We start from the raw sequence: 64,045 nt of genomic DNA on the forward strand, positions 1-64,045 counted from the left end.
TACAGTTTTACAGTTGACCCAGTTTGGCAAAATAAACAAATTGGAGGTGCATCTTGTCCTGAAATTACAAGTTTGTCAGTTGCTCAGTAGTATTTTGGCATTTTCACTGACTCATGTCTTTATTTTATAAAGTGACATACGCCATGCAGAGCTTACACATTTGATCCTAGGAAGATTAGATCTTAGCAAGAGTTGGCATATAAAATTACTCTTTATCAAATGTTGTTTTGGGAGCTGCTTATTTTCTTACCTGAGTTTTTTGGTTTTTTTTCTCCTGGAAGACTGTTGAATTCTCCTATGTTAGTACTGAGCTATAACATCTTTACCACAAGGAGGAATAATAGTTATTCAGTTTCTCTAGGGGCTGTTAAACTTTTTCTGTCATGGTATCATTGAAACACTCTCACTTCGGGTTTTAAATGAAATTAGTTTTTACCACCTTACAGTACTGTGTTTGTTAATGTTTGTGGTAGTTGGGATTTTGTAGTGGAAAGATCTTTTTTAAATGGAAACTGTTTAAAGTGACCTTGATAATAGTTTTTTGAAAAGCTGATCTGAAACAAATTAGATCTCTGTTTATAGGCTCAGGTATTGCAAGCATTCAAATTCCATGAGGAGAAACTGGTAACTATGTGCTTCAGAAAACCTCTCCAACAACCCATAGTCCAAAGTATGTGTAAATTGCTAGAGACAGCTCATACAGCCAATATCTATTTACACAATTACAGCTGAAATGAATTTACCATAATAACTTCCTGTTGGAAGGAGGAGAGTTGAAACAGCACTCAAGGCTAAATTCACCACTGGGTTTAAGTGGTTGCAGCTTCATTAACTTCAGTCAAGTTACACCAGTGATTAATTTTTTGGGGTTGTGATTTGCTTAACGTAGGTCTCTTACAGTTCACACATGATTAAGTTCTTGCTCATGCATTTAAGGGCCAAAAAAATAAAGAAAAAAGACCCAGTTAAATGTATTGTACCTCCTTACCATCCTTGTATGGTTCCCTTTACCAAAATATTTATTTCATATCTCTTACTGTATTAATCTTTGCTACATCCCTGTGAAATATATCAGCACTTGGTGGTTGAGAAATGCGATACAGATGGTGCAACAGTGTGACTGACTTTGTGGAGGAGGTTCAGAGCAATGAAGGGATTTGAGCTCATTCATTTGTATCTGACACTGAATAATGTAGAAACTAGACCATCCTGCCTTTTGGAAATACAAGGCAGATAGATGCAAGATTTTAGTAGAGCTGCTGGATATTCTAATTTTCTAATGATGGCAATTATTGAAGCTCTGTTAGTAATTAACCTTCTGGTTGGACCTGTGGGCTTGATAACAGAAGGTCCACAAGTATGCAATGCTTATGGACAAGAATTGTTTCATAACTCTTATGGCTAGGTTTTCATTCTACTTATGGTTGCTTCTGGCCTTGATATGATTTAGGACTATACTAAATATTTTATAATACTATTTTTTTTGTGTATTGATGAGGGCTATAAAACTTGCTTGTCCCGCATTAATTCAAAAAAGTTATGGAATTCAGTCTCACTATGAAATTTAATTCTCAGAAAGTCTTGAACACTCTTCTTTCTTATTTTCTTTTTTTTTTTTGGACAACTTTTAGATAGTTGTTCCAGTCTTCTTGCATCTCCATTTCAAGTGCTCTGTTCTGTCATTTCTGCTTTTTTCATGTATGCTGAAAATTATTACCTGAGATCATGAGAGATTTTATATGGTATGTTTTTTAGCAACCTCTTATGAGATGGTAGGCTTCAACAGCTTTCTCAGGTCCAGGAAAGTAAAGGTTTGGATAAGAGTGAGTTGAGCTGTTTAATTCTCATAAGTATAGTCTGTGGATCTATCCTAGAAAAGATGCATAAATTTGTCTAGTAGGAAGCTTTTCATTTTTGTTATGCTTTGTAATCAAACTTAGGCACATGTTCTGAAGTGTAACAAAAATCTGGGAGTTCTTCAATTAGAAGGAAAATTTAAAAATCAAAAAAGGCAAATTACTATTTTTCAGAAGACTTAAAAGGAGGTTCATGCATCCCAAGGCAAGACCAGTTACTCATAGGTAATTCCTGACCAACATTTGTCTAGACTGTTTCTAAAAGAGCTGCAATGATGAGAGTTCTCCATTCTCCTAAAGCAGTCTGGTCTACTGCCTTTTCTACCATATCTCTACCCAAGATATGGTCTGGTGTTTTGTTACAGACAAGAAAAAAAATGGAACACATCGAATGGTGAGGTTACTTTTTGTGCTTGTAACATTCAGTCAAATTTTTTCTGGTAAAGTTTGAAACCCAAAACTTTTCAGACACTTGGGGGACTCATCATTGTGTATTCTGAGTGCTGACAAAGAGGTTGTTTGTGTGAAATTTTTGACAGAACTGTCATATGTTCTACTAAAACTAGTATTTGTTCCCAGACAAACCTCTTGTATTTGGCTACATGACTGAAACATATTTTTAAAGTAATGTTAAATGTAGAATAGTAGATTATGCCTGGCAGTATGTTTATCATTGTTTATTATAACTGTGAATAAGCAGTATGACTAGGAAGCTTAGAAGTTGAAAATAGCATGTGGAACTTCCTCTTTAAACCTCACTATTCCTGCTGTTTATAGATGTGAAGATCATTGTGCCTTTAAATGCCACTGCCACTTGAGAAATGTCACTTCAATGTCAGAAAGTACAAAATCACCACAGTGTTCAGGCTCGGACATTTTTGTAAATTCAATGAAATTAGATAAACCACTCCTGTATCTGAATACTTCTTGAAGGACAGCAGACTTAACACATTTGAAAAAATAGACCTCCTAATCTGTGTACCTGACAGAGAAGCAGAAAGCACATAGAAAGGTATTTTTACCCCTAGTACATTTTTTTCAAAGCCAGACAGGGCAAACTGAACAGTCAGAAGGATAGTAATGAGATTCTCTCATGGTGAGAGTAAAGGGGTTGTACATAAGTCTGTCTTTTGAAGTGATAAATTACCAGTGAGTCCATGCTATGAGACAGCACAACAGCATGAGGGTGTTTTTTTCTGCAGAGGTGTCAGGTTGAATAGTGGAAGCATACATATGAATATCTTTATTTCCCTTCCTTTAGAAAGAGCAGCCTTCCAACCATTGTGTTTCACATAAAACACAATGCAGAGCAGAATTCTGTTAGCTGGAACTGGTCTGACTTTGTGAGATGATTGCAGCTCCATGAATTGCCTGTCACCTTTGTCTGCTTTTTCTTTCTATAGCAAATTCTGTGCTCATCAAGTACATCTTCAGCAACTAGTACTTTCCTTGGTTGTGGCAAGGCAAGGGCACTCTGGTGATAATATTCCAGGATTCTTTAGGTATATCTTGGCTTCCACATTAGATGATGAAGCAAACTGTTGTAGAGAAGTTACATTTGCACTTCTCTAAAGAACATATGTGCTCTTTGTTTATTAGCTCCTGTAACAGCATAGTAGACATTGTCCTTTTTCTTGCAAGCAAATGAACTCATGCTATGTTGTTTGTAGTTTTTACATAGTGTCATGTAGATACTGTGTCATTTAGAGTTTCCCACCCATTACTGAATCTTCATTTTGTTATTAAATATAAATGTTCATAAAGTGAGATCAACCTTTTTCCTTCTATGTGAATGTTAATGGGGAGTAAGAAGAATTTCCAGTATTTGTTTTGATTGTGTATGGCCATGATAGTTTTCACATTGGTTTTTATTAATTTGTAGAAGATTATTTATCAATATGAAAAGAGATAGATCACAAGAGAATATTTAAATGATAGTATCTTCATGCCAGCTATCAGAAAAATGAACAGATTTATTATTAAGAAATATGTGGATTAGGTTTAGTTACTTGTTAAATTTTAGTGTTTCTACAGTTTTCCTCTTTTTGTTCTAATGATAGAAACACCAATTCTGTAAACATAATTTTAAAAATACTTGTTTTATTTTTATGGAATCAATTTTGGTTTCTCTAGGACTTGTAACACTGCTTGTATGTAAGTAAAAAAGCAGGGGAAAGATACTAAAACCCCTGCAACAACAAAGAAAACTAAATTCCTTTAATACAAGTTGGTGCCTATTTTTTTTACCTGTCCTTAAACCTGAGACTTGCTGAATTTCTTCTTTAAAATGATGGGGATTCCACAACATCTCTGGACAGCCTGTTTGGTGGTTTACATAGCAGCCTTTTTGAGACTGAATTGCTATTGCCAGATGTAGTGCTGATCCTTCCTTTCTAAAGCTCTTACCTTGCTGGGATCCAGGTTCTCTTGTGTACATCTTGTTCTGTGCATATTGTGCACAAAAAAAACCCCATGACTGTAATTGATTAGTGCCTGGTAGAACATAATGAATTCTCTTGTGCATGTAACACTTGCTGTATTATATCTCAGGAGGAAAAGAAGGCTTGCACTCACGGTCGGTTTTCTTTTTGGTATCTCTTTGAGATGCTTTTCATCATAACAAAATGACTGGTTAATCCCTATTTCAGATAGATGTGCCTTATTTATTCCAAAGGGTTGGAGATATTCTGTTTGTGTTAGTGAATTTTATGTTATTCCTTTTGGAGCACTTATTGCTACAATTAATTTTTAATTAAATCCTCAAAAATGCTTAGAACTGTTTCTAATAACTGCAGACTATATACCAGTATTTTGGGTTTATCATCAAAATACTGCATAGAAGCAACACTGGGAACCAATCTAAAATGCCCATTCATTTTGAATAGAGCACTGTTGGTGATGTAGTGGGGAAGCTGACTTTCAAAGAATTAAAAGACTTAAATCTCTTTAATTAACATAGAAAAATTAAGTGGCATGAGAATGAGAGAGGGAAATAGTGTCTTTGGCAGAGGAGCAAAGCAATATGGAGGCAATTAAATAGCATAAAAAAACCAATTTGATGTAAACTTTTTGAATGTTAGAAGAAACGATGTTATGATCTGGATTGTTCTGTAAGATTCACCCGAGATCAGTAAATGAAATACAACACTGAAATGAAATACTACACTATACGTTCAGTAAACATTCACAGAGCCCACCAGCTGTCTAGGGTAGAGGAGCTGAGTTAGAATGAAAGTTTAAGGGAGCTGGTGGTGTTTGTGGTTTTGTTTTGTTTTTAATGCCCTCTTCAAATTTTATCCATGCCAGGTCAGGAATGATCCCACTTCTTACTACTTTTTTTTTTTTTTTTTCTTTTTTTTTTTTTCTTTTTTTTTTTCCCTAACAACTATAGTTAAGGCTATATTTCCATAGTAAGGATAGATGAGAAAAAGTTGTCAAAATTATATTAAATTGTATGAAGTGCTTTTAGCCACTTGACAAGTATTATCTTTTTTTTTTTGTTTTTCATTTGTGCTATAATCACCATGATTACATGTGCCAGTTGTATGGATCTGTGTGACAACTGAAGCACTTTTATTCATGAGTACCTTTTAACAAAGGTCAGCACAGTTCTACTCAGTGTTAATTTTTATTTCAACTTTGGACAACCAGTGAAGGGAGGAAAGATGGGCCTATGAAGAAACAAACTTTTTTTTTTAGCATGTTGCTTGTGTTTACAATTAATTCCAGTGGCAAAACAGTAAATACTGGACACACATGGTAATGGTCTTTTAAATATAGTTTAAATCACAAGGGATTTTAATTTCATTTTTGTTTATAAATAGGTGTTTTTACTTCTGTTTTTAGACAGAGGTAAAGTTCATTCTCACAGGGTTTAGATTCACTTTGATACCTGCCTAGTGCCGTGGTGAACTCAAAAGGAATTGCGAATAGCAGCAATGAAAATCAAGAAGGTAAAAAGTTTCTTCTGGGTAAGAAGGGAAATCCTTTTAAAAGATCAAGGACAAGACTGTTCTAAATTCTTTGAACTAGCTCTTTTTGGGTTTTCGTTCTCTAAGGAGTCCTAAGGGTTGTACAAAGAAATAGATTTTCAGGGCTACTTTTATTTGGAGAAGTCCTGAGTTTCAGGCGATAAACCAAGAAATGTTATGCTTTCCAGCTTCTCAGCTACAGAAGGACTATCATTTTAGCCAAATGTTCAAAGGAAGTGAGTTAACATTTTCCATCAGAATGTTAGCTTCCTCTACAGCAAATATCACTTGTCAAAAGCATCTTTTCTCATTTTTCACAATCAAATAGGAAACACCTTGTTCAAATGCATTTGTATTTCTCTTTCCCTTTGCTGGCTGTTGAAAGGATAAACTGTTTTCTAGGGACAGAAGACAGTGCTGGTAGGACATCCTGAATTTAATTATTGCTTTACAACTAATTCTTCATTGGGTTTGAGCATAAACATAAACCTCTTTTGATGCATCATTTGACCTATGAGCTGGAGAAAGCAGCAGTAGTTATAATTTCATGTGGCAGAAAGACTAAAAAGTGAGCCTTTCAAATATATTGTATTTGGGATTATTTTTTTAGTGCTTTAGAACAGGTATCAATAAATTAACATAACTGTATTCTGGGTGTCTAACAATATCTAGTTCTGATTCTTTCTGGTGTGAATGAAGTTCTGTCCTCCTCTTAACCTTTCATTTTGTGTTTAACTCACTTTGAGAGAAAATGGCTTGATTAAGGAGCATTCTTCTAGTGAACAGATGCCTTTTCCAGAGAAGTCCTCAGTATCTCCTCTAGAGTTCCCTTTGTCTTCCTGGTGCTCAGGGAAAACCAATTATCATCTAATGTGGCTGCCAAAGGAAAATGCAACTTTCATCTCTAATGTACAATATATAATTCTTCTAGACTAGGATATAATATTTTCACTGGAAGGGCCCTACAGTTATCACCTCGTCCAATTGCCTGAGCAACTCAGGGCTGACCAAAAGTTAAAAGTGTGTTGTAAAGAGCATTGTGCAAATGCCTCCTGGACAGGCTTGGGACATTGGCCACCTCTCTAGGAAGTCTGTTCCAGTGTTTGACCACACCCTTACTAAAGAAATGCTTCTTAATGTCCAGTCTAACCTTCCATGGTGCTGCTTATATGTTTTAGGGTGAGCAGTAAATTTTGTTAGAATGGTGTGGCTGGAAGTGGTTAGCCAGTTCTTCAGGTTGGAAGCAGAGATGGGGTTGTCCTGGGTGATGCTGGCTTTTGCTGTTGTATTGCCCAGCTGGTGGTGGCTTGTTGCCCTCTGTGTGCTTCTCTGGAACTCCTCACCATCTATTTAATCAGGCCTGTACTTTATGTGCTTGTCTTTGAGCATGTTGTTGGAGAGTGTCAAAAGCCTTACAACAGTCACGGTAAGTCACACCCATTATTCCCCCTTCTTCTGCTAAGCAAGTCAGTGTTTTGTAGAAGCACCACTTACCCGTCCTAAATCCATGCTGACTGCACTTGATGACCTCCTTATCCTTCAGATATTTGAAAATGCTTTCGGGGGTAAGTTGCTGTAATACCTTCCAAGGATCGAGGTGAGGCAGAGCAGCCTGTGGCTCCCTAAATCCTCCTTGTGCCTAAGCTAAGAGTGGTGTTTTCTTTTTTATTTTTTTCCCCTGGTCCTTTTAGCAACTATGAAGTTTATGAAGGAACAATTTTGGGAAAACCTCTTTAGTAATCTTCGTCTGAAACATGTTTCTATGTATGAAGGAAAGCCTACTTACTCTTTAACTTTTTCCCATTTTTCTGCAATTTTAATTCTTCTAGCAAGTAAAACGAAATGTTATCTTGCATATTTAGCAAGTGTGTATTTCATTTACTCAACTTGTGTATACCAAGAGTTAAGAAAGCCTGGTGAAAACAGGTGTCCTAAAACGTATTTTCATTTAAAGGAAAGTATAGGAAGCTGCTGGAGGAGGCTTACCTAAGCTCTTCTTAATACAAGGGTGCTTGCTGATTCTTGGCTTCACTATTTAAAACATGAGCTAAATCTAGTGAGCTGTACATAATGGAACTGTAAATTTCAGGTATATGGTTACTAAATTAAATAGCAGTGTAGCCGTGCTTCTAAAGGCTAAAGATAGGAACTGATACAACAATGGTCCTGTAACGTGTAGGTCTTCTGCTAAGTGTCCCTTTTTTGTTCCTGTGAATGTGTCTAATTGCAGCATTGATTGGAGTTGCATCTTCACAAAAAGGGAAAATTGACTCCTGCTGAGAGTAGGTGGGGGTTTAGGTTTTTTATCAACAAACCATCTGCTTCTTTGTATACTGAGAACATGTTGAATGTTTTCTTGAAAATAATGTGCCAATTGAGGCAATAAACAGCTTCTACTTCCATCTAATTCTGATAACACAGGTAATCTATCTGCAGGTTTGATCTGATACCATCACTGACAGAATTAAAAGTTGTTCTACTTTTATTCCTCCCTGGTTTATTTTTATTTCAGGCAAACTATGATCTTATGTGACAAGAATGCTTTTGTTTTAGCGATGGATTTAAAGGCGGAGGGGGGAGGGGAACATGAGGTGGCTTCTGTTTATCTTTTTGTTATTCTCATTATCTCAGCTGTAACAACAGAGCACCGCTGTAAAGATCGGCTGTGCTTTCGCTCAGGTAACTGGAACAATTACAATTGGACAAAAATATAATTTTATAGGGATTTTTTTGTATGTAAATATCCCCCCATTTAAGACTTCAAATGGATCCATGAATGAAAGAAATTCCCCATACTTTTAAGCTATATCACTTGGCTAATGTGAATCTTTATTGGCTGGCACTGGCTGACATTATTTATCTATTATAATATACATATTATAAGTGCTTCATTCCGTTTTATATTTTAGGTCTAAAAATATCTGGAAGAAGATTAAGTGGTTCAACAAGTAACGCTCTAATGGATGACAGAGACTTTCCACCAAATGCTCTACAAATAGACTCAAAGGACAATCTTCCTGCTAACTATAGGGTAGAAAGTTTGGCATCTCATTTGATTCCTTCAGCTGATGAAAATGAAAATCAACTTGACAGTGATGGGAATGCAGTTCTGACCAGTAGTAGCATTGCTATGGGACAGCAGGATAAAGGTGAACAGGATAACATCAATAATAATGAGAATACGGACAGTGGAGACTGTATCCCAAGCTGTAAGGAAAGTGAGACTGAGAGAAGATCTGTGAATGTCCATATGGATCCTCAGCTGGAGGAAAAGCCTATTACTGAAAAACAGCCAGGTGGAAAAAGAAGTCCAAGAAGCAAAAGAAGCTCCAGTAAAAAATCTAAAGGTACATAATTTAATTTTTTTCTTTTGTTTATTTCGGAAGTAACCAATTAACCAATTGTTTTAAATAAACCTTTTGTTTATTTTGGAAGTAACCAATTAACCAATTACTTTCGGAAGTAACACTGTAGTTTAGATCTATGAGCTAATAAGAAATATATTTTACTTGTTGTACTGATTATTTTTAGCATTTCACTAAAGGTTTAGTGGGGTTTGTTTTAATTTTTTATTTTCCAGAACTATTATTAGTCTTCAATCAGTTTTAACTCTGTTTTCACTTTCTGTACTTAAACAGTGGCTATGTAGCAAATGTAACACATCCAGTAAACAGGAGTGGAGGGAGGTACAGGGTGTCAGTATGGAAACTGGGCTGGTGTCCAAATCAAACTGGACAGAAATTCTGGCATTATGGTTTTGATCATTTGAACGTCATTGTCAAGTGCAAGATTTTGGTGTCTCGATCCCATGTCAAGATTTGAAATCTTATGAGTACCAAATAACTTGATCTTGCCCTCCTATTGAAAAATTCACTTACATTTTTCAAAGCTTACCAGATAGGGCCTAGGTTTTGTGTTTTGGTAACAAACTGTTAAAAAATGTGTTCCTACCAATTTTTCATGTTACTTCTTCTTTAGATATTTTGGATGCGAATTGGATAAGGAAAATGTAATGTTTATTGCATGTTCTTATTTGAAATCCTTCTTCCCTTTTTGAAAGAGTAGGATTTAGTGTAACATAATGTGTTATATTAGGTTTTTGCCATACATCCTAAAGCTTATGTGTCATAGTGCTATATACATTAATTAAAATCAGTATGTTTCATCCATGGATTTCTTTGAAAGAACAGCTGATGCATGTGTGCTTTTTTCCTTGCATTTTAAACTAAATAATTAAAAATACAATTTTCCTTATAAATGGCAAGTCTTTTGCAACCTAATCAGAAAACTGATTATTATTTTAAGGGATTATAGAATAGGTCAAGATAGGAAAGGAAGGAAGCCTTGCATTCCATATCTTATACAAATAGGCAAAATCTGAAAAGAAAAAATATGTTTTCTAGTAGAGATAAGAGCATTCTGAAATCTGTCATTACAGGGAGGAGGATTTCTCAATAACTTCCTTCAGCACTTAATAAGTAAATACATTTCATCTGTAGATTTAAGTTTTAACAACAGAATAAAATAATTAAAATGAGATTTGCTAAAGTAATTGAGAACCAGTCATCTGATGAGAATTACAAAAAACAAGTTGCTGAAAAGTTATACATACATGTTGGCGTAAGTGTCTGAAGCACAATATGAGGAAGAAAAGGAATAAACCAAGCTAAACACTGGAAGCTAAACTTGGCTCCTTTTTCTTTCTCCATTAGTTTGTATTTTTGTTGAATGAACTGATGCAGAAGTACTGCAAAACAAGCTGTCCATAGTAGACTGAAGTTTTAATGCAAAAGTAGAATCCTGAAAATATAGGAAATTTCATGGAAAAACGTAGCAATGTAGAAAACCACACAAGAGAACATCCTGTCTGCAAAATCCTCTAGAGTTTTGTTGAATTGTTATGAATAAACTCTTGTTACTTTATTAGTAAATAGCCTTGATTAGAGAGGAAGATCAAAATATAAAATTACATATCTCCCTTTTTTTATGGGCTAATATGCATTTAGTCATTTTTTCGATACTCTCATGTGATGTTTCTTCTGTTTTCACAAAATGCATTTGACTGTGTCACAATTTATTGATGTGGTAAATGTCATCATTTTAGTGGCAATCTTCCATTTAATTTCCAGCACCAGCTATTTTAAGTGATTCCTGAATATCTCACTACGCCCTTTACATTAAGGTCCAAACTAGCTTTCTTCTCTTTATACCAGCTGAGACTTAAAGGGGAGAATAATCAACCTAGAGTGGAAGATTCCTGAGTGGGTGACAGCAGAGCACCACACAAGCAAGCTGGAATATCTAACTAAATACTTGCATGGCATGTATTGTTGTGAATTTAAAAAAAAAGTATTTTAAAGTGTTGAGAAATCATGGATGAGTTACTTTGACTCATAACTGAGGAAGAGATTTATGAATCTTTTTCCCTGCACACCTGTTAGGATTGCTGTTAAATGTTGCCATTCTAGAAAAGATGATGTTTGACTTAAAAAGCGCATTGTTCATACTTTTCTTCTTGCTAGTGACTAAAGCAATTTATGTGCAATATAGAAAATTACATTTTAGTCATTTCTGTTTACTTGTGACTTGTGTGACTTGCTCAGCAGAAGATTGGTCATCATTAGAGAAGCCAATCTTTCGCTTTCAACATGTTTTTTTACTTTAAAAGAAAGAGCAAGTACTCACACTTGAAAAGTGTTTGAAACCCTCTCAATAGTTGTTTGTGAAGAATAAACAGTTGTAAGTTGGATTATTATCTGTCTGTGTATGCTTAGGATGTGTTGAAGCTGAAATTATCCTAGCTTCTACTATCAGTAGACTGGAATGCAAGTTTAACAGTCGCTGTATCTGGTTGAAGATCCTTCTGGTTCAATATTCTTCCCCTGACAGAGGCCAACAGAGGATTTGTAGGTGAGAGTACAGGGACAAGGCAAACATGTAGTGATTTGTTTGCATGTCTGTTCCCCATCTGCAGTAATCTCAGGACTTCCCCAAGTGGAAATTGATATACTATAATACTTTAGAGTGAATCTGTCACCTGATTTACAGTTGTTTTTTGCATCCATTTCAGTGTCCTGGAGTAAGCAGTTCCAGGATTTCATCTGTTTATTGTTTGGAGAAGCACCTCCTTTTAGCCCTCTTGATGCTGTAGGAGACTGAGAATGGATTGACAAGTCTGTAGCTTCTAGATCCCAAGTTTTTCTCATATTCTTTTTGTATAATCATCACAGTTTTGAATGTGCTATGATTATATCTGGTTTGGGAGGACTGGAGACCATAGAATTGATGTACATTTTAACTGAAGAATTTAAACTTCGGTGATTATTCATAATGTTATTCCTTGTAAAGAGTTGTACTAACTTTAGTGTGGTAGAGATAGTGATTCATCAAGTTTCATAATCTATTTCAATGTATTTTTTAAAACATGGATTTCAAATTATCTATGATCTCTGAAAATAAGTTCATCTTTTTTCAAAAGGTCAGTCCTGGCATAAATTAATATTATAAAATCATTATATGATTCTTTAATATAGTATAGCATGGCAACCTGCACTCAAACCTTTCCCCAACTTAAATTCTGCAACATATGCTTTTTCTGTAAATTATTCCACTTATTTCTTAAAGCAACTTGAAGGTAGAGGGAGGAATGAAGTGTTTGGGATAGAATTGGTGTTGAAGCAAATAAAATATATGAATACAAGATAGTCAATTTACATGAAAATTCAAGTAATGTTATTTTATTTAGGGATCTGTACCAAACTAAAAAAGATATTTGGGCTTGCTCAGTTCAAGTTATATCTTTACCACCAATACTTTTGTCTCAAAATCTCTTCTCTTAAAAATGAATACTTTTTAAATACTTGCTGGTCTTTTTTCATTTTTCCTCAATAGTTCTTGAATGAATCAGTCTGAAACAGCTTTCTGTATTGGGTATCAAAGAATGTTTAAAAAAAGAGATTGCCATATGTTTTCTGTACTAGAAACTTCTGTTACTGGGTGGCTCAAGCTAGTGCAACTGAATATGAAAATTCAAATTCACATCAAAAACAGAGGGCAACATCCACAATTTTATTTTGATAGTGAATCCCTCATGCTTGCACCTTGGATTCATTCTCGGGCAGGTAACAAAGAGCATTTTAATTTCATATACTTGCAGTACTGACAAAGAAAAACCTGAGACATACTGAAAAATGTGGGGTTTTATTCACAAAGTATGTCAAAATCTGACCTTTTTTAGGCAAACATGGGGGTGCTTCTGTGAGCTGTTGGGGAGATTTAGAGAACGTTTGCTTCTCCCCATGTCTTAGGAAACACTGATACACCCAACTGGGCATAGAAGGGGTCAGTTGAAATATTTGTGAGCTTGGCAGAGCAAAAACTTGAACCTGGCTCTTGGTCCAGGGCCTGCTGAGCATTCTGGCCACTGGTGTCTTCTTTGTCTTTTTGCATACATTTTAATAGAGACTTAGTTTCTATTCTGGGGTGAAGTAAATATCAGTGCTTTAGAAAGTGAAAAAATTTAATCCTTCCTTACTAAAAAATCAGAAATATATGTAAGATACCTGTATCTTAGTTAATAAAAAAATCAATCTGCTTTGGACAGTAAGATTTTCCAGGTTCCTGGAAAAAGTAGTGTGCTGTTTTCAAGAACGGGGAAAAAAAATAAATAGGGATCCTAGCCCATTATATCTTTATGATGAAATAGCATTACTAAGTGTTACAATAAAAATTCTTTGTTGCAGTGCTGGTAAGGCACAAATATTGTCTTGTGTTGAAAATCAAACAAGTTAGAATTAACTTACATAACTGTAAGGCCTCACTTTCAAAATCAGGGAAGAAATTTGAGGGCAGAATTTGATACTGAGTGACAAATAATAATGCAGTTCATAAAGGATTTAAAATTAAGAGTTTTCATGGTAGTTGCTATTGAGCATGTTGCAGTCAATGTTTATGTTTTCATATGAGGGGTGTTTATTAACTGCTTAATAAGGTGCAACTTGAAGTGATGTTTGGTTTCTTGGTTTATTTTTCTGAGAGAAAAGGTTTGCCAGAACTTGAGGACCCTCTTTTCTGGCTTCATGATAATGTGCTAAACAGGAAGCTGTATTTTTAAAGACAGACTTAATTGCATCTCTAGAAGTATTTCCTGGTTTGTATCTTCCAGTTGTGTCTCTTGTTGCTTTTGGCCCACAGGAAGCCCAAATAAATACCGGAAGATCAGAGATGTGCATTGATTTTGAAAAAGCAATGTTAAGTTACACCCATATTTTTTCTGGCAGTAAGCCCTGTGAAAATAACCACCCACAGAGATTATTAGTACTCCTAACCTGAACAGTTTACTTAATAAAGAGTTTAAAATAATCAAAAGTAAAATGGTGAAGCCTTCCCTGGACAAGCTAATGCCTTTCTTAGGTCCTAAATATTAAACCTGAATCGCCATTTTTGGGTTTCAGCGGTGATGAAAACAAAGGGGTCTGAAACTAAGTGCCCAAGCTGAGGACACAAAGATACTTGAAACAGTGCCCTCAGGTGTCTGTCTTTCAGATGATAACATGATTTCAGAAAATGGGTGTAGCTGGAGGACAATACTCATCATAATCTGAGTTTATTAAAAGCTTCTTGGGCACATTTCTGTACACAAATTCTCTAAATTGTTTTAAATAATTATTGGATTTTTTTAAAGTTCAGTCTTATGCAAGTGTGTGAAATTCAATGTTTTTTTGAGAGATTAAAAGGAGTTTATTAACTGTTGGAGCCCAATGTAGTTTTCTGGTTGCTCCTAAGACTGTGTTTTATAGGAAGCTGTAATTTATTGCTTTTATTCTCTGATCTTTGTGAGAAACTGATCCAGTCAGTATAGGGGTAGGTTTCTCCCACTACTGCTGTCACTACTACTACTCCACACTTCTTTCTTAATCTCATTGAACATTTTCTCATAACTATCATATACATGATCAAAATATATAGCAAGTTTTGCATTTCTAACAATGAAATGAGGGATTTGTACTCAGAAAGCTTTTTCCTCTAATATTCTTACAGTGTTAGGCTTTAAATTAGTCTTCATAACTGCACCTGAGGGCCAGACTTTTTTTACTTCCATAAAATTGAAGGCAGGCAACAGTAAACTCCTATGAAATGTACCATGGAGAACCTAGTTTTCTGTCTAGCAGCAAGTTCTGGGATCTAAATTCAGTTTACACAGCCTTGTGTCATTGTTAGCAACATTGATCAGCACTACTGCCTCTTTCCCTGGATGCTCAAACAAACTATCCAGCCATGTAGGGGGGTCTTCCTTTTCACTCAGCAGTCTCCATAGACATCTCTCTCCTACAACAGAGCCCCACACTGTCATCATCTGGTTCTTTCTATCCTTTAAGATCCTGCTGTCATTGCGAGGAGCCACTGTGTTACCATCTTAAAAACAGGAACCCACTGAATTGTCCTTCCTTCCTTGTGTCTGTCCATCCCCAGGACACCTCCTCGTAGGAGGTCCTTGGCAGGAGCAAAGAGACAAACTGAGAACCTCATTCATACTGTCCTCACTACCTCCTGTTTGCTTTTTTTGAGCAAAACTGTATTCTAAGCACTTTTAGGTCATCCTGGTCTCTTTTTAATAACTCTGTATAACGCATTCTAAGTGCTCCAATGTTTTTTTTTCCCCCCTCATAAGTGAAAGCAAGGTCCCAGTTAGAAGTGTACAAATATATCTGATGTGTTACTGTCTTCTTTTGGGTAGGTGAGCTGACAGACCTGTCATAACTAATTTTGACAAGGCCAGTATTTAGTTTAGCAGTGATGTTATTTAACATACTAGGTGTTTAGTCAGGACGTTCATATTGAAATTTCTTATAAAAGCAACTCAATATATTTTTTTTAAATCCTAACCTAAATACTTGTTGTTTTTAAAGGTGTTTCTGCAGTGGGAACCACAGCAATCCAGGAGGAAAATACTCTTATTACAGATACAGATTTTGTGCAGGCTGAAGGCGCTGTTGAAACAAAGGAAAACTTCCATCCAAAAGACCAAAACCAAACGTTGCAGTCTCTTTTCTCTTTGCTCCGTGAAGAGGTTGAGCAGATGGATTCAAAGATACTGCCCCTGTGTCTCCATCAGGTACTTTCTATGATTTTGGTTGCTGCACCCAATTTTATTTTTTATTTGAGACCTTTGTTTATTAGGAAAAATATGCATAAATGCAATTTATGCCAATACTCATATCTAGACAGGATATTTTGATGCATAACAGATGGTCAAGGCAAATATCTCCTCTAAGATCTGGAAATATTTATTGAGTTATAAATTGCCTTGTAAGTATATTCTGTAGTTAAAGGAACTTCTTGAGAATGGGCTTCTAATTCCCCAAATGGTGAAATCAGTTTGGCAAGAAGATTTAGAAAAATTGCTCTTTAATATACCTTCAATAACGTTTGTAAGACACTGATATGTTTGTGTGCTGTACAGGACAGCAGATACCTAAATAAAATTTTAAATCTGGAATTGTTTTTACTGTTGCAGACATCTTTCTAGCATAAATTTTATGAATTAATATTAGGATCCAGGGTTTCTTAGTGTATACCTTTATATAAGCACAGTTGCCACACCTGCAAGACCAAAGGAAAATCTGTGGGTTGAGAAGCAATCTTTCTTACAAACTGGCCAGTACATTGCTTTTTTTTTCTGAAGGTTATAATGCAGAACAAATGTGTGGATAGAAGTTGATACAGTATTAATTTCCAGTTTCGTTGTGTCAGACTAACAGCAGACTAGAAGACCTTTTGCTTGGCTGTGATGTCTAATATGGGCCACATGTAGATACTATACCTGTCTGATTTGACTCAGCTGCATTGTCTTTATTTTGGAAGATTGGATGGTTTTAATATTTTAAACTTGTAAACTGCAATGAAATTCCCATGTTCTTCTTTTTTAATACAAATAAGCACTTATATGGGAGAAAGAAGTTTCTCTTTAGGCTGGCATATTAGAGATAATCTAATATTTGACATAGAATTTTAAATTATTTTTTCTAATCCACAGTTGAGCAAAGATATTTGATACCATTCCTTAACTTATGAGAAGCTTAGCTTTAGGGTTAACAATTTGTACTTTTAGCCACATCAAATTTGGTGGTTGTCCATGAGTCAGTACAAAGGTCATTTTTGGAAAACAAGACAGGACAAAAATTTAAAATGCTTTACAGACATCAGGGAAATCAATTGCACGCGATGGAGGTGAAATCTGTTGCTTTTTAGATGAGGAAGCCAAACCCTAAGGGGAAGAACCATTTGAAAGTCATACAGGAACTGTGACAGAACTGAGAACAGAGTCTGCATATTCTGATTGAAACATATTCAAACACTATCTCTTTTTTTCCTAAAAATGATCAAGCATTTTGAATGGAGTGTTTGAAAAAAAGCTAATGGATCTTACAAGGATTATAACCTAGTTTTTTTTTAATTGAGGATGAGAGGGAAAAGGATTTTAAGTTTAGCATTCCTGTAAAGTGAATCTATTATGAAATTTTTTCCTTTTCTAGTGAATTAACCTGTCATCCTTCAGTCTTTTTCAGATTGCTGATACAGCCTGACAGTAACATTAAACCAAGTCTAGCAAATACTCTTCTATCACATTCTTTTTCTATTCTCTATGACAAAACTCAATGTAAAATCAAGAGCTGTGTCAGATATTCTGGAGTATTAACAATCCATGGTGTTTGTGGGAAGCCTGTATTGAATATTTAAAGGCAGTTGGATAATAGGGGCTGTTCTAGGGGTCAGCTTCTAATTAGAATAGGATGTAATTTTTTTTCCTGTCTTGAATTGGATTAATTTGATTTGTTTAGGACTTGTTACAGAACCTAAGAAGTATTTTTATATAAAATATAGGTAGAGCTTTGGTAGTTCCAAAAATCCTTAGGAGGCTATTGTGGATGGCGGATAAAATGTTCAGAAAAAGAACTTTAAAAGTCACTTACTTACCCATTCTCTTTTGGAGGTACTGGGTTCAGAATGGTCCAGTGATTAGTAGTAAGGCTGAGAGCCAGGAAATACAATTTGTAATCTAGACTCCTCCATCAAGTTGGTGTCTTTTTTTGGACAATCATCTTCAGACTTCTACAAAAGTGCTTATTTAAGCCCTTCCTATTATGACTACTGAAATCGATATGTCCCAAAGATTTTGAGACTGAATATTAGAGTACTCCCACAGATGTCATTGGGGAATCATCTGTGAGGTGCCTCTAACCTGAATGTTCTGCTATCAGGGTACCTGCAGTTCCTGGACACATTTTGCGAGCTCTGCCCTTGTCTCACCATGCATGGCAAATAGGAGGACTGCCAAAATTTGCTGTCCCTGGGGACTGATTAGTTGCTGCTTGTAAAGGTCACTGGTAGTGTAGAGCTCTGTGGAATACTTCGGAGGTTTATATTTTTTGTATTTCATTGCATTTAAAAACAAATATATTAGTATTCATCAGCTTTCTAGGAAAGCCTGCACAGTTTTGTAACAAGCACAAATAAGTTATTGTTGCAATTCTCAAATATTTTTTGTCTACAGGGAGACAAAAGACTGTTCTTTCCATCAGTCAGGAAACCTCCATTTCTGTTTTAACACATTGCAGTGTAATGCTCAGGAGAGCACAGCAATGATCTTCATTTGATCAAGCATAAGGAAACATTGCTCAGGCACAGAATTCAACCTTTTGAACTTGTATCAGTAGAAATAGTACTTCTATTGTAGGTCATTTTGAAGCTTTCTATTAAGATAACAAAAAATGTCTCTGAAATAATTTTTATAGTTGTAGCAACATAAAACCGTATAAGATTTGGGTAAATCTGTTTTGTGTGAGAGAGCTTAATATTTCTTTGATCTTTGATACTCTTTTAAAATATTTTTCTAGAACAGGAATACATGTATTTTGTCAGAACATTGGTATTTTACCCAAACTAAATAAGGAACCTGCAAACTAGATGTTTAAAATTACAATAAAAAGTTTACATTATGTTCTCACCACTGTCATGAAAATTATAGATTTTTTTTGTCATTTTTTTTATTTTTGCAGATAGCTGAGACCTACTTTCAAGAGGAAGAATGTATCCTTTTACTTGCAGAAATTGTTGCACAGTGTTAAAATAGTGTGTCATGATAAAACATAAAAGTTAAATGCTTTGCTGTTAACTCACATCTTGTGGGTCAGGATTAGAAAGAAGTGAACAACCGTAATTTACCCAGGAGTGAATAAACAATATCTCCTTAATTAAAGCAAATCTCCTTAATCAAACAACTGGAATGTGAGTTAAGGGATAAATTCACTTCCAACAGCTGTACTGATGCAATCATTAGTAGCTGAACATAAGCAAGGAAGTAAGAAAACATTTTGAAAGAACTTTTGTTTTTATGCAAGAACTTTGATTCTAAATATTAGTAACTGGGAAAATACCCAAATTAGAGATAGGATATGTACTATATCAAATAGGGTACTTATAGTAATGATAAAATTGTCACAACAGTTGATTAGATTATGTACTAAAAATGTCTAGATTGGAATAAAAATACCAAACACATCGAGCTGAGATCAGTAACCTGCAAACAATTGCAAAATGATGTTTCACAAATGCTAATTAGTTAAAATTGTATCAAAGTAGTCTGAGAAATTGTTCTAAGAAAATATGGGTAATTGCTTCTGGGAACAGTTTAATAGTCCAGTTTATTTTGATTTGTTCCTAGGTAATGCAGGTAAGTTTGGTCAAAAAATTGTAATAGTTGAACTGCTGATAATTATTCTGATAAATTTCAGTAATTGTGTGAAAGAATAATAATATTAAACCTTAAAGTTAAGTTAGAATTTTAGAAAAGGTGGACTGGGATTTCCTCTTTGCTTTAGAGGGAAAATGATCAGATTATAAAAAGAAGAAGCCAGCGGTAAACCCTTAAGGTATATGTGATTCATTAAGATGCGTCATATATTACAGAATTTGTGCATACAGATTATTTCTTTATTATGTAATTTGTACAAACAAAATAAAGCAAATAGGCAATTGTTCAGCAGGCTAAGTAACAAAACGTAAGAAACCTAGACAAATTAGATTTGCCTGTAGATAAAACCAGAGAGCTAACAGTTGCAATATTATAAAAGCAGCATATAAATTAAAATATCCATCACTGTTTTAGAGGACTGCACTTCTGTTTTGGTCATCCTAACTCAAAAGTGTCCATCAGAAAATGTGAATTACACAGCACAAATGAAAGGCATGGAAAAATTCTGTAGTATATTATGGTGCAGGGGAAATACAGTAAATTTAAAATTTAAATGGCATGGTAGAAACAGTTCCTCTTTCATCGAAGTTCCTTTAATTGAAAGGCATGCTATTTAAAGCTGATCAAAGGAAATATTTTTTAATGCAATGTACACCTGATGTGTGGAATTCAACACCAGTATGTAATACATATTTATGAAGGATATCTCCACTGTACCTCCAGCCATCAGTTTCCTGAGGTTAATAAAGAACTTACTTGATCATGTTGCACTGTATTAATTATCCATGACAGACATTTTAATTCATCCAGTGTGGAACCTCATATTAACAATAATTCAGAGTTTGTTGCTGTGATCCTCTAAGGCTTCTGTGTGATCTGTAATTCTGTTTCTAATGACAGATTTCCTGAAGACATGGAATATTCTTTCCATTAATATTGTTGTTCATAAGCCATGCTGTTGCATGAGGCTGACCAGAATAACCAGTACTGGTTGTGTTTTTGTAATAATTACTCCAGTGCTTTAATTAGCATAAATAATGGAAAGTGTTTTTTCTGTATTACTAAGAACCTCATTCACTGTACTTCTATTCTCATTGTATCGTAGAATTACATTTCAGATAGCTGGTAAAACAGCTTAAAACAGCCCAACTAACAACTTGGGCTTGGTGGAACTAAAGTTATCCTGACTATTGTAAAATATGTGACTATCAGTATACCTTTGTGAATATATTGATAACCCTAAGCAAGGGGAAAGAGTTCTTCATAGAGAAGAAAAGTGGGCAGAATCTTCAGGAAAACAAAAGGTAAACTCAGCAGTCCAAAAAGCATTGTATGCAATGGTTGAAAAGGGGTCAGGTACTTTTCAAGACTTGAAGTTGGATCAATTTTTTTAATACTCTCTCCAGCTGGTCAGTAGAAAGGAGACATATTTTCAGTTAGTCATGGTTATTGGCATATATTTGTATTTCTTGAGAGGTGCATACTGGTATTTGTGTTATTGTTTTGCTTTACATTTCCCGGAGATTTCATTGTTTTGGTAAAGTTATCAGCATAATAACATTTCAGTCATTTATTTTCAAGAAAAATCTTCTGTTATGCTTCAGGCACATGGGAAGAGGTAGCTGCTGAAAAGAATAGAATTTTCATTTTTTTGAATGTTTCTCAACTTATTTTACTTCTTGCCTGTCATTTTCATGTCTGCTATTTTTTTTTTTTTTCTTGCACAGAAGTCAAGATGCTAGCCATTATTCATTTTGATTCACTTATTGCAAATTTCAAGTGTATAATTACTTCCCTCTCAAACATGAGGCAATTATAAGTAAGTCATACCATGTCCACATATGTGTGCATTTGCCTTTAACCTTCCATTCAGATGAGAAGGCGATGAAGTTCATTCAGCTTGAACGACTTTATCATGAGCAGCTGCTTGCAAATCTTTCTTCCATACAGGAACAGTGGGGTGAGTACCAGCTAAACTAATATGGTAGAAGAAGGACTTTAGTTTGTATTTCTCAGTAATAGTTACATTTCCAGGCTAAAAAAGTAACATAGCAAAAGCAGTGCTTAAATCAGAATTTCTCTGAGCTTGTTACAAGAAGAGCATTCCTGCTTTGGATTTGTTTGCACACATTTAGGTGCAAATAGTTTCTAACTCTTAATTCTGTTAATCAAGATTTTTATCCACAGTTGCTTCAAGCTTATTTTTGGATTAGGGTCAGTGAGTGTGATGTGATGAAAATAAAATGTGTTCTGAAAGAATAAGATGCTGTTTTGCATAGTCTGAAATGGGACTGTAGAACATAGACAGAAAAGTTGTCAATGTTTCTCCATTAATTAGTTTCATCTATTTGTCTTATATTTAGCTACTTTTATAGTATCTTGAGTAAAAATTATTTTGATTTAATTTAGAAAGAAAATGGAGAACAGCAGTTCCCAGTCCAGTTACAACACTGAGGAATTCAGATAAAGAACTGAGCGGCCAAGAACTGGAAAAGCTTACTAGAGTTTGCTCCTCGCATCAACAGTAAGCATAAGAAAGTATTTTTACTCCTCAAATTAATAAGTTAGTGCAGCTGTTGTCTCCTTGCTATTATGAGTGTTTTAAAATAATCAGTGTCAAAATACAAGTTGCATTACTAACTTGAATTTGGTTATAAAGTGGTGGTTCCTTCTGTTATGTAACTAAAATACTTTTACCATCAGTTTTCAATTGTTTTAATATTGTTTGAGGAACATGTGAAGACTAAATCCGAACTCGCTTTAGCAAATCAGTTTTCCAGAACTGGAGTTTTGAGTTCTATTATTTCAACCAAAGGAAAGACTGAATAGTGTTAATTTAGGAAGAGAGAGACTGTACAACTAACGATGGTGTTCATGTCTAATACCTATTGGTTTAATCTTTGTTTCAAAATGCAAGTGTCAGACTTCAGCACCTGTACCTACCCTATAGGATCTTATTCCCAAATTTCCATATTTTAGGACAATTCCTTAATGCTTAAAGTAGTTCTTGTTACCTTCTATTAATTTCACATAAGTTGCATTTACATGAAGCAGTGGTTCTGTACTTTCCTAGCATGACAGTATTCTGAACAGTGAAATCTCAGTTTGTAGCTGCTTTGCCTGATCCATCAGCCTCCTTAATCGGTGTATCACAGCATAACAAACTGGTGGGCTGTGCCTAGGGGGCTTTTCTGGGAAGTAACATATGTGGATTGTACTCATGAGGGAGGAGGAGGAGATCTGTTCTTTCATGAGTCAATGTCCTACTGTCCAGACATTGATTTTAAGGCACAGATGGAAAAAAATCATATGAGCTGCCACTGAAAAATGATCAGCCAACAGCAGTAAGGAAACTAACCACATTCAAAAGCTGTGGAAAGGCCTGTCTGTGACAGGCAAGATCCTCTCAATTAGATGGGGTGAGAGAGCTTTCTCTAGTATATTTACATTGGCTTAGTCAATCTGGATATAACAAAAGCCAAAGTGCTCGTGTTGCTCATGAAGAGTATGATTTGGCTATTCATTTTTTTTCCTTCTGGGTGATGGTACCAAAGTTTGAAAACACCCAGGCTGATTGCCAGAATCCATTCAGGGATTTTTTTTAATGTGTTTTCTGAATGCCTTTGGGAGGGAGCCCTTGGAAAGGTGTTCCTGCATTGCCAGAGGCAGAGGGGCTGGTGTAGCACTGGAGCAGCAGGTTTGCACCCATAGTTCTGCTGCTGAGAGGCTGCACTGAGCACCCGTGGCTGCCCCAGCCTGCATTTCCCTGCATGTGCCTTGCAAGCCCACGGAAAGGCTGGGACTCAGCTCTGCTGGGATTTATCCCCTGAAACAAGCAGCACCTCCCCATTGTCACCTTCTCAGGAATAACTCTGCTTTCTCCTCCATTTCAGTTTTGAAATATCATTCCCTGCAATTTGATAAAAATTAAGGCTTGTGTTCATTAGCTGTGATCAGTGCTCTGTATTTAATATTATTGCTCTTTCGAACTCTCTAGGCAAAAGCCTATTTGCTTTTATTGTTTCATATGCGGGGGGCCGGTTTCCCTAAGCTTTAAACTCATTTTATTTTTTAATTAAAATTACACTTTAATTTTTAATGAATAGCATGCAGGTCTTGGAAAATGTGGGCATTTTGCTTTTGTAATTGAAAGTAATGTAATTTTTTCTGATACTCAAGGTTTACAGCTACATACTGGACGTGTTTGCTCTTTAAACATAGTTTTGAGTATCCTTTATTTGAAGTTTAAATGGTAAAGTTTTTGTTAGAGAATATGAAAATCAGCACTCTTCCTTTGTCTCTCCAATTTATTTTTTTTAGTAGCTTTAAATAAAATGCTCCACATTTTATGTTCATTGCTGTATGAAAGACTGCAAGACAGACTGTGTGTGATAAATCACATTGTGTATAAATCTCTATCCAGCTGGCAAAGTCCATACTCGCTGTGAGCAGTGTTGATTCACCTGTGAATCTGAATGGAGTCAGTGGGAGCTGCTGATCCTTACAGAACCCAGAAAATGTCACAGTCTGTGGAGAAGGAAATACGTTTTTTTTGGGGAGGGTGTTCCATTCCTCAATCTCTTTTATAGTGATCATTGTTTTAAATAGTAGCAGATATCAAGTTCTTACATAGCTTTTAAAGCTGATAGAGTTTCTTCTGAGCCTAACCCTTTACAGGAATGTACATTGCTTGATATATTGCAGTAAAATCTCTTCTGACTGCTTTTGCAATTAGGTTGAACAATGTTAGGGCTAATTGGTCCCCTGATGATATTCATGCAAGTACAGATGTGTGCTTGAAAATATGCTAGCAGGCTGACACTTTCAATGGAAGAAAAGTTCTGGCTAATTTTAGAGCAGAGCAAAGGTTTCTAAGTTTTCACTTACATTTATTATGAAGAATGTTGCCACTAGATTGTTTAATTTATTCTTTTTTCCTTTATTGCTGCAGGCCACGACCATCCAAAAATAAGGTAAGCAGCTGTTTAATTGAATTCTGCTTTGTCAACAATTGGTAATAAGTATCTTTTAAATATTAGATAAAATCTTTCAAGTTTAGAAGCTTTTTGAAGTTTGAATGTCTCAAAAAGTCACAGCATTCCTGTTTAATTCCAAAAATTACAGGTAATCCTATCATATTTTACAGCTAGTAGCTGCAGAAAATATATGGGAAAGTAGTTGTTTGCCTCAATTAATGGAATCCAGAACTTTAAAGGAAAGAGAAGCTACTGCTCTTAAATCAGGTATGTGTGTGTATATACATGTGCATCATTTGTTTTAAATATTACACTGTAACAACATATTCCTATAAATACAATGAAATTATTTAATTTGAAGCTATGGTGTTCATTGGATCTCTACAGATGCACAAATGGATGATGTTTTTTTTTCAGCACAATGGATAAATTATGCAGTTTTAATTAGTCAATGATATTCATAATTGTAAAGTAATTCTAGCCTCCATCAAGAAAAGTTTTAAATGTGCATGCATTTATAGTAGCTTATTTAAGGTACAAAATTGTATAAAACTAGAGATAAGATGCATAATTAAATGTATACAGATATATACTAGGTAATCAATCTGATGACAGACATTCTGAAGTGTGGCAATGGAATACAGTTGTCAGTAACTATTTTAATTACAAGCAGTGTCCTGGTTTTGAGATGCATTTTTCTGAAGCAACACAGAAAATGATGAAGCCTTTGGGGGGTCTTGAAGAGAAAAGCATTCAGTTAATTGTTTTCAGTACATACTTTTATATCAGCGTCATATTCCATTTTCTGCCTTGGGCCATATTAAGTAATTTGTTAGAATCTTTGGGTTCTTATGAAACATTTACAAATTAATGAGTTGTTAAAATGGAGACAGAATGGGAAAGAATTGGTAGATAACCAGACTGTGCTTTATCTCTCTGAGCAAAAGGTTTCTCTCTCAAAAAAAGTATTTTGCCATATTCCGGTTGCCAAAATTGGCAGCTATCTTTCCTCAAAAACAGCTAGAATTCCTCAGAAGATGAGAACTGGCCTAAGTTATCCTAGGAGGTTCCTTTCAACCCAAACTATCCTACAAGTGTGTATCAGCCAGGATGTTCAGGAGAATCAGAAATTAATAAAGATACAGAGTCACAGTTCTCCACGTGTGGTTCCTCCTTATTGCCATATTCTTTTACCATTACCCCTATACTACCTTTTCTCCACTTTTATTCTTGTAACCTAACTAAACATAAAACATTAGAAACATGAAACAAACATGTTCTACAGTGCAGAAAGCAGATCAAAAGAACACAGTGCTTTTTACTTTTGGTTGGAAATTCCCATGGAAAAAAAAAATAAGGGTATTACAATTTTTTCTCTGATTTTATTCCAAGTGGGAACAAAAGCTTTTTGGAGAGCAGAATTCTGAACATCTGAACGTTCTGAATTCCAGGAGCATTTTGTTTCAATGTTGAAATATTCTAGTAAAACATTTTGACTTAATGGAAGGAATTAATGGTGTAAATGGATCTTTTCATGCCTTTCTCTTAATGTAAATCTTGTCAAAGTATCATCAAAATCTTGGGTTCCTGTGAAATGTTGGTAAATTTATAAAGCTGTGTTATCCAATAAAAAGCAGTTCTGCTGAGAATTTTCAGCAGTGCCAAGTACTTCCAATACAAAGATAGGAATATTTCCACCATAACTCAAGTTCAAATGGTTGTGATCTGCAAAAGATGCTTTTCACAAGACTAGTGCTTTCTTGAGGAAGCAATGAATTCTGTCCCTGACGAGTGTGAGCAGCTGTCCAGGCAGCATGTGGTCATTAGCTACTGCTGCTCTTCAGTGTCAGTGCATCAGTGGCATGGGGATGAATGGGTTTTACTGCAGTTAGGATTTGGGTAGGGAAGGCATCAGTATGAACCAGTACAGAAATTTGACAAAGGTGATTCATAATCAGAAATAACAGTCAGATAACAAGCTGTGCCTGAGTAGTCCAGCTCAGGACTAGAAGCAATATGATTATTTAGGACTGGCTCTTGATTTTGCCTGAATCCCAGCAGAATTCTATATTACAATAAATATATCATTCCCAATATTTAACCTTTTCAGCAGTAGCCTAAATGCATGGGTCTTCTCTCTGAAAACTTAGAATGCTTGACTTCTGCTTTTAGTTTTGTGGAAGTTTTTTTGAGGTTTTTTGGGTTTTGTTTTGTTTTTTTTTAAAAAAAAGGTAAACATGTAAAGTTTTACTTTTCTTATACGTGTATCCGCCAAATCACAGGAAGAACTACGTAACTCAATTAGCTGCTTGTAGCAGCAGTCTGACTTACAGTAAGACAGGTAAAGGAAACTTTCAAGTGTTTTGAGAACTTACCTTCATATAGATTCATATTTAATAAGAATTTATTTAGCAATTATCAATAAGAAAACAAAAAATGCATTGTAGGAATATCTATATTACATTGTAGAGATTATTGCACTGCACTATAGGATCATCTTTGACGTAAAATCAAACTTCCCTGGTAATCTGAAGCAATAATTATTCCATTGATATGCTAAGGTATATGGGAACATAGTTTGAGCCTCTGTAGGCAATTGATCCTAAGAATTCACAATTCCTCTCTCCTGGGGCTACAGCAGCCAGCAAACAACTTTGTAAGAAGTCATTCAGTCAGGATTCCTGGGACAGTACCTAGTTCATTTTCTGCCCTTCTGAGCAAGGATTGTGAATGGTCTGTTTTATTGCACTTTACTTTCTGGCAGATTTTCACTCTGAATCTACCAAGAGAGAGAATTTGGCCCTTAATAATGTGTGTGTATATTAAAAGATGAGATTTGATACATCCTTTGCCCATTAATTTCTTCAGTTTCTGACTGAAAGCAGAAAGTTAACAGCTTTAGTGTTAACTAAAGACAAATTAATGTGCTTCATGAAAACCTTCCTAATGAAATACTGAATTTAATAAAACCCTTAGCATAAATTTGCAGTGTGTGCCTAAAGTTTAGACTTGTTTCCAGGATGGGGAGGAAATCTTTATACTCTGTTTTCTTCTAGGTCCTGTGGGATTTGTTTTTAATTGGGGAAGAAGGACAAAGATGGAGGAGTGTGAATTCTCCATTGGTAGATTACTATAGAACAATACTCTATCTGCTGGCCTGTCTTGGATTAATGAGATAAAAGGGTGCCTACAGGTTTCTGTGATGAACAAACCAAGTGTTGATTCTAATGCAACTCTGTTAGGGGAAAAAGAAACCATTTTTTTAATTACCATAGGTGCTTTCAATGCTAAAAAATTTTCAGTAGACACTTTGTTGTACCTCTGTCAGTCAGATAAAAATTACTGCCCCTGGTGGGTATGTCTTCAGTTAACTCAGTGTAGGCAAAGGCATCTTTTCTAATGAAGTCTTGAAGCATTTGTCTTAACTTGCCTTCAGTCTATAGTGAGCAAGGGTTGTCTGAAGTAGTTGTAAAAATTGAACACGGCTGAAAACCCAGTATGAATGATCACTGCAGCCTGGTTCTTGTACATCTGTGGTTAGGTAACAGTGCTAGGATCGTTTATTACTTTCTTAGGAACAGTGTCATGAGCTCAAGGGACACCTTTTACAGTAAAGAATCTGATTTAATTTCCGATTCCATTTAATCTTTGTTGCATCTGGGGCTGCCAACAAAGATGCCTGTTGTAATGTGGATATATCCACTAGGAAAAATTGACAGATGGTAACAAAATCTTGTACCAATAATCCAGACTGTGTTTGAACTCATGACCTGTATGTGAAGGGCTCAGTATCCCATTACAAATCCCTTGAGCTATCGACTCATCTGTGTCTAATTTTTAAAAAGTGCCTCACACCTATTCTTTCAGTGTTTCACAGAAGTTAGGTTCCTTGTACTTTTTCTTTCTGTTAATGTCATTCTAGTATTTTTCTCACCTTTTGATTTGCTTGGGTGTTCTCTTTTTCAATTTTCAAGGCTGTCTTTTCTGTGCTACCTTGCATTTCATTATTCATTAGAACGGGGATAGTTTGGAATTTAATAAAGTTGTTCAGTACAATGAATTAATGCAAATGTTTGTTTTAATGAATGTGACTGTTTTGTGTAACAAGTTCAGGAAATTGCTCACATTTAGGAGAGGTTTTAACAGGTGAGGAAGAACAAAGTTGGCATAGAGAACTCAGTTAAGAAGGGCATTGTTTGATATCTTTATTATTCTGTTCATAAGACCTTTCTGCTCTTCACTTTGACCAAAAAATGCAAATAAGGGTTTTCTAAAGTTATTAATTTGTTGATTGAGGTTATTACTATTACTGCAACAGTAGCCCTATTATAACATAGTCTTAACTTAGTTTTTATTAAAGTATGGAATAAAAGGCAGTTTCTGTCATAGCTAAATTACTTTGATGTTTTAATTCTTAACAGCCCCTTTCTCTCTTTTTAAGCCTAAAAACAGAGTTTTGGCTTTCTTGTAATGATTAATATCTAATAATTTCAGAGGCAACTTGTGCTAACCATCTACTCCTTCCATCAGCAGATCATGCCAACAGTAGGTGAATTTGCAAGCTATGTAGAACTCCTTCTGTGTCTCTGAAATTTCAGATAAGAAAAAAAATTATATGTATTGTGAATATGAATACAGAAATGTTGCATCAAATTGCATTTTTAATATGTTAACTTACTGCTCCAAAAAGCAGCATGTTTTTTATGCTGTCCATTTATGGGAAATGTAATTTCTATTTAGTTCGGTGTTAACCAAAGGAGCTAGTGATCTGCAAATTTAAAAATTATGAAATTAGTATGATTTCATCTTCTTTAAAGGAAATGCAGATATCTCCCTAGGTGATAGATACACTGGCATCAAGATACAGTTTTCTGTAATTAAGTGCATTTTTCCCAATCTCCAGGCCTCCATGAGATGACTCATGTAAAATATCCATTGGAAGAAAAGTGTCTGTTCAGAAAGATACTTTCTTACATATTGGGAATAGCTTTTTTCAGAAGGACACTAAATCACGTGCTTCACCTGCAAGAATGTGTGCAAATACTTCTTTTTCTTTTTCCTGAATCAGGAGTCAGAGACTACTAACAAAAGTTATCCTGACTGCAGCATAAAATACCTGCCCTTTATGGGAGAGCATTTTGAAGCATTAGGTTACAATGTTATCAAATCACAATATACTCTTTCCCCCCTGGGCTGATGCTTTGAATCATTTAAAAACTCTGGAACTGTTTTTCCTATTGCACTTAGGTACTGAAACTTGTCCTGGCGCTGGACCAAAGAAAGAAGATAAACAGCTGAGCACTGTTAGCCCGGGTGAAAACAAAACTGAGAGACAGACAGAGGCAGCAAGTCCTCGGGTAGCTGCAGGAAAGGACCACATGGAGGAGCAGCACTGCAGTGCTGAATCAACACTGGAGCCACACACCCAGTCCACAGGGACAGTGGGCAGGCCTTCCTCGGGCTTCTTATCATCTGGGGATGCCAGTAAAGATAACAGTCTGCAGCTGAGGGAAATACAGCTCTCCAAGGATGCAGGAAAAACAGAAGGGACTGGGGAGCCTGGAGTGAAACTCCCTCTTGAGCCAATGGTAGATGCTTTGGCTTTAACAGATGCTGATTATATGCCTACTGATTTGGTTCCTTCTGATAAAGATGTGCCAGCTGATAGAAATCTGCTCAGATCCAAACAGGCTGCTGGGTCTTCAGAAATTGCTAGTGGCCAGCTTGGAAACAGTGATTTAAAGCAGCAACAGATACAGCCTGACAATGATGATGATGAACAGTCTTCATGGGACAGAACTGCAGCAGATGAATGCTCTGGGTGTAATAAAGTGTCTGAACATGAGAGAACTGCCCATTCACGGGTGTGCAAGGAAATACAGAGAGCAGCAGGACAGGAGGAGAAGGTCAGGAATGAACAAGAAGATTTATTTCTGAGATTTTTGAATGGAAACATAATAGACACTGAAGAATCTGCAGACTTAGCAAACCAAGAGGACTTTGACGCTGTTCCAGATATTTCACCCGAACGAGCGCCTTATAACTCCCTGGAAGCTTTATCACTAGATGACAGCTTTTCTTCTCTCGATGAGCTTACAAGAAGGATAGAGATTACTGAGGTAAATATTGTGAATCCTATAAGATCTTTCATGTTTATCTCGGTTAAAATATTTTAGATACTGCCAACTTCAAAATGTGTTAAATATTCCTTTATGTATCACTTTTTCAAATCTGAAATCTATACATATTTAATTGTTCTGAGTTACTCAGAAAGTTTCGTTTTGCCTCTCTATCTCCTTCTTGACTAGCAGTACACTGTGTTTCAGAAATAAGACTGATCTTATATATGAGTGTGATACCTGAGGGAGTTTAATTTTTTTTTTTATTCGGATGGAGGCTTGAGATGTTCTCACAATTCCTGTTAAATCAAATTTTGTGTCAGAGATCTGCGTAATGCTTATGATGTACCATCATTCATTTCTATGTATAAAACAGAGTTTGCTTTTTTGTGCTTATTCCATAGAGGTGAGAACTACATATATATAAATTCTGTATATGAATGGGCTTCTGATTTTATCAAGTTTAGGCAAGCTAAGAAAGAGCTTCTAACCCTGAGCCCACCTTCCTTAAGCACTGCTGATAGGCCTGTAACAGGGGTGAGTGCTTCATAAGCTAAATTGCTCTTCTGAAAATAGAGAAGATTTATTGCTTTGGGACATTTTTGGAGAGTGTAATGACAACATCTTTGCTTTATTTGCCTTCTGGTTTTGCTGCATTTGCATCCATGGAACCTTAAAAGCTTTTTTTTTTTTTTAATGAAAAAATGAGTGTATTTGTGAAATGATGTTATTTCTGATGCTGGAGGGGGAAAACTTGGAGAAGGTATCTTCTTAGTTCATCTCTATTTTTAAGATCTTTAACAATAGACTATCCCCTTGGCAATAAAGTTACAGTACTTCTCTAGAGATCAAGCTAATGCACAGAGACCAAGAACCCCCACAATTGCTCAAGGACTATGCCAAGCAGGGAAGTAAATACTGGAGATCAATGCTGATGGTATTACATGTTTGGTAAAATCTCCAGAGCTGAAAAGAGAGCATTCTGGTTTTTCTCACAGTTTCTTACATCCTTTCCAAGATCATGCCTCTTGTCCTTTTGTGGGCTCTCAGGAAGTATGCCACATACCAGGACTGACAGCCATGTGCACAAAGCCATGTGCAAAAACCCACATACATGTTAATACATGTATCCCAAATTTTCAGCTAAGTCCATTGGCTTGTGTTCACTCAGAGGGTGGCTTTGAAAAAAGAGCATTTTGTTGACAGTCTGTGCTCAGCCCGTATACATGTATAACAGAAGAGTAATTTAAGTATCATCCCTCAGCATTAAATTTCTTTTGAGCCTACTGAAAGTTCCACATTTTAGCAGAGGAGTATTGTTCTGTTTCACATAGATAAAGCCTAAAGTAATACAATAGCATCTATTTTTAAGTAGCTATGTTTGTGCCATTTGTGTTTCAGAGGATGGGATAGGAAGCAGCATATTGATACTGTTAGTAAAATTATGCTCATATTGATTGTCCCTGGGACCGATGATGATGCTTTACAGAGCATCTAATTTCAATTCTAGTTTGCTCTCCTGATGCTGGGACTGCCAGTACTCTGATGGCAGAGTTGAGTCTCTGCAGAGAAAAAGTACCTTGAGTTTTTTCATAGTACTTTCTCTGGCCATATAAGGCATCATTTGGCTGCATTCTTAGCAAGAGGCCCGAGTTTTGTGTGAGGCAGGGGGCTTAAATGGGAGAAGGGAAGAAGGATTAATGTCAGTAGCAATTCAGATTTGTAATATGCAGCATCTGGGGTTGTTTTGCAATATTTGAGATTTCTAGGGGCTACAGGGTGAGTTCAGGACAGCACACCAGCTTGTATTGTTTCATTATACACTTAAAAGATGTTTTCCCAGCTAATCTTACCACCCATCAGTAGCCTAGGGGTTGTTTTTCAGAAGTGGTGAGCACCCACAGCTTTCTTGGAAGACTCATTTGAAAGTTTGGCACCCCCGAGAGAGCAGCATTGTTAACTTGTGTTCGTTGATTCTGTTTTAATGCTAAGATAAGATTGCACTGAAGTTTTGATGAGCAGACTGATCTTTGTACCCAGCTGTAACACTTCTTCCTTTCTTATCCTCTTTGAAATTGTTCAGGCTATGGCAACCTAAGAAGATAAGAGTGTTTTTATACACTGGTTATTAATGAGGTATCTAGAAAATGCATTCATGTGCCACATTAGTGAAATGAAATTAATCACATGAAAGGTACCCAGTAAAAAAGAAAATAAGGATCAATTTGACAGTGATAAAACTTGTCATGAAATTTTTTTTTTAAGTGTTTATGAAACTGCCACAAACAAATTTGAATGGAAGGTGGGAGTAAAGATAATTTTGAAATAACCTGGGGACATAACCCAGGTTTTGTATATGCTAGGATAAAATTTCATTGATGTTCTTTGATTTTTAAAATGGGGAAAGGTAAATACGTGTATGTATTTACAGTTAGGAAGTTTTGCTTGGCTCCATATTGAGATCCAAGAATCATCTCATGCAGTTTTCTAATTTAGGTACTTTGTCACTTGCTTTTAGTTTATCGTTTACATTAACTAATTACAGGAGTGAAAAATTCACCAAATTCTGACTCTAGATTTAAATAGTTGCAAAACTGAAATAGTTGTTTTCATATTGTATAGGTCTTTATACTGAGTATTTCTTCACTAGTACAAACCAACAACATGCAAATGATGGGAAAACCACAGTCATTTTATAGAAACAAGATTTGTACAGCTAACAAAGAGCTTTGAGGCAGAGTCAGAAGCTGATATTGCAACAGTATCAGATATGAGAAGTATATAACTCTTCTTAAATATCTTTGCTATCATTTCTGTGAGAATGAAATGACACACCAGTGGTGAAACAAATTGTAACCTCCATAAAGTTGCATTTTGCTATACAAAATAAAAGGTGGTAGCATAAACTTTTTATGTGAGAGACAGGGAAGTGAGTTAAATCTTAAAGTCCTTATTAGAAAATTATAATTGGGAAATTCTTTGTAGAAAGCAAAGACAGTGAGACTATCTACCAAAACATAAAGCTTTTGGATGGCAGTTTGTATACCAAGAAATGAAATCTCCACTAGGTTTGGAGGCAATGTTTTGGATCCTCTGTTCTTTTGTATGGCTTGGGTCCCATAGGTTTGAGTTTGTAAGAACAACACTTACATGTGAAGTGTTTACACATTGTTTGATGTATTTGTTGCTGTATAAAGGAGCTCAGGTACTTGCATGGCAAGTGTTTCAGCAGGAAAAATAGTTACCATCTGTAGCTGGGGTATGAATACCAAATCTGCTAAGTTAGCTCTTTTTCAGATTCAAATTACTCACTAGCTAATGTATTTTATTAGCAAAAAGGTTTGTCTTCTGCTTTTATTGTAACACAGGGTAGTCTTTGGTTTTGTCATTTTGTGGATTACTGCTTTTAAAAAATTGGGTATTGCTTGTTATAAAACTACAGTCCTCTGCCAGGTCTCTGAATAAGGAATACAGCCCACAGAAGAATACATCAACCTTCTTGAGTAGTTTTCTGCATTCAGACCAAACTACTTCATACAATGACTTTTGTTCCTAGTTCCCAGTTTGTAGTGCCTCCATTTTGGGGTTTTTATTTATGTCTATATGCCACAACTAATTGAACTAATTGTCAAGTTCAGTATGTTTTCTCTAAGAACTTGAATTACAAGGCCTTATTTTCATAGTTTTGTCTGGTATGTTTATAAATATGACATACATACAATGTACTTGTTGAAAATTAGCACAATGTAAGAAACTTTTTGATATTTTATTACCAAATGCTGTTTTAAACCGAGAAGAGACAGGTAATTTAATTAAGAGTTTATTTCTTCTAATTTTGCAACTTGGTTATTAAAATGTGTCTGGAAAGTATGAAACTTTTGATTGAAGCAGATTCACTTTCTATTAATGATGGGGAAAAGACAAAAGCTTTATTTAACAGAGTTTCCATGAACCAACAGTCATTGCTGTTTCATCAACATTTCATCAGCCTTTTTGACTGTTGATGAAAATGCCACCACACACCTGCATGCCACTTTCAGTTCCTGTACAGTGCCTCTAAAAGCTCCAGTAGAAAGATTTTGTGAAGGCCATCAGAGCTGAGTAAGCTCAGTTAGACAGGTGCTCCAAGACCATCTTTTGTTAATTATCCAGCTTAGAAATAAGAGAATATCAGATGTTTCAATAGGGTCCTTTAGGCAGCTCTTTCATCTAAGAGCTGTTTGCAGGGCAGTCTGGTGCAAGCCTGCATTTTTCTGCCTCTGCTTGACTTGTGGTCAACTATATGAACCACAGTTCCCTCGTTAACTTTCAATTTAAATAATATATTCTGCCTTTTTTAATTCCTCCTGCCTCCTAAAGAGTGGGATGTAAAACTTCATCTTGTGTGGCAGCTAAGTCCTTCTCCTTGGATGTTTAAGTAGTGGGAGATGGATCTAATATAATCACTTTGTGTATTGCAAAGACAAAAACCTTAAGTGCATAACTTGTAAAATTCAAAGGTAGATGAAGTACAGTCATGCCATAGAGCTGAGTCAGGAGAGGTTTAGGGTGGATATTAGAAAAGGTTCCTCACCCAGAGGGTGGCTGGGCACTGAAGAGGCTCCCCAGGGAAGTGCTCACAGCACCAGCCTGACAGAGCTCAAGAGGCATTTGGACAATGCTCTGAGGCACATGGTGTGACTCTTGGGGTGTCCTGTGCAGGACTAAGAGTTGGGCTTGATGATCCTTGTGGGTCTCTTCCAACTCAACATATTCTATGATTCTATTCTAGGCATGAATTACATATCATGTAAAGAGGCCATTTTTCAAAATGCAGTTTATGGCTTTTGTTGGGACTGGGAAGTAACACTAGCCACACTGATTTTTATTGCAAAATCAAAAGCATTTGCTCCTCCTTTTTAAGTAAAAGAAGATGTTCAGAATAGAAAAACCTGTGCTGTGTCAAATTAGTTCTTTATACATTTAAAGTAAAACCTGAAATGTAGCCATGTAGGCTGACAGGGAAAGTAAATAAACCTCATTGTAGACTTTCCTCCAGAAAGCTTTTTATGTAACTGTAATTACTGAAACACATTTCCACATAATCCTGTCAAGGAAAGCCCTCTGGTTTTAAGCTTGGAGAAGATGCAAATTTGTGACACAGTCATTCAGAAACCACCAAGAGCCAACAGACAAAATGAAGTGCCTTGGGTTGCAATGATGACTTGCAGGATGGACCACCATTTCTAATCTTAGGGCAGACTGGTGGAAATGCCCTGTCATCTCTGGGTGACATTCACACCTTGTGCAGTCCAAGCCACTTGGGAATAATCATGCCAGGCAACAGCCAGCCTGCTGTGTGGGTGGTGTGGGAGGAGCCATTGATCCTCTTTATGAAAGCAATGCTGTAAGCAGAAGCTTAAAATAATCTACTAAAGGATATCATTTCATCTCCACCCTTCCAAATAAATAAGTCAAATTAAAGCACTCCTACATAATCCCCCTTACTTGTCACAACAAGGAAACATAAGTGTTGATTTTTCTGCTGGCCTGTTAAATATTTGTGGCAGTTTTGCAAGGCTAATTTAACATTACCAGTAGAACCTGCACCTCAGTGCACTCACTTGTTGTGATGAGACACTTGCAGTCTACTGGTCCTCTGTATGTTGACTTAAACAATTTATTTCCTCTGCCTCCACACGTTCACTACTTTCCAAGTACTTCCTTATATTGTTTCCTTAAATAATCCATTCAAGCTCTGGAGCAGATAAACAAAAGGGAAAGTGATATCAAAAGTGTGGTAGAGATCAATTTTATCCTCTCAGTTGTGATTTTGGAGAAGTTATTAGACTGTAGGCATGCACCCACAGTGCCCAGCTCTGAGTTGTTCTGGCTAACGTTATTTGTGCATTTGAGGGCTATAAAACGCTGCCAGACCAGAGACCTGCAAGTGTAATTGCCACATTTATCAGTTAAATGTTGCAAAGGCCAAAGCTGCTCCAGTGCCTATTGGATTGTGCCCTGTGTCTCGCTGTGTGCAGTGCACCATTTCTGACTACAGTGAACATCAATGCATTATATAACCTCCTAGCATGAGGTGAGCTTAAGGACATAAGTTATGAGGTTGTTTGTTTTCTGTTTCTCTACAGCTCATGGAAATGCAATGCAAGCAAGTTTTTATGGGTGGTCTTCTAACTTATGTTATAGATAAGCTTAAGCAGTCAGTTACTTGGAAAGTGTTACTTGGAAAAACTGGGGGGTTTGAGTTTTTGTGAAAATTAGAGGCCCTTTGGTGTTATCTAATAGATTCATTGCAAATTCAGTTGTAAATGTGGTATGTTTTATCTGTAGCACACATGTAGACATATTACTTTTCAATTTAACAAATGTTATTGCTGATCTACAGAATTAAGTTTCTAAGTCCTACTAAGATCTAGGAAGAAATAATTACGACTTTTTTTGAGGCAAGGACGCTCACAAGGCATAAATAAGGGCAATCCTAAGCATGCTTTCTACTTTAAGTTCTGTTTATTTCCAGCACACGGGGAACTACTTGCTTAGAAAAGCATTTTTCTCCTGATACTTCACCTACTTCCATTTCATTAATAACTAGGATGACTGCTCAGCCAGCCCCAGTATGGCTTAGCATATATTCTTGCAACTAATCCAGCTGCTATAGCAAAGAAAAGAGAAGCTGTGGTTTATTGACTTGCTGACTGTATTGCTGTTTGTGCAAACTGTTTGGGTGACCAGCCTGTAGGGAAGGATTTTGGAGCTGCTGCTGTATCCAGAGAGCTTATTACAATGTGGAGCTGGAATCTATCCAGAGCACTGAAGCTTTCTTTTTCCCTGGTGTTCCCTCTCTTTGGTTTTGTAGCCCTGCTGTAGCTGCTTGTCCCCCCTGGGGAACCAATTGCAGTGCTGGAAAATTAATCTCACAATAAGTAGTTGATGGTCTCTGCAGGATTATATCTTTGGAGAGGCAGCAGCAGTGTGTCATTGACTTCTTATTGCCCTCTGATGATAGTGATTTTGACACAAATCCGCCTCACCACTGCCCCTGCCCATGTGAGCTTACAAAGGAACACAAAGTACAGTCCAAGCAGAAAACATGTGTGTATTTAACTTTTATACCAATTAAGGGCAAGCAGTGTCAGTAAGCAGCAGAATGATACTGCAGCTGTCCTGTCTGTTCAGGACTTGATGTCTTCAAGAAGGAGGTTTCACAACTGCTGCAATATTTAAGAAAAGTAGGCTGGAAACTATTTATTAACTGTTTAACTTGTTTCCTCCCTGAGTCATTGTGAGAAATGGAAACATGAGCTCTATTTAACATCTCTTGTGCCACTCACTGACTTTCCTGATAGATTACCCCAGTGGAAGGATTGGTGTCTATACTAAAGAAGAGAGATGACAGGGATGGAAGAACAATTGCTCAAGTACATCAAAGGCAAACAAAGAGAAGAGTGAGATTCCAAGAAATGGAAGACACATTGGATCAAGGTAGTCTAAAGCTGTTAATTCATGGGTTTTGCTCTTGGGGTGCAAATATTGTCAATCTTTTTGTTCACAACAGCAAAGCAGGCATTTATTGAATATACTCTCTTGGTTTTTAAAAATTAGTGAGTAAAAGTGATTGATCAAAGATTGTTAATCCATACCAGGCCTGGGTAACAAGACTACAGAAGGATACAATGAGCACACTTCTGTTGTAAAGCTTGGTTGAGAATGAACTCACTGCTTTTTATCTCTGGCCAAATGATTTACAGGTGACAGATAACTGAAGTCCTTTCATTAATGTTCATTGCTTAGAGGTGGGAGGTGTAGGCTTTCTCCCTAAATCCATTTACTATGCAGGTAGAGGGATGCAAAAGAAACAAGTTTGTTGTGCTTTGTCCATTGGGTACATTTCCAACTCTTTCCAGTAGACCATGGGATTGGAGGGTGTCAGATTTTAACCTTGCTTTATAATTCATATATATTTGCTTTATAATTCATACATATTGGCTTTACACCTTTTTCAGTATTTTTTATGGGGTAAATAGCCTCATGAGAAACACAGTATGTTATTCTGTTATGCTTTTTTTTTTTTTTTTTGAGTTTAGGATCTCTATTATTCAAATTGAAGAGATATTAAGAAAAATACTTTTGATTGCTAATGATATAGAAAGTGCTATCTACTGTGTATGCCAGCCACTAAATGGTATAAATTAATTCTTAAAAGCGTATTAGCATGTCTCAAACATACTAACAAGAGACCCTATCCCATCTTTTTCTTGAAATTATTTTAAAAGTATTTATGTTTTATTTAAAATCCCAGTTAGATTTTTTCTATTATTTTTCCCTAAGGATTTAGTGATTCAAAAGGGAAGTTGTTTTGTATTATTATTGTTATTACTTTAAGTTTGATTTCAAAGACACACCAAAAAAAATCACTTGAATGTTTTTTTACCCCATGTCTTTTCTCTGGTGTAGAGTGAAGGGAGTACAGAAATTTTCTTAGAGCCATGTCAGTCTGACAGAAGATACAGATGTTCAGGCATACAGATTGGCAAGGACAAGTGAGGTGGTGAGGATGTAGCAGCACCTCTGCAACCTCTGCATTGCTCCTACTCTGGAATAAACAAGCATGCAAAGAATTAGCAGAGAATAACTGAGATGTAAAATAACCCCTCACATTAGCCTACACTGAAGGTTTTGTGTCCGTAGTCAGAATGTGAGAGTAATCACAAGCAGTTCATTGTAGTGCAGTCAGTGTCATTACAAATGAAGCACAAATTTGGTTTTGTTTCAAAGCCTTTGTTTCATTTCAACTGTTGCATGAAGGACAGCTTTGGTTGTGGGGCATTCTCACAGGTAAGTGTGTTTTGCTTCAGCATGGAATGACTTCACAAGTGATCTCAGCAAGGAGAGGTGCACAAACTGCAGAAATTAAGCAATGGAATTATTTAGGTTTCTGAAAAGACTGAGAAACATAAAATTACTCATATGTATTGTGGTCACTTGGACATGGTGAGCATTATTAACTCTGTTTACCTCCTGACCTATTCATGATAAAAACCTATTTCAGGTTTTCTCCACATGCATTTGTATTGCTTTGTACAGCATCTTTTTCCACCTTTTCTGCTCTTATTTACAGATGAAGTGTCTGGTGGCTCCTGTATTTTGCTGATCCTGCTGTGCATAGCAACTGTTTTCCTTAGCATTGGAGGAACTGCACTGTACTGCACCTTTGGTGACATGGAATCCCCTGTGTGTACTGAATTTGCAGCCAACATGGATTTGTATTATACACAGATACTGCAGCGTGTGGAAGAACTTAAACACTGGATGGCCTTCTCATAGCTGAAAGGAATGGACACAGCACGTTGGGAGCTCACCAGTGGTTACTGGAGAGAGCAGAACAAAATTGAGATTTCAAGTTCTCTAACACTTGCCACCTGCAGTTGATGTGTGTTTGATGATACACTTTCACATTTACTTAGAAATCAAGAAAATTTTAGTTTAGCAATCAGGTGGCAAAGTGTTCACATCTGTTCACAACTGTAGCAGCGTGGTATGGGAGCATAAAAAGTTATTATCTTCATCCTTTTGAGAGTAGGCAAGTAGCTTTTCATCCACTTGAGCAAGCAAAGAAGAAGAAGGAAGAAAATTAACTGTCTTCTATATTTTCTCCCATTGCCACACATTGTGTAAGCAATCTCTGGAAGCTTAGTAAAAGGACAGCTTTAATTTACAGCTGTTTGTGCAAAGGTGTTGCCTCCAGCTATCATGCAATAAGTCTCTGTTTTATGGAAACGTTATTTTTTTTTCTAAGTCTTAATGTTTTTATCCATTTTATTTCTCCTGGTGAGCCATGTAATTATTTGGGTGGAGTGAGAAGAGTGCAGTGGCATTCACTGAGCCCTCATTTGGTGATTACCAGGCTGACCCTGTATCTTATAGCTTGCAGTGAATATCATGAATGGGATAAATCTGCTGGCAGATTTCACTAAATTTCCTGGACCTTTACTCTCAGTATCATGTGGGTTGTTTTAGAAATGGAAGGTTAAGAAAGAAATCACTGGTCTCACTAAACACAGAAACAAAAGATGTTTAGTAAATTATTCATATTAAATAATCAAGTGGCTTTGGCCTATTTTAAAGCACCTGATAGCAGGTGTGGGCTAACTGGGTTTTCCTCCAGCTATGTCACTGACTTGGAGTAATCACTTTGTGCCTCAGTTTTTCCTCCACAAATGGGGAATAATGATCCTTGCCTTTGTCTATTAATATTTCTTGGAATTAGGGCTCATGTCTGATTGATCCCAAATGAGTGCCCAGGATCACAGAACTGTGTGGCTGCAGCCTCTGTCTATGAGTGGAAGTTATGTAAAGTGGGACTGATCCAGCAGAAGAGGTTCAGAGGTTCACTGCAGATCCACAGCCTGTGGCACTTGTTCAGCTGATAAAGCACATTTGCATTTCCTTGCCCTGCAGTTCTGGGACCTGTATTGTAAAATTTGTTCTTTCTCTATCAGCTTTACAAACAAATTTAGATCAGTACAAAGAGTCATTTTAAATGGGTATTTCTATCACTTGGTGCTCAGCCCTCCCTGTGTGGTGGTGAGAGAAACACTGACAGGACAGTGAAGGTGAGAATTAGATACTTTTAGATGCCCTTTGGACCAGCTCTGGTCAAGATGTGGCACCTGTTCTTGCACAGAGCAGAATGGTCCAGCCCTGCTGACGGTGTGAGTGTGAAACAATTCCTTTACACCTCAGGAAACTGCATTTTTGAGGGGTCCACTTCACTCCACTCTGTGATTTCCTGCTTAGTAACCTTGTATGATGCAGTGTGTTCAGGTTTAGGATATTATTTTGTAAAATGCTATGAAGTGAAATCTTTGAGATACTGCTCAGAATTACAACATTAAAGATCATGCTTTCTGACATTTGCAAGCAAATTGTCCCTCTAGTGAGCTTGATTGTTCCTAATGCACTGTTACACTTAACGGGTTTTTAAAGTGAAAGTTAAAATCATGTTTTTTCTAGAATAAACTGCATGTATAATTTCTCTTCTGGTTTTCACTGTGGAGGCTTAGTTTATTTATACCCTAGGGAGCCTCATGTGCAGCTTTATACTAAACTAGCAAATTTCACATGCCCAAATTAATGAAAACTTTTGCGTTTAGAATGAAACTTGAGAATAGTAGTTTGGCAGATGTTTGTTTGTTGTCCTCAAGAGTATCATAATGCTGGGCTACTCTAAAGGAGAAAGGGAAAGACACTTTTGTATTTTAAAGTGTTACTGGCTGGTTCAGTTTATTATTTGAATTCTGGGTTTGTTTATTTATTTAGATTTTCTTTTAAAGAGAAACTTAATTTTCTTTTTTGGCAATTTACTTACAGAGTAATTAAAAAGCATGCTTTCAGTTAAAGTATGTATTTATAGTGATTATGTAGTTAGAATATATTTTGGGTTTCTGTAACTTCGCATTGAGTGTTTCTGGATATTAAGTTTATTCCTAAAGAGACTACCGTTCATTTTAGCTTAAAAAAAAAAAATTAAAATTTTTGTGCACTTCATCACCAAAAAGAACAAGAGGTATTTATAGATCTATTTATTCAAAAGTATATCAGACATGGATATCAAAGATCCACAACTTATAGGTTCATTTAATTAAAACTATTTTAAACAATTATTTTATTTAAAACTATAAAGATATTTAAAGTCAAAGCAATTTTTAATTAGTATTTCAGTTTCAAATCAGTAGTCCAAATCCTGGTATGTTCTCTTTGTGCTATATTCCTGGTGCAAAGACTCACGAGTATCAGCAGAACTGCCTACAAGACCATGAGGAGGTTGGGCAGCACTTCACCAGCATGTACCCACTGAGAAGTGAGCAGCTAGACATCCTGTGTAACTCAGATACCCTACACTTGTGACTTGGAGCATCTCTTCAGCCTTCCCAAGCTATGCCAGGGTACCACCCCTGCAAAGTCTCTCAGGATTTGAGGGAGCAGAAGGGGCACATGTGCACAGGGTGTCCAGCTCCCGATCTGAGCTGCTCACTCCTCAGTTGCAACCAAGGATTCAAATCTGGATCCAATTTCTGTTGGCATTCCTTTATGACAAGCAAATTCTTACTTCCCATGACAATTCTGTCAGTGCAAATGGTTGGTCTGTAGTACATTATCAAACTTGCAGCTACCAACAGAACAAAATTTGCTTTGCATTGCAACTCCAAAAGAGTGTGCAGGTAAGCCTGATGTTGGCCTTCCTGTGTGTTCTGCTCTCTTTGAAATACTGGTGACATTGCTCCCAGCTGGGTGACCTGAGGGGTTAGGATCTTACAGACAGGTAAATCAAAGCAGAAAGAATTAGTGGATTTAAACAGTTACTAGTTGTCTGAGTGTTTGAGGTAAAATAATACCAAGCAACAGCTAAGATTGTTTCAGGAGGAAGAAAACAGTGGAAAAAGGCTTCCCCTTCACACACACACTTGGTGCATTTTAAAGCCTTTTGTGTATAACTTTTTATTTATTCTGTTTCCTTCCTTGCCACTGTCTTTATGGCTGTTTTGCTTGGCAATAGAGGGACCATGCTGTGCTGAGCTGAAAACGTTTGTAATTGGTAGGAAAATTCAGGAAATGGTTCCCTACTTGACAGTAGTTTAAAAAACTTTTCATAAAATATGACTGGATTTCAGGCTCCTAGTGTACCTTCAGAGAAGTTGTGCCACTTAATCACCTGCAACACTCTGCTAGAAACCCCCACCTTCCTGTTTATTCTTTGAGCATAGTTATTTCACAGAAATTCTTGTGATAAAGAACACAACACAGTTTTTTATGTAGATTCAGCATTACGCTAGCACAAAATCTGACCACGTAATTAACATCCTCACCCCAAACAGCCTAGACTAGACCAAGAAAGGCACTGTGCTGTAGTGTAGCCACACTATACAAGCTTCTTCTCAAGACAGCATAAGGAGGCAGATATTCCACAGCCCAGACATGCCAGCAGAAGTTTGTGATCTAGACACAGGCTGTGTTGTAATTTTTTTTTCCATTATCTTTGCTTTCATATCTGGAAAAGTCATAGTAGCCCTGGTGACAAGCAGTAGGAAGTATTGTAACAAAAAGGGAAACTCTTGTTTAGGGTTCTTGGTAGTAAAGGGCAAGTTTGAACTATCAAGTAAACAGAGTACATTGGAATCCAGATTCTTGTGTGATTGGGTACTGTTCCACTCAATGACCTAAAGGGATTTTACCCTCCTAAGGGGAAGTGTTTGCCTACTTTGTACTGTAATGTGAAACCAAGAACGTCTGAAAGGAATCAAAGTTATTTGTAACAAATTTATCTTAAGCTTCCTTTAGCAAAAGGAATAAATAACTGTCTTTGAAAGTCACCCAAGCTTGTAATTTACATACTGTAGCAAAAAAAAATAAATAAATAAAAACTGTCCCAAAGAAAATACATCAACCTTTTTGGATACTGTGATTTCAAATTGTCTGGAAAGACTGATATTTTCTGTGAAATTCAAGTAAATGGACAGTACCTCCAATAAGAATTTCATGATCAAGCCCAAAACAGAATGGAAAGCAAGGATAAAATGTGTAAGGTTTGGTCTGGTTTTCAGTGTAGTTTTCCTGGGTGATTTGTCTTTGTTTCAACAGTTAAACAAAAACCCAGCTTCCTCACAGAGCCTGGTGCCATCAGACAGGTGGATTTCAAGTACTAAAATGCTGTCTTACTGCATCATTGTGAAAGCAAATTGACAGATGGTGAGTTTCAGAATTCCTGGTAATTGGTGAGTGACCCGAATAGTGGTCACAAGATATTCTGCTCTCTGAACTCAAATAAATAAAAACACAAACAGTTGCCAATCCAACATATTAGCCTCTGATCTGCACAGGACTATGTCAAAGCTACATTTTGCAACACTTTTCCAACCGTTTTTATTCCTTCTGTCTACTTTCTACTTAACCACTTCTTTCCCAGAATGAAATAACACATGTTCTATCATTCACAGGACCAGAAGGGAATTGAGTTAGGAAGGGACCTCAGAAAGTCTCTAGTCCAACCTTCTGCTCAAGGCAAGGTCAGTTGAGATCAGACCAATATGCTCAGGGCTTTATCTGGTCTGGTCCTGAAATCCTCCAAAGATGAAGACTGCACAGCCTCCCTGGGCATATTCCTCTGCCTGCCTGTCCTCAGAGTGAAAAGGTTTTTCTTTATACCCCTTATAAGCTCTCTTTCAATTTGTCTCATTCTCTCGAGACTCACTGCTGCGAGGGCACTTCTTAGTAACCTCCTCAGAGAAATCCTCTCTTCTCCAGGCTATACAGTATTTTCTACCACTCTCCTCCTGATTCTTACTTTCTTGTCCACAGTATCTTCTTTCCTGACAGGGATCCAAAATTCTTCTATGAAAATAAGGATCATGCATCCCTTTCCTCTTCCACCTTACACTCTGAAATGCAATACTGAGATTTAGAAATCAGCAATGAGGCCACAGGCAAAACCAGAATAGCAATTACAACTACTTTTGGAGTAAGAACTCTTGATAACTCTCACTGGCTCACCAGTGTATACCAGTGATTGCAGAACTTATGCTGATTCTTGTACTGCTCTTAAACAGCTGCTGTTTAAAGGACTGCCTGCTGACCTCCACGTGTCTTAATGAAATATTTGAAGTATTTTTCTCTAAAATAGCTACGCAAAAAACCCTAAAATATTTAACTATAAAGTTCTTTTTAAAAATTAATTTTACAGATTTTGGTGTTTTAAGGCTCCTTTATATCATTTGTAATTTGTATTAGTTTGAATTAAATGTCGTCATAATTCATGTTGTCATAACCTGAGCCTAGGGTTTACTGATTTATGTCCAAGTATTGTGGTCATCTCTTGAGGAAAATGATGGTGGGGAATAGATGCATGCTGTTTTACAGTTGCTCTGTGACAGCTGCTACTGAATTGGTACCAGTGAATTTCAGCCAAAATCATACACTTGGGTTCATCCTTCAATCCTCAGGATTTTTTTTTTTTTTTTAATATGGCAAATAGGCTAAAATAGAAAATATAGAGACAGCACAGAAGCACACCCAAGATTTCTAAGATACGTCCAACACTAGACCAAAGTCCTGCATTAATCTAAAATTGTTAAGCTATTCTTCTTGAAAACAACTTTGAATCCATCTTCAATGACATCAGATCCATCAGGTCTCTCCCTCTGCTTTTTGCCAAGGAGCTGTCTAGCAAAGTGTCATCTTTTAGCCAAGTTGGGCCCCTGATGGAGCACTCATTTGTTAGGCTGCTGGGAAGTTTCCAGTAACACTTCTGTTAAGTGCCAGTTAATGATCGTGTCCCATTTCATTGCCTGGCACTGAAAATGAGTTTAAGCCCCACAATTGTGCTTTCATACACTGATCAGCTTTAAAGCTGTTACCAAAAACAACTTCGAGAGTGAGAGCTAAATGTTTTTCAGAAAGCGCCATGTGCCAAGTGCTGCAATGAGAAAACTTGACTGTTTTTGCCATAACGTGCAGGTTCCACAGTTGCTGTTTGCAATGCCTGGAAGCAGTGCCCGTGCTGTGTTTCCAACAGTGCACCCCTTAAGCTGGCCAGGATTGATCCTGTTCTCCTGAGCTGGCAGCCTTGCTCAAAAGGTAGTGGTTGCCCCAGAAGTAATGAAAGCACACCTGCACTGAAAGCTGAGCAACGTGAGATGTTCCTTCCACATAAACCTTACACCTAAAAATAGAGGTTCTTTTTTTCTTTTTTCTTTTTTTTTAACTTTCATCCAGGAACCATTAACCAGTTTTCTTTATCTTTTTATTAGAGAAATACAGCATTAAACCAATTCCTCTGTTTCTTTTCCTGAAATAGGAATTAATGCTTTTTGCCAGAGAGAACATGGATCTTGCCACGTGATGCTGTGGTGCTTGTACAGCTTTTCTGCCAGAATTCCTAATGAAATTGATAGATAGTCTCTGAGGCTATCAGAGTAGCAAGAATATTTTCACACTACTTTTCCTGAGCCATCTGAATTCAGTGCACTGTGGAAGGGACTTGCAGGAAAAAAAAAAAAAAACAGGAGTGGAACATTTGAATCATTAAGCATCCACAGAGTCAATTTCAGCAAGACAAAATGTCAGTATCTACCATCACAGAAACCAGCAAGGTTGCTTCAAAAGACCCACCATAAATAATAAAAAAGAGTATGTTTGAAAAGAGTTCTAAAGCAAAAAATATTCTGAGGTTTCTAGTGACTTTTCAAAGATCTGAAGATTTATGTAGAAATTGATAAATAATGGGGAACAACTTACCAGTGTTACACAAAGATAAAGACAAAGTATCTTATGGGCAAAAGGGCTGCAGAAATAATGTAGCAAAGACCTTAGATCAAGTATGGTAATTTTTTACTGGAAAGAATTAAAAATATTTCTGATAATATCTATCAGTGATGGGGTTTTTTTCATCATATTTTACAGAAACAGAAAAAAAGATTCATAATAGTTTAATAATGTCAGGGAGAAGAAGGGACTAAGGATTAAAATATTGTTAAATTCTTTGTAGGACTCCTTAGGAGCAAATGGTTTGTACAAGGTCATGTAGCAGGAGGAAGAAGAGCAAGATCAGAGGTTATAAATCCATTTTATGTTCTTTTGTCTGCTTCCAGTTCCCACTAGGACAACACAGATTAGGGAAGATAAATGAGTATGCTTTTGTTCATAGTCTCTTTGACTTCACTCAGCTTTGAAGACTTTCCTTAAAGATATTTTTATATTCTTATAAATTTTGTGGTGATCTTAAGGAATCAATTTTATTCAAGGGATGAATTTCCTTTTTAGTATGCAGGACAAACTGCAAATGCCCTTTTAGCGTATTTTTAGTACTTGATATCATCATAGCCATGGTAGCTGGTTGCTATTTACATGTATTAAAACAAATGGTATCAACAGACCACAAACTTGTGGGAACACAAAGTATAATGGCAATTTCTATCATCAGAAAAGGAGGCTCAGGCTGTCTGCAGATACTTTGTGTTTCACCATCTCACCCTTACTACTCATACTCTGTTAAGTACCAGGAAAATAACAATTCTCAGCAGAAGGGGCCCTGCTGAGAATCCTAATCAAGGCACAATCTCACAGCTCCGCTGGGCTTCACACAATACCTATCCCTGTGCCAAGAGGGAGGGAACAAAGCGATGTGGAAAGAAGCCGCAATCACCAGATTCTGCCTCCTGGCAGAAATCAAGTTCTTGTGAGGCACAGAAATGTTTTGACCATAGAGTGGATGTTGTCATCACTGTCTGCAAATGTGAAAAATGGAAATCTTTTCAAATGTTCTTGGCATCCCTAAAAATTACTTTAATGACCCTATTTTCATTTCAATTTTTGTGGTACTAAAAGCTTTCCCTTGGTTGAAGGCAAAGAAAATTATGCTTTTTTTTTTTTTTTAGGGGGGGGATTGGTGCATACTGTCTCTTGTATTTTTCTATAAATAAGGCATTACTTTTCTGAGTTAATTCACTGGGTAATAACCCATGATTTACCTACAAAGGCAAAGTAGATGGCCATTAGCAGTAAGTGACTCATGTATTATAAAACAGCCCCATTAAATGGAACCATCCCTATCAAGTCATGCAGTAGGATGATGAAACAGTATTTTCAGTGAATTTGCTGAATTTTGCAATGCCTAGCAAGCCTTGCACAGCCCACCCACACTGCCAGCTCAGTCTGGCACTTTGTTGCAGTTTGTGCTGGGATCTTTCAGGGCTAAAATTTCTCAGTAGAGAACAGCCAGGGAGGTGAGTATTACTCCTTTTGCTTCTTCCACCACAGAGATGACCAAGTCTCTCAAAGCTTAACAGAACAGCCAAGAGTCATCTTTAAAGACACCTGCAGTTTCAGTAATGAAACTCTAAAACTGTGAATCAAATGTTCTGCTCCCAGGAGTTCAAGCAGTGTCTTTTAGAACTGAGCCTGAAATTGTTTTGCCTAGAAGAGACTGCACAGTGTGTCCTGTGGTACTAAACTTGCTGATAGTCATTAAGAAGATATATGAAGTATGAGGGATTGAAGACTTTGGGATCCCTGAACAAAAGCATTGTGGAAACCCTAAAAAGACTTGTAGAGGTTTTGAGTGGAAGCAGTGCTGCTGAGAGTTCCTCATGATTTTAGTGGCATTTAAATATGAACAAGTTTCTTATGGTAAAAAGGCCATGCTCTGTGGCACCTACATCACAGAACACTTACCATCACAGTCATCACAATGAATTTAAATATGGTTTAACAGGTCACACTGGATCAGAGACAGGGCAAGTTTAATTTTATTTTCTGGCTATTGTTCTGAACTGCACTGTTAAATAGAAAACTACTTTCATTCCAGGATTTTTTGTTTGTTGGTTTGTTGGTTGGTTTGGTTTCGGTTTTTTCCTAGTCCTTATATTCTTTTCCATTTTATTTTCCTCAAATCTTCATCCCTGCCTCTGGACAAAATCCTTATTAACTAATTGGCTCCATTTTTGGGTTTTTTTTTTAATATGGCCAGAGAAGGAACTAGCTGAAAAAGGCTGTGCTGTGACACAGTTTGAAGTAGTTGGGAGGAAGAGTTGATGAAGTGATAAGAACACAAACCTGGAACTTGGGAGTGTTTAATTGTCTGCTCTTCCACAAATTTCCTATGTGGTCTTAAGCACATCACTTAATTCTCCTGTGTTTCAGTGCACTGCTTATGTAACAGGGACAATTCTCTGAAGTTCCCTGTGGCAGTACTCATTCTAATGATCCTTAGAGTGAGTGCAGTCATGGTAATTTCAGAAGTAAAACATTTTAAGCAATATCAGCAACTTTCTAGTCACGCTTTGACAGAAATAGTTACCCTGCATTGTCACAAGTGAGTGCAATGAACCCTGCATCTGAGAAAAGATGGGAAGAAAACCCTTCTTGTTATTATTTTTCTTTTTTTGAGTTTTCTGTGAATATGAAAGCTGATTCAGAGGGGCTATAGGAAAGAAGTATGGAAAAATAGGGAGATACACTTTAATATTTCTGCCAGCTTTTGTGCTGTGCCATCAGGTGAATAAATTGCATTCAGTTTTATGGGGGTTTTTGTGAGTTGTTTTAGCATCATAATGACTATACTGTGAGATTTTACAGCTATTTTAAGATACCTGTAGAAATAAAAACTGCTTTTGCCTCCCTGCATTTCCCTGTGGGAGTGAGGGGTAAAGCCAGTTACTTGATGGATTTCAGTCTCTGGTATCTGCAGTGCACAGACTTGTTGGTCCTTCCCACTTTATACCACCTGCAAAGATTTTAATGGGCCTAATGTTGCTGGTGGTCTCTGCAAAGCGTGGGGAAAGGAGAGGGGGTGTTGGCAGAAGCAAACTATGGAAAATACAACCAGGTGGTTTTATAAAGTGTCAATACTAAAAGCTTTGAAAGATAATGTGGAGCTCTGTCTCCCATGCTTTTCACATTTATACCAATTAAGCTTTTTGCTACGTGTGACTCACTGTAGTGACAGGATTAGTTGGGATTTAGTGATTTAGATATATTTAGTGATTTAGATTCTCAAGTTCACTGAGAAATTGCCCATCATAAGCTATTCACTGGAAATCTTAAAAATAATGTGGGAGGCTGATATAAAGGAAGAAATGAGCCAAATTAAGTTACACTTTCCAGTTCAAACACAACCTAGAAATTCTCTAGTGCAGCTGCCTCCAGAAGCACAGGTATTAGCTGTGGAAATTGCCCTTGACTGCAGAGAAATTCGGGCATCTTGTTGATTCTGTGGGGTTTTTTTTCCCTTTTTGTAAGTCACTTTCTTGTAGGTTTTTGTGCAGAAGGTAGAGGTTTTGCCCATTTTCTTCCAAATATGTACCCAGGTGGTGGCAGAGAAGAGTGATGATATCATAATCTCTTACTGAAATAGAAAAAGATTATGGTCACAGCAGGTAGCACCCATTTTTTGGTGCATTGTTACATTTCTGTGGACCCGTTTTTCAGACCCATGCATATCCTATTCTTTTCAGTTGATGCTGGGAGTATTAAATACAGAGACATCATTTAATGCTGTCTATCCCTATGTCACACAGGAAGGCCATTAAAGGACAGATGAATGATCCTATCAGCCCCTATTAAAATATGTTGTTAGATCTTTGTGAGCTGAGGTACTTATCTCAGCACATCTCACCGAGATGCTGCTTTTCAGCACCTCATGATTTCCAGGGCATGTTTGAGTAATTGTTAAAAACCCTTTAGGAGGGGAAGGGAAAGGGTAGGTCATGTAATTAGATGAAAATAGGTCGTATGAATGGGATTTTCCTTGTGATGAAATACTCATTGCTGCCAATCTATTCAAATTGGAGAGAGACAGAGGAGCGAGGGATATAACTGTATTGTCCTTTCTTCAGGCTATTTCTTGTTTCTCATTGTCTTTTGACCTGAAATATCTCATTCTCCAAGAAAAATTCAGATTCCTGCTGCTAGTGCTGCTTCTGTTCCTGTTCCAGGAGCACTGGTTTCTTAAAGTAAATTACTGATAGACTACGCTGGACATGTCACCAGCAATGCATATTATCATAAGTTATTTTCTTCCTTCTGAGTTTTTTCCTCCTTTGGAAGAACAATTTCATTTAGGTGTACAGCAAATTTCAATTGTAACTACCTTTGAATTTCAAATTGGCTTCAAACCAGCCTGTGACCCATGCATGGTCTCTGTACTTGGCTCTGTACTGGCTTGCACCAGTTTAATGTGCATTGTTGAGCAGCCCTCTCTCAAATTATACAAAATTGTTGGCAGAAATCGAGTCTTCTCTCTTTTTAAGGCCTCAATATTTAAATACCTCAATATTTACAAGAAAACCTTCAAACACTGTAGTTAAATTAGTTCTAATCCATCACTTCAAGTGAATAGTTCCATAAGCAGAACCTGATGTGGAGGAGGCATTTTAACTAAGACCCGAAACCACTCACTGAGTAAGGAAGGCAAAAAGAATACTGAACAGCTTCCCAGTGACTAAATGAACAGGAATCCTTGAAACAACAGGATATGCTAATGTAATTAAAGACAACATCATAACACATAGGTACCAAAAGCCCAAATCACAAAGATCAAGCAGTCTTACTTCTGGGATTTGAGGCATTGGCTTTACAATCTTAATAGACAGTGCTCTTTAGAGAAGCAGCAACAGAGCTGCATTGCTTTAAAATACTCAGGTCAATCAAAATCAGAACACTTCTGAATGTTAGGTTATTTCCTTCCAAAACAAAATCACACAAAATGGAAAAAGCTGTTTGATAATCTTGCAACATCATCTCTAGCTAGAACAAAGCCAGATTTTTATATGCTCACAACCGTTGTTACACAGATATTCTTGCTTAGATTTGTCACTGACCTTTTAATTTTGGAGACAAGTATTTCATTGCCATCATAATTAGCATTTAAAGCACATTATGTGTCATCCTGCTTCACTTCTGGCATAGGCCTTGCTCTGCCTTGTTGCAGAATGTGGTACTGACCCAGAGAGAACAGCAGTGCAAGAGCAGCCCAGCTCTCCAGGCTCCAGCAGCACATTGTCCCATACTCTGCCATACCATGGCTGTGGTGCAAGAGCACTCAATTTTCCTCTCACCACTGCAGTGAGCCCCACAGAGGAATTTGATTTCACATACATTTGATACACACCTAAAACTAGGAAAATGCTTTGAGACACTCTTGAATTTTTTTGTTTTAATGCTAAAGAAGAGAAAAATATCTCATTTTTATGATTTGACACCATGATTTAATTTCAAGCTGTTGATCTCATATTTTTTCAATAAATTATATACTGAAAGAACCCCACAACCGGCTGCTACCACTTTTCTGTTGTTTCTGTATTTTACTACCCTGGTATAAATTTCTTCTCTTTGGTTCTTGTAACACTGCACTTCATAAGGGGGAAAGCAGCATGACACTGCCTAATTCCTTTTCATGATACCACCATCTTGAAATTACTGGGCTTTTTCCTTCCAGGTTAAAAAGAGAGGTTGGAAATCTATTTTAATGGCAGGTTTTTCCTTTCCTGCAATTCATCTTTTTCATGCTGGCTGGGTAATTTGAGTTGTTGTTGACCTAGTTCTAGTTATGAAAAATTAGACTATTCATTATCACAAAAGCTTCATTCTTTGAGACTTTCAAAAAATATATGCTGTTGATTATTTTATATTACAATATTTTTCTTATTGAGTCCTGTGTTTTATATGAAAACAGTTTCTTTGTACACAGCCTTGACGATGATTCCTTTTTAATTGTGAGGTGTAATTACTGCTAGGAAGGGTGACACTGAAATTTAGTCACGGACTAGTATTTGACCAGTGTGGCACACGATGTAGTTGCCACGGACACCACAGCTTGGTTGCACAGATGTTTCCCTCCAGCAATGTCGAGGCAGAAGCAGCCACAGTAATTAGAGTTTTGAAACCTATGTTGTGTAATTGGTTCTGCTACACTGCGCAGAATGAGTGACCCTGTTAAAAAGTGGAAGAAGACAGAAAAGCAGGTTAAAAAGCAGGTTATCTGAGTGATTCTTGCCATCCCCTCTAGGTGATTGATTCTTGCTTGCTTGCTCTCACTTTGGTAGTCCTGGGAGGAGCAAACAGTTCTCTCAAAGCTCTTTGGCAATTTTTCCCACTTCTAACAGGTTTTGGGGAGGAGCTGGATCAAATTGACCTTGGAGAAGAGGTTGCAGCTGTGAGGGTGATGGCTATGACTTTTTTTGGTTCCACCTAGAATGGGAATTTGTCCCAGTTCCATCAATGAATGACTCATTTCCTGGACACGTAAGTCAACATAAATCTCTGGTGTCTGTAAGGAAAATGCAGTTGTTAGTGATTATGACTTCCAGTTGACTTAAGGTAAGTTCAGCTTATTTTTATCTTTTTTTTTTTTTTTTTTTTTTTTTTTTTTTTTTACTATGCTTTAGATTTGGATGCAGATCCAAGGTATTGCTCCTTGGCCAGGAGTTTGGTGGAATCTTGGATAAATTCCCAAAGTGCCTCCAGGAGATTTTTAGGGTGGCAGGATCCGCAGAACAACATTCCTGGAGCTGCTCCGTGATTAAAGCTGAAGTCTGTAATAACATGTGCACTATTAATGTTTCTGCTGTTTTCCCTTCTAAGTATGGATGTAGAAACAGTCCATGGAGACCTTTGTGCTCTCCATACCTACCAGAGTCCTTTGCCCTTCTGTTCCCAGCTGCCATAGGGAACTATGTGGGTGAGGAGGGAGAGATGCAGCTGCACTTAATAGTGACGCTAGCTCAGCCTGGGGGAAAGCAAAAGGGCCCAGGGGAATGGGAGGGAATAAAGCTGAAAACATTACAGCCACAGTTCTTGGATTTGAATGAGACAGAAACTCCTCATGGGTCTTATTTGTAAGGTTTGTTCAGGGATATCCTCTTTGCAGTCTAGAATCCTCACCTGATGCTGAATGTTACACAATATGTTAATGGAGATATCAGACATTTTATGCAACCAGTTGTTTCTAGGAGATTGATAATCAGAGGTAAAGGTTTTCTCTGTGTGTTGTGTTTTCCATCCTTTGTGTTTTGTCCCAGGTCCAACATTGTTTTTGTAGTCACAGCTAATTAGTGTGTATTCTTACTAGAACCTGAATTTTTTAACTTAAAACTTTTGTCCCTGGTGGCTATAGAGAAACAAATATTTGAAGGAAATTGAAGCCTTAGAAACTAACTTAAATGTAAAAAGCTTTGATTTCACTAGACTGTATTCAAGTCTTTCAGGGTCAATATCTATTGTCCATCACAGTGCACACAGATAACACTTGTTTATATCCATAGGCAGATGTTAAATCAATCTCCTATCCAGCGAAACAGATACTGCAAAAATTAAGAGGTTATTAAGAAGTTTTGCAACCAACTCTAATCCCAAAGTCCTTGAAAGATCTTCCAAGTGGAGGATCTGAGGACGACAGATGCCATGCACAAAGTAGGACTTCTTAGTTACTTACACACAAGAAACTGCTCTTCCAGTTTTTGAAAGACATCTGGGCAGAATCAAAATAATTGTTAGTAACATGTTGCCTCATCAAACTGATGAGATGTCCTTTCCCTTCTTGTCTGTCAGTAAAATGCAGGTAAGTGTGAGGGCAGGTGGTGTGTGTTCTGTCTGCATATTTGCCACTTTCAGATGCAAAGAGGACCTAAATTAGAAGAGAACACAAGTGGAGGATGGAGACAGAAGGAGCGAGCTCTGGGCACAGCTTAATGGCATCCAAAAACTGGAAAGAAGGAAAGACAGAGGGAAATCTAGAGACAATCTTGTTCAAAAGGCCAGATACAACAGTGCCCCTTGTTAGGCTAGTTGTGTGTACATCCCCAGTCTTACTTTTGGCAGAAATTATTATTTTAACTTTCATCCCTTCACTCTTGTCCACAGTCCCTGCAAGAGAGAAAACAAGGAGTGTGCGGCCTGATGTTCAAGAGAAGAGATTATTGAGAATTCCCACAACAAGAAAATTACTCACAGTCTCTGGGCATGCTGATAAGCAGAAACCTCAAACCCAAACAAGCATCCAGATTTTTATTTCAAAACAAATGTCGACCTCTGTGCAGCAAGCACTTCGCAGGCTGCGGCTTCAAAAACAGAACCTTTCACATAGTTAGCCCTCCTCTGGGTTTTCCCTATCCCTCCTTCTAGTATCCATGGCCTGTAGTTATTTTTAAGCTAAAATGTCCTCGTTTCAGTTTCTGCTGCATCTGATGCATCTACTAAAGATTAGTAATTTAAAAAATAAAATAAAATTCTAGGGTGTTGTGTGAAAAAAAAAGCCCAACAGAGTAAGCAGGATAACCAAGGGCTCTTAGTATTTACCATATATAGAATAGTATAGAATCATTACAGGACATGAGAAAGTGTTCATTAGAAATTACCTTCTTTCTGCAGAGGCAGGGATGGCTGTTAAGCACATAATGAAATATAAGAGCACTCTGTCTCCAGGCCCATTAATGAGCAGTTGCTGGTGCTATATCAGCACTTGCTTTGTTTTAGTGATGTGCTGTTTTTTAACAAGACCTTGGCATGCTGCCATTAACTCGGTTTTATGTCTCTTTGGTGTTCTCATAGCCACAGGCCAGATGGTTTCAGCATTTTATTCTTCCTCTAATAGGAAAGCTGATCACGGTGCTCCAAATGACTTTCATTCCACATGCTATATATTTTGTTGTGTATACTGTGCATTCAGCATTAGTCATTTCAGCTTAAACTAAACCTAGGAAATTTTGCATTTTGGAATTAGGCAGCAGGTAGAGCTGGTGATGGAGCACAGCTGTCAATGGGGCTGTTACTCTCTTGGGAAGCCCCAATTGCCACTGGATTTGTAGGACAGGGAAGAGCAATTTCTTTGAAAAATTCCATTTCAATGTTTAGTGTGTGATTAAATGGTGAACTAGCCTGGGAGCTGGGTGGAGACAGTGCAGTGGTTTCTACTACCACAGCATTTAGGTGTTTCCCTTTCTTCTGACATCTTTTGCAAAAAAGCAAACAAAATTCCTGTTAGTGAGTCTGATGTGGTGGGCAGGGAAATGCCTGGTAACACCAAATGCAAAGCTCCACTTCTTCATCCACCTCCTCACTTGGGCAAATTAACTTCATAGCTTTCACTCCTCCTGGTGGGATAACACTTCTCATTCTCCTCTGATTAACTTCATGGCTGCTCTCTTGCCCACTCCTAAATGTGTATCTGGATTTGAGAACTGCAGAAATGAGCTCTCAGTGAGGCAGGGCAGGGTGAAGGCAGGAACTATGAGGGAACTACTTCTCTGCTACACCCAGAAGAGAGTAGGACTGTAAAAGGTTGTTAGTGGCACATATCTAGGAAAATTTTTTTTTTTTTTTTTTTTGTGAAACAGGAACCTTGAAAAAGAAAGAATATATTTAACAGAAGCTAATCTGTGGTTGTGGCTGAATGATGCAGTAAAATGCAGTCTCATGAGCACAGCAAAAATGATAAGACAGAGATTATCAGCAGCTGGAAACAGTATTGCAGGTGCCCACAGTTTGCTGGAGCAGCCAGTAGTCCTTAGACAAGAGGGTATAACCAAGACAAGGGGTTCCATATTCCTCTGTAGCTTAAGCTCATTGCATACAAAAAGGTCTCTCCCATTCCTCATTCCAGGAGGAAATAATTAAACTGGTAGGTAGAGAGATGACATTAGGAAAAACAAACATGTCTCAAGATGCATATTCCATGAGAATTTTTCTCTATTTTATTTTTGTTGTTGTTTGTTTTGGCTGGTTTTTTTTGTTTTTTTTTAATTACTGTAAAATTTGAAGAAATTCAAATATTTTCCAAACTTTGCAAATGGGATGTTATTGTGGGAGGATGCCAAATCCTGGGGGGATTTAATGAATTGCAGAATTTCCTCTCTAGGTTTACAGTGGCCATGTCTTGGATTTCATATGTCATGTAGAAAATTGAGCAGTATGAATTTTACAAAAGTTAGTGATGCACTCATTTGCTTATTTGATAAGCTATCAAGTGAACTGATTTATATGCCAACCTTATTCCTGACAGCTGTTTTGCATTCATTGTGGCAAAACCCTCTACCACACTCCCTTCCATGTTTTAGAAAATATTTATCTTACCTGCATTGGGAATTTATACAACCCTGCTCATTTTGTTTTGTGAGTGGTTTGGAAACAGTTTCATTCCAATCTGTCTCTATCACCATTAAAACTGCATTTGGTCTTTTGAGCTTTTCTAGAAACTTCTGAAAAGAAGAACTTAACTTTGTAAACCAGAAGTGTTGTGAACTGCTACCGTACAGGTACAAAGATCTTTTGCCTGTTTATTTGTTTTGAAAGCATTTGTGTTTGAATTTAACTTTTCAATCAATAGATATATGGTGACCGGTAGCTATCTCTGAGCGTAGAAAACCAACACATCTCACTAGAGGGAGCCCAGACACAATTTCTGAGCTTAGCAAGGAGCTATTATTACACCTCACCCTGCTATTTGCCGTGTGTTTCGTTGGTAAATCTCTCCAGCTGATTAACTTACAGTCCCCATGTCTGCAGCTACATAGCCTGCATTATGAAAAGTACGCTGAGATTTCAACTGCAGGTAATTTGCAAATCAACACTGAAGTCGGCAAGGAAATCTCAAATTTTGTTTGTTAGCACTGGTAAATATTACCAGAATACCTTTTTTGAAGCCATAAAAATGGTTTAACCATAAAAATTGTTTAACCATTAAAAAACCCTGCAAACAATGTTGCACTTCCTGCCTGCCTATTTCCTGCTAGTGCTTTCCTTCCCATACACAGATCTGTGTACTGACACCCTCCTGCTGCACGTCCTGCCCCTACAAACCCATGCACTGCCTCAGACACCCTCCTGGCAGAGCAACACCTCAGCCAGAGCCCAACCTTTGCCCTCTGCCCCCGACCTAACCCACTCACCTACCCACAGCACATTAGGTGTCACCAATGGGCTTTATTTTATGCTTTACCCTTATCTTTCCTTGCCCCACCACTGGCAGATGCAAGTGCAGGTTTGGGCACCACTGGTGCTGCTGTTGGAGAGGAGCAGTGGACTGCACTCTGTAGGGCAGCAAGGTGCTGTTGACTCACTGTAACTGCTGTTGGGAAAGTGTTTATCTGCTGCTCCAGAGGTGATTAAAGGAGTAAAGATCTCCAACAATGTGGTCAGGTATTATCTGCCATCAAACAGTCCTCCCCATGTCATGCAGTTGCTGCTCACGTGGAGGCCAGCACACAGCAGACTTGGGATCTGCTGCTGTGCCAGGTCAGCTGAATTTTTATTTTAAAAAACACCTGTAAAGAAGTTTGTCTGGCACACCTTGGGAGCCTTTTTTTGCTGGAGAAGACTGAAATACTGATATGAGTTGGAAAAATCATCCGAAACACTTAGGACAGTCGTAGGCACTCTGCTAAGAGGGGAGGTGCTACAGGAGGAGGTCAGAGAAGATCAGACAGTGGACTTTCACCCTTATCACCCTGCACATATTCAGGTCATAGTGAAAATGGTTAATAAGGTCAGTTCCTTATTTCATATGAGTTGAGCCAGCTTCAGTAGATGACAAGAAGTTATTATTCAAGTAAAACATTAAATATCTGGTTCTCAGTCCAGGTTAAACACCTTGAATTATCCAGGAATTCACAGAAGTGGGAGAGAATTTTCTGAGTTTTGGTAATCAAGACTCTGTCCTGGCACAAACCAATGCAGGGCTCTACAGAGGCCTTGCAGAGTTATCTGGTATGTTGCAGGTCTCTCAAGAACATGGCAAAAAATGCTGCACTGCAGCTATTCCTCACATTGTAGGACTATTTAGTTCTTTAGGATTTCTCAAATTTCAGTTACTGGCCCTTCATGCTGCTGAGCAGTCAGTTCTACAAAACAAAGGGATTTTGCTGTCTCTGCATTACATCCTGTGGTTTTGTTCTTTCCATCCTCACAGTAAATGCTCCATGCACTGTCTGCTCAGTTTAGGACTAAACTCAGTAGTGAGGCAAGGCAGTGATCTAAAAGTTAAACTTCTGCTTTCTACAGAATGAACAAAATTTAATAGTTGGTTAATCTTGTGGCAATTCTCAGAAAACCTCCTTGATGAGATGTATTTTTGAGCAGAAGATTTTGAAAAATGTGCCCCATTGCAACATTACAGACAATAGGACACTGTTAGTATCATTGCTCTGAGGAGATGGAAGACACTTTGCCTTTACCCATACTACAGACAGACCTAAATTCAATTGCAGCTGTGCTGCACCAAGGTCAGTTAGGGGCTGTTGAACAGTAACTACATGGGAGACACAGAGGGATCAGCTTTGAAGTGTTGCTCATCCCCTTATTTCAGCATAGGAATACCTTGTTGGGGCAGGGTGGCTGAGAGCACTGCTTTCACCCCCAAAACTCTGCAGCAATTCTGCTGTACAGAACATCCACACAGAAAAAAGACAGCTGCACAAAACTGAATGCTGTGCTCTTTTCCCCCCACTTTCTTTCACAGGAACAGGAGGGAGAAAAAAAAGAGCTCTACCACTGCACCATTTCTTCTCACCTTATCAGGAGCTCCCTGCCCTTCAATCTCTGATAATTCCTGAGGATGTAGCATTGTGATGATGCAAGATCCGACCCCTTACCCCTCTCTGGCTTCTTCATGTTCTCAGAGACACTCCTTAGGCCTCACCCTTGATTGTTCGTGGGCAGTCAGCTCCCTCTGAGCTTATCAGAAAAACTCTTCTCCCAGGAACTTCTGTTGCCTAACGAGCTCCTGTTTTCTAACAAATAGCCTTGAAAACTTATTTTTGTCTGATTAACAGCCTAAGTGGAATAATATTATTATTAAACTTCTCAAGGAAAGTTCCAGTAAATACTGGCCTGGATTGTGGCCACAGTGGAAATTTACTGATGACCAGAGTCAATCGTCTTGCAACCCTGCAAAGAGTGGCCCTAAGTGAGACCCTTTGACATCTCCTGGGCTGTGGCACATCTCCCTCTGAGTGGGACATCTCTAGAGCTCAAGAACTCAGAGGACCACTGATGACAGGGCCTGGGCTGATACCCCCCCACTCCTCAAGGCTCAGCTGTTGAGAGATGCAAAGGCATCTGGTGTGAATGCTTCCCTGAACTCCAGGGGAATTTTTCACAGTTACACCTTCGTACATACTTCCTTGTATCTGTGTGTGTGTGTGTGTGCACATGTGGATTGATTCTTATCTGGTACAGCAAACATACTATGGGTGTTCCCATCCCACGATCGTAGTTAAATTAGATCCATAATAAAGTTATTGTTGTGCTTACAGCAAATCCTATTGGATCATTTTGTAAATGGTAAATTAGTCAATGATTAGGTTGTGCTACACTCCTGGGACATAAACCATTGATCCAGTCTGACATTAAGTTTGGCAAGGGGGTCTGCTCTGAGCTTCATAAGTCAACAAAAGAGACCCCTTTGCCTTTTGGCACTCTCGCCCTTTTCCATCTTTACACTTTTGGATCCCCAGTGTACAAACAAATCATTCTAGATTGGTTCTAATCTGATTTTCCTTTGTGTGCTTTATCTGAGTAGCAGTGGTAGAGTGAACCTTGCTACCAAACTTCATTGTGCTCTAGGAAATTTATATGATATATATACATTTATAAGATACACATTTATCTTGGTTTTGCTGATACCTTTGCCAGTAATTTCGTAAGCAGCCCAGACCACTCATTTGCAACAAAATACAGAGAGGGAGGGTGGCTTCCAGGGAAGTTTTTATGGCACAAAGGTTTTAAAACTGCTATAGGAACAGAAGAAATAACCATGTGCTTTGCTTGCAGAATGAGAGAGGGAGATTTGCACTAAGATGCTGTAGTTCCTGGGATGAAGATCAAAGTTTTATGAAGGACCACCTTTCCTAACCCTTTACCAAAAAGAAACAGGTGCTGTGGATAGCTGGCCTCCCACCAGTGCAGTTCAAGGTAGTACTGAGAAAAAATAAGTCATTGGAGGAGGTCAAAAGATGGAATATATTACCACTTTAAAGATAGCTACAAGGCTTTTGCAAGCAGTTATATGTGTGTACTTCAGCTGTGATTTGTAAATGAAACAAAAAATGAGCAGTGTGATTTTGCCAATGTGTAAACTGGATAATCTAATAGTCCTTCTTTGTCTGTGAGCACACAGTATTTGAGCTGAGAGAAGAAAATTACTTCTGGATACCCTTCATGACATGCACTGACAGATCATCCAAATGCACTGAACAGAAGCACCTGGGACCCAGCATTGAACTGGCCCCTGAGGAGTTCTGTAGGCAGCTAAAGTCAGTAGAGTACAGAGAATAACATCAAGGAACTGAAGGCTTTTGCCTGTGAGCAGTTTCAGCTAATTAGAGCATACAGACATTTTCCTTTTATAATGAACTTGCTTAAGTAAAATGCAAGGAGTATTTCAAGGACTATTAGACTCTGGTTTTATATTCCCAACATACTTGAGGGAAGGGTGGCTAGAGAATTTTACAATTCAGTCTAACACTGAAAACTGCTGACTGAAAAGAGAAGGGGATCTATCCAGCGATCCACTTAATCTCATTGCAGCATAAGGCTTCTTCACAGTTAACATTCTGGTGCTTTGTCACAAAATTACACATTAGTCAGTTTCAGATGTCCTGTCCATTGGCACCTGTCAAATTACAGGACTTGTTTTCCTATTGACACTTCCTTTGCTGTGAGAAATGGGTTGTGCTGGTCGCTCTGTCAGCCAGGTTTGCTCAGGTGGCACCTCTTCTTGTGCTCCAAGTCCTTTACCTTCCGTCCTTAAAAGTTACATCCTCAGATATTTCCAAAGTATTATCATGCCTCTGTAGCTATTTTTAGCTTAATATTCCATACTTTTAACTTGGGAATTTTTTTTTCCTTGAAAATGTCTTCATTCCTGTTCCTGGATAATTCATTATTTCCTGGGTGATTTTCATGCATCTGTCTTCAATTTGTAATCAAGGAGGCTGAACTGGAAGGAGTGTTTTAAATGATAGTTTCAAATGCAGACAGGTTTTTACTTCTTTCCATGCAATCTGACACTCTATGTTGCTAATGTCTCCCACATTTATCATCCTCTGGGCAAAACATTTATTCTTGTTTCGTTTAGCACAGCTACATTCCAGGTTTTAACTTCTCTAGTATAGATTAGCTTGTATTTTCTGAATATTTTCACTTTTAATTTCTTACCAGCCTTTAATTATTTTTTTTCCAGCTATGGGAGGAAGTTTCTAATCTTTAATTGTTGTCATCAAAATGAACACTGAGCTGTGAGATACTGCAGAACCCTCAGCAAGAGAACTCTGACATTCGACTCCTTAAATCTTAATTTACTCTGTGGCCACTTTTATTGCAGAGCATTCTAATGCAGCACTGGTTATTACTTAGTGTCACCAGAGAAAATGTGCTCTTCCTCTACATCATCTTGTTTGGTCTCCCTGAACTGACAAAATTATACATTTATTGGTCTTTTCATACCTGTGTTTCAAGTTCAGTATGAGAAGTGGTAACTTTGCAGTAAATACTGAAGGAAGAGCCTGAACACCAGTGAAAATCAAAAGCTTTGACCTCTGCTGTACTTCTATGTGTCAATAGTGCCTTCATTTCCTTTCCTCAAGAGATTGTTTAGAGCTGTATATAAATGGAAATGTGCACAGAACTTATTAACAAATAAAAGGAGAGGATCTGCAAATATTATAGGCTGCCATCTGTTGTCTTGTAATCTCCAATTTAGAAATAAGCAGAACAGGTAGAAATAACTTTGTTAAAGTAATATTATTACTTGTCTAAATACATATTTGGTTAAATATATATATGTATACAATATACCTATATATGTATATGCGTATCAATATACCTATACAGATTATGATGGCCCCACACTTGAGTCACAACAACCCCATCCAGTGTACCAGGCTGGGGGAGAGTGTCTGGAAAGCTGCCCAATGGAAAAGGACCTGAACATGAGCCAGTGTATGCCCAGGTGGCCAAGGAGGCCGATGGCATCCTGGCCTGTATCAGCAATGGTGTGGCCAGCAGGACCAGGGCAGGGATTGTTGATTGTCCCCCTGTACTCAGCACTGGTGAGGCCACACCTCGAGCTGTGTCCAGTTCTGGGCTCCTCACCCCAAGGACATTGAGGGGCTGGAGTGAGTCCAGAGAAGGGCAACAGAGCTGGGGAAGGGTCTGGAGCTCAGGTCTGATGAGGAGCAGCTGAGGCAGCTGGGGGTGTTTAGCCTGGAGAAAAGGGTCAGGCTCTTGTCACTCTCTACAGCTGCCCGAAAGTGGGGTGTAGCCAGGTGGGGATTGGCTTCTTCTCCCAGAGAACAGGTGACAGGATCAAAGGAAATGGCTTCAAGTTGCATGAGGGGAGGTTTACACTGGATATTAGGAAAAATTTCTTCATGGAAATAGCGGCCAAGCATTGGAACAGGCTACAAGGTGTCACCATCCCTGGAGATATTTATAGAAGGTGTAGATGTGGTGCTTAGGGACATGACTTAGTGATGGACTTGGCAATGTTAGACTTATATTTGGACTCAGTGAACTTAAAAGTCTTCTCCAACCTAAATGATCTTATGATTCAAGGTTGGAATTTTTTTTTTAAGGTTAGATGACATTTTAATTTTAAAATAAAGTAAAATAAATAAAGTATTACTGAGCTGCCACATGTAGCAAGCTTCTTGGCTTGTCTGCAGTTTTTTAACTCAAGCTCCTCTTTTTTGTCCCAGTCTAGATGGTTCAGTTTTTTAGAAATTTTTAAATTCTGTGTGGGTTGGCATTTTGGAGCCAATAGCCTCTTGATTATAAAGTAATCATCGGATTATAAAGTAATAATCTGCACAAATTAAGAATAAAA

The 64,045-nt window shown here is 37.4% G+C and overlaps 1 protein-coding gene across 1 annotated transcript; it reads left to right on the forward strand.

The window, feature by feature from the left end:
• The first annotated feature begins 8,741 nt into the window (after positions 1–8,741).
• CNST (consortin, connexin sorting protein) lies at positions 8,742–41,710 on the forward strand. The gene is made up of 10 exons (XM_083857558.1): positions 8,742–9,174; positions 15,736–15,941; positions 18,886–18,916; positions 21,454–21,540; positions 21,990–22,104; positions 24,532–24,553; positions 24,727–24,823; positions 29,804–30,675; positions 38,022–38,157; positions 39,794–41,710. Exons 1-10 carry the CDS (start codon positions 8,787–8,789, stop codon positions 39,997–39,999), a joined length of 2,160 nt encoding a protein of 719 aa, XP_083713684.1. The 5' UTR covers positions 8,742–8,786; the 3' UTR covers positions 40,000–41,710.
• The last annotated feature ends 22,335 nt before the right edge of the window (positions 41,711–64,045 follow it).

The sequence above is a fragment of the Zosterops lateralis genome (assembly GCF_965231275.1).
Source record: "Zosterops lateralis genome assembly, chromosome: 3".
NCBI lineage: Eukaryota > Metazoa > Chordata > Aves > Passeriformes > Zosteropidae > Zosterops > Zosterops lateralis.

Coding starts and splice junctions, on each gene's coding strand:
- CNST (XM_083857558.1), top strand. CDS start 8,787: ATGGATGACAGAGACTTTCCACCAAATGCTCTACAAATAGACTCAAAG. Junction 22,105..24,531: donor GTTTGCTCCTCGCATCAACA/GTAAGCATAAGA, acceptor TTATTGCTGCAG/GCCACGACCATCCAAAAATA. Junction 38,158..39,793: donor GGAAGACACATTGGATCAAG/GTAGTCTAAAGC, acceptor TCTTATTTACAG/ATGAAGTGTCTGGTGGCTCC.